Here is a 72089-nt window from a genome sequence, read left to right as displayed (position 1 = left end):
GTATATATGCCTGGCAAAGAGTTTAGAGATGAATTAGCAATCATTCATAGAAAACAAATTAAACAAAAAAAATAATCATTATTAAATGCAGCAAAGTGAAAAAAAAAAGCTGTAATATCCCCAATCTCTCACAAAGAAAATGTAATCATAATACACTATATGACTCATGTATAAAGTGTAAATAATGTTTAGTCATAATTATGTAAACACTGAATCTGTTTTTAGACTTCAGTGCAGATGGTAGAGTTAATCGTACTTTTCAATCTCTGGCTTACCAGCATTGGTCTTAGTGCAGCCCCTTTCTTATTTATTTGTGTATCTCCCCTCATATCCATTCCCCCTTAGGCAAACACCCTGATACATTTCATGTGTATTTCATTTATATGAATTCTTTTAAAATGTGTATTATATTATTTGCATACATTTTTAATTTACACATGATATCTCTAAATGTTTAATTCTTTTTGTTTTTGGTGTTTTGTTTGTTTTTGGTGTTTTGTTTGTTTTTGGTATTTGGGTTTTTTTTTTTTTTTTTTTTTTTTTTTTTTTGCTTTTTTTACCCAGCTATTTTTTAGATCTATCCATATTGTTGTTGTGGTGTCTTAGTCTGTTTTGTGTTGCTACAACATAATACCACAGACTGGGTAATTTACAATAAATAGAAATTTATTTCTCACAGTCTGGAGTTTGGGAAGTCCAAGATCAATGGGCCAGCATCTGGCAAGGGCCTTCTTGCTACATCATCCCATGGTGGAAGGTGGAAAGGCAAAGGGAAGGCAAGAAAGAGAGCATAAGGAGGCCAAATTCATCCTTTAATAAGGAACTTACTCCCACAAAAACAAACCCACTCCCCTGATAATAGCATTAATCCATTCATCAGGGTGGTGCCCCCATAACGCAAACACCTTCCATTTAGCCCCGCTTCCCAACACTGCTCCATTGAAAACCAAGTTTACAACACATGAACTTTGGATGGGTACATTCAAACCATGGCACTGTGTATACATCTAATTCATTGCTTCTAATTCACAAGAATTCCTTAATGTATATCCACCACATGTATTTACCAGGTCCCTTATTGATCAACAATTAGATTGTCTCCAATTTCCAACTGCCACAAACAAAGTAGGAAATTTCTGTAGGATGAAGATTCTGAAGTGCAATGGAGTTGACTAAGTGGTGGCAGAGTGCTCTCCAGAATTGCTACCCCAATGTACACTTCCATCATGGTACTTTGCAGTTCCTGTGTGATTATCATATACCTGCCACCCTTAGCACTAACCAGCTTTTCAATTCTGACTTCACTGAGATGAATAAAGTAATACTTTATATTTTCCTTTTTCTAGTCACCAGTGGGTTAGAGTATCTCTTCATCTGCTTGCTAATCATAAGAGATTTTTTATTTTTGAATTACTTGTTCACACCTTTGCCCATGTTTCTCTTCATTTCCTATATTTTCCTTTTGCCTTGCAAGAATTCCTTTTATAGTCTAGAAGCTGATCTCTTTTGGCTTAGGAAACTAAGCAAACAAGAACACAAGACTATTAATAATTCCATGAAAACCAAGTGCACAGGAAAGAAAATTTAATCAAACTGATGACATGACTCAGATGTAAATAATATTTATACAGTCATAATAAGGTAAACACTGAATCTTGACATAACAAAAAAATGATTATCAGGAGGTGGGAAAAGGGAAAGTGAATGGAAAGAAGATGTAAGGAGTATAAGAACTAAATCCTCATATTTTATGGTAAGAATATAATGGATGATAACTTGTAGGGTTGAATTGTGTCCCAGAAAAATATATATTAGAGTCCTAACACCCAGGACCTCAGAATGTGACCTTAATTAAAAATAGGATATTTTGTCAGGCATGGTGGCTCACGCCTATAATCCCAACACTTTGGGAGGCCGAGGCAGGTGGATCACCTGAGGTCAGGAGTTCAAGACCAGCCTGGCCAACATGGTGAAATCTTGTCTACTAAAAATAAAAAATTAGCCAGGCGTGGTGGCAAGTGCCTGTAGTCCCAGCTACTAGGGAGGCTAAGGAGGAGAATAGCTTCAGCCCAAGAGGCAGAGTTTGCAGTGAGCCAAGATTGCGCCACTGCACTTCAGCCTGGGCAACAAGAGCAATACTCTGCCTCAAATAAAAAATAATAATAATAGGATATTTACAGAGGTAACCAAATAAAAAGGAGGTCATTAGGTTGGGCTCTAATTTGATATGACTGGTGCCCTTATAAGAAGGGGGAATTTGGGCACAGAGATAGACACACACAGAGAGAAGACCACATAAAGAAGACAGAGAGAAAGCCACGTGAAGATGAGGGCAGTAATTGGGTTAATGCATACACAAACTAAGGAACACCAAAGACTGCCAGCAAACCACCGAAAGCTAGGGAAGAGGCATGGAACACTCTTCTTCACAGCCCTGGAGAAAACCCACTCTGCTGACAAGTGATTTGGAACTTCTAACCCCCAGACTGTAAGACAATGAACTTCTGTTGTTTAAGCCACCCAGTTTGTGGTACTGATGGCAGCAGTGACCCGTCTGGAGCAGCTGCTGCATGACACGAGCTGCAGTGGGGAAGGTGCAGTCAAGGCTGCATGCTCCACAGAGCCGGTGGGAATCCCACCCCCTTCTGAGATGGAGGGGCCGGAGCCCCACCCTCCCAGGCACAGCAGCAGCTGCCTGGCTGCAGCTGCAGACCCAAGCATCCCTGCATTCTTGGCGGCCTTGGAAGTCCCTCCTGCCCCCACAGGCTCAGAAGTGCCCACTCCCACTGCATGGCCTCTCCCTGCTCCAATTTTGGAGCAAAGCTGTGGCCAAGCCTGGGTGCTGTCATGACCTGGCCAGGTGTGAATGCACTTGGGGTGGTGCTGACACACCAGCCCCCTGCCACCTCGGCCCCCTCCAAGCTTTGGGCACCAATGGACATGGGAGAAAGGCCAAGGGGAAGCTGAGGGGGGGTTGGTGCAGGCCTGCAGGCGCCCCTCAGCATGAACAGCCTGGGCACCATGGATGACATATAGATGGTGGCAGGAGGCAGACAGGCTCCTGGGTAGAAAGGGGTAGGTCCCTGGTGAAGCCCTACTTTCAAGCCAGGGATGGCCTGAAGCCTTGCGGCCAGGCTGCCAGTTCTGCAGACTAGAATGAGAATTTATGGTGCTTTTTCTGGGCCCACCCACGGACCAATCACCAGGCAACTTCCTCCCCTCTGAAGCCCATAAAAACTGGATTCAGACAGACTCAGGTAGACCACCAGACAACCTGCCTGCAGATAGGAGCTACCCACTCTGGGTCTCCTCTCCACCGAGGGCTGTAGAGACATCGGGATGACCTGCCTGTGAATAGGAGCTATCCATTCTAGGTCTTTTCTTTGCTGAGGGCTGTAGAGATATTGGAACAACCTGCCTGTGGACAGGAGATACCCATTCGGGGTCTCCTCTGTGCTGAGAGCTGCAAAGATGATGGGATGACCTGCCCGCGAATACGAGCTACCCACTCTGGGTCTCCTCTCCACTGAGAGCTGTAGACTTGACAGGATGACCTGCCTGTGGAAAGGAGCTACCCCACTTCAGGTCTCCTGAAAACATTCTGTCACTCAATGAAGCTCCTGTCAACTTGCTCACCTTCCAGTTGTCCACATACCTCATTCTTCCTGGATGCAGAACAAGAACTTGGGACCCAGGAAAACAGCTGTATCACAAACGAGGCTGAAACACACCCACCCACCCCACTCACCAAGTTGTGGGTGACAAGAAGGAGAGAAGAGCTGTGGCCCTTTGAGAGCCCAGACCTAGGGGTGCCCCAAGCCAGGTCTATGACACCCTCTTTGGAGATCTGTGGTTCCTGGCATGCCCAAGCTTCTGGGCTCCACTGCATTCCCCTTGTCCAGGTATGGGTGCCCACAACAGAAGCCATGGGCAGTATATCTGGTCCAGCTGCAGCCTTGCATGAAGCCGGCACCTCTGCTGGTGTCTGGAGCTGCCTACCCCACCACAGCAGCCAGCATGCCTGGCTGTGTGCAGTGGCTGGACCCCATGACCACTCCACCACACACCCCTTGCCTCTCCACACCTGGCTCACCCTTGGCAGGTGTGGAATCCAGGCTGGCAGCACGAGCCAAGCACAGCCTGCTGGGCCAAGTGGGCAGAATGAGCCTGGTGGGCATGAGCAATACTCAGGCAAAAGGTGCCACTGGCCACAGAGGTGTCCAGCTGGTGAAGCAATACCCCAAGGATCCTGTGATAGTACTTTGTTATGACAGCCCTAATAAACTAATATAATACATTTTAAAAAAGAAATGACAGTATATACATTATATTTAAAACATGGAGGCAAACATAAATGTAAGTGGCTGCTTTGGGAAGTAGAAACGGGTGGGAACAGAAAGGGGATGGGAGGCCAGAGATGGCTGTTTTCTATTGTAAGTTATGTAAAATTCTTTGACTACTTTAACTGTGTTCTTATAATTTTTATAAAAACATATTCTTAAAAAGATATCTTGCCATATTTTAAGCCTCTGCAGCATCTTAGGGAAGATAACTTCTATATTTTTACTACCTTCATAGCAACAAAGAAGAGTTTTTTGTTCTATTAAGAAAATGTTGGTTGTTAGGCTTCAAAGTACATTGTTGTATGGTTTTGTGACCTTATATATTATTGACAATCCTGAGACTGGGGCCTAAATTTAAGTTGTTATTGACAGGCAAAAGCATTTACATTTCAAGAGTTTGGATACTGAGTGCAGAGTATTATAGACAGAGAATGAGCTTTAGAGGGAGATAGAAATAGGTCTGAGTCCAAATGCCCCTGCTTATTAACTTGTATGACCTGAGGCAAGTCCATTTAATTTTCAGTTCCTCAATTTCTTCATCTGTACAATTGGATAATAAGGGAGTACTTCCTGGGAATTCTGTGAGTCTTAATGAGAAACACTTAGCACAATGCCTGGCTCATGGTAAGCACTTGATAAATGGTAGCCATATGGTTATGATATCCATAGTAAGAAGCTTTTCCATTCTTTGCCAACTATATCTTCAGCCACTAATTTAAAATTCTTCCTTCTACTCCCATATCCTTCACTCTTGATTCAAACCATTAGTTAATTTTGCTCACTGTTTATATGATTATGTTAAAAAACAAATCTTCAAAGAATCACTTTTAAGTCCTAGATCTGCAAATTTATACTGCTGGTATCAAGCAATTTATTTAAATTTTCTGAGCCTCAGATCCTCATCTGTAAAGCACATTAAATACTATCTGTTGTGACAGATAAATAAATAAGACAAAGAATATAGAAATATCCAGAACAACAACAGGTAGCATATAGATCCTCCATTTATGGAGGCACAAGGCAAAGCTTATAGGCAAACTCATTTCCCAATATATTAAATTAAGTAATGTTAAATAAACACCTCATATTCTTTAGCTGTCTCAATAGAAACATTTTGTGAATATTTAACAGCTAGCTCCACCCTTCAAAGGAATGCTGAGAGACATGGATATTGTAGATATGTGAAATATACATCAATTTCCAACCCCTTTGCTTTGTAATACACCAAAAAATTGGATTTACACAGTGCTTGAAGCAGAGCAAACTATTCATGCTTCTTTAATTGAATTAATTGTCAGTGAAATCCAGAACTTTGCAATATTTGACAAAGTTCTATACAAAGGAAAGGTAATATGAGCAAGCAAATATTTACAAGATACGTAGTAAAGCTTAAAACAAGCACATTTTTGTTAGTATTGCCCACTGTTCAAAAACAATCCAACTTACAAAACATCAAATTTACAAAGCATCTAAAACTGCCATCACAAAAAGATTCCCAGAGTCCTCAATGAATTCCTTCAAATAGTGGTCTTCCCAAACAGCTTTTAAATCATCTGATTCTAAAAATCTGCCTTGCACACAAATCTTCATGAATATAGCTATTTCCCGAATGAAGAACACTCAAAATTAGAACAAGATCCTTCCTGCTTTGAAGCCCATTATCAAAGTGAGCACGGGCTGAGTTTAAATCACCATGCCCCTGCTCGAACAGTCTCGTTCCCTCTCATCCTCACCACTGCTGTGGTATCCTGTCCGGGAGAAGACATAGGGCTCTCTAAATAGTTGAGTTCAGCAATCTTCTAAAATGCTGATGCAGCTCCCTTGGCTAAGTGAATGCAATATTTCTGTGACAACCTTCCATAATGCAAGGAGCAGCTCTCTTAGGTCAGCAAAGGTTATAGTGGTTCCCTGTCAACGGGGAGAGATTACTCCAAGTTTCATTTGTAGCCTAGAGGAATTTCTCCCCTCTTTTTGTTTAGATAAACTCCACGCCTAGCACAAAGTGCTGAAAGACCCCTTGAAATCTATGTTCTCTCACAATTCTTCCGTGCATGGGACTATACCCCACACGTGGGCTTGATGGCTATTACTAGTATAATGTGGACAGCCATTTAAGTACACTTGAATGTTTTGATGTTGTTGTCCATGGGACCAAATTCAGCTATAGGTTGTTATTATTAAATAACAAAGATATAGCCAGCTTTCTTTTTTATTTATGAGGCGACTTAACATACTTTATATCATGTGTTCTTTCCAGAAACTATATAACATAGGGATTGTCACCTTCATGATACAGATAGGGAAATGTTTCTGAACATGGGCCTCTTTGTCGATGCTCCTCCCCAGGTGCTGCATCCAGATATGAGTTCATGCTTTTGATGAGGTATGAATGGAGCGATGCTGGGCCATGTGCCTTCAGTCAGAGTACCTGCAGACCCCATCACTCCTGCGGCAGCCACTGCAGCCCAGCAGAGATTCCTCTTTTTCACATAATGCAAGCACACAGGTTCACTTAGAAGGGAGGAAGGCAACAATTGAGCTGTCAGAACTCTGAAAGCTCAGGGACTATTTAGACCTTCTATGTGAAAATGAGGTTGCAATTTAATTATGAGAAGAAATTACATTTGTTGAGCACTTACCATGTGCCAGACACTATACTTCGTGTTTTTCATGTATTATCTCACTTAATTCTTGAAACAAACCAAAGTGGTAATTGCTATCATTATCCCTATTTTTCAAATGTGGGAACACAAGGAAATTAACCTACCCAGTTGATGCCACAGCCTGAACTCCAAATCTCTCTGCTCTGCTGTCCCCAACACGGTCCAACCTGCCTTGTTTCCTTTCTAACAATAAAATGTCCCCAATGCTCCAGTCATGCATTAATGTGGCCTTAGACTTGGAAATCAGGAATGTTTTTTAGTTTTAAGAGGAAATTGAGAGCATCTACTCATCCCCATTTGATAGTCATAAAAGAAACAGTCCATTTCAATGCTATTGCCTGGCATTTCATTTTTATCAACTTGCATTTTCAAAGCACAAAATATATCTAAGGTACAGATGGATGTTGAGAAAAGTTTGTTCTCTACTCAAAGGTATGAAACCCTATGTTTAGTTTTCAATTTGTTTTAACATCTGGAAGCTGGATGTGCCTCAACGTGCTAGAGATTTAAAGGTGAATGACAGTTCCTGCCAGTGAGAGGTGGCAGGCAGGAAACAACCAACTGCAATACAACTAGTGCAGCATTAACAGCATGAACCAAGTGTGGACTAAGAGTAGAGAGAAAGTAACATGTACTTTGTGAATAGCAGGGCTATGACTTCATCGAGGTAGTGATTTTTTAGTTGAAATTTAAAGGTTATGTAGGAGTTGATCACAGAAGCAAAGGGAGGAGACAGGCACCCCAGGCAGACGCATGGCCAAAAAATGACTGGTGCACAGGGGCCAATAGATATGGTAGGGGGCATGCTGTGTAATAAGATCACAAATGGTAAGGGGGTAAAAATGTAAAGAATCCTGAATTCATGATGATATGTAATGAGATTTGCTTAATTTACATAGCACTTTCACCTTCATATTCACTTGATATTTAAATTAATCCTGTGAAGTTATTATTTTCTCCTCTTTGCAGAAAGTCAGAAAGGTCAGGCCCAAGTCCTCAAAGTTGAACCGAGAAACTTTTTAGTCTTCGGCCTTAAAATCCAACGCTATTTCCAATACTTTAAAAAAGCAGACTGCCCTGAGGAAGTTAGAAAGCCCAGAGACAGTCTCCAGCTTCATCCATGTCCCTACAAAGGACATGAACTTATCCTTTTTTATGGCTGCATAGTATTCCATGGTGTATATACACCACATTTTCTTTATCTATCATTGGTGGGCATTTAGGTTGGTTCCAAGTCTTTGCTATTGTGAACAGTGCTGCAATAAACATATGTGTGCATATGTCTTTATAGTAGAATGATTTATAATCCTTTGGGTATATACCCAATAATGGGATTGCTGGGTCAAATGGTATTTCTGGTTCTACATCCTTGAGGAATCACCACACTGTCTTCCACAATAGTTGAACTAATTTGCACTCCCATCAACAGTGTAAAAGTGTTCCTATTTTTCCACATCCTCTCCAGCATCTGTTGTTTCCTGACTTTTTAATGATCACCATTCTACCTGGCGTGAGATGGTATCACATTGTGGTTTTGATTTGCATTTCTCTAATGACCAGTGATGACGAGCCTTTTTTCATGTTTGTCGACACAGGAACAGAAAACCAAACACCTCGTGTTCTCACTCATAAGTGGTAGCTGAACAATAAGAACACATAGACACAGGGAGGGGAACATCACACAATGGGGCCTGTCAGGGGGTTTGGGGCTAGGGGAGGGATAGCATTAGGAGAAACACCTAATGTAGATGACAGGTTGACAGGTGCAGCAAACCACCAAGGCAGGTGCATACCTATGTAACAAACCTGCACATTCTGCACACGTATCCCAAAACTTAAAGTATAATTAAAAAATAAAAGAAAGAAAGCCCAGAGACAAATCCAGGGGAAGAGTTCGCTGAAATGTTCACATTTCATTTAGTTCTGTGCTCTTAGTCTTTGGCACTGTGCTGACAAGAAGAGCACAAGGTTAGCAGCCATACACTATGGCCACTTCTCTTAGCTTTTTCTTGAATGTTGTCTCCATTTGTAGTGTCTTTCTCAAGGGTGGTAGAAGCTAGGAAATGAGGTTATGGCATTTGATATAGATGAGGAAAAGCCTGAAGTCAGTTTTGGGATTTCCTGCCTTTGCTCACTTATCCCCTTAATTTGCCCACTCAAAGGTTGCTCTAGCAAGGCTTATTCATATCTATTTTTGTTTATTTACTTATATATTACCTCATTAGATGAAGATTTTAAAGCCATTCATATAACATACAAAAAATAGTAAAATATTTGTTTCTAAATCATCACAACAAAAGAAAAAGAAATTGCATTAGAATAAGAGAGACAAGTCAAGGGAAAAACAGAATATTGTTAAGCAGGTGATGGGATCCCTACCATAGCTGTTTTTAAATTTTCCCCTAAGTTTCCCAATAGACAAAGCAAAATCAGAAACTAATTAGTGATATATTCATGAGGAGAAAACATATGAGCTCCTCAGAAGCAGCAAATATTTCCTAGTACTAAATTCTAAAATGAATTTATCTTATGAAGTGTCCTGTAGGGAACTCTGAGAGATGCAGTGAATAACACCAACAATGAAATTTGTGTATGCTTCAAATGCAATGGAGGGTTTCTCCAGCAGTTTACAATGTTATCCAACTGCATTTGGGCCCCTATGTCTTAGGGTCCACCAGCCCATCTTTCTTTCTGCTCTCCTTTCCTTCTGTTGCTCAGAGTGCATACAACCCTGGCATGTACACACACGCACACATACTCTGTGTGTGTGTGTGTGTGTGTGTATATATCTTTGTCTCTCTCTCTCTCTCTCTCTCTCTATCTCTCTCTCTGGGAGCTCCCTCATGCCCCAGAGGGCATTTCACATTGGATGCCTGCTTTTCTCCTGCTTGTCAGCAACATATTTTTCAAATTAGCACTTGGTAGCTTTGAGGGAAACCCAGACCTTTTGGGGAAGACAGTGAGAGGCCAGCTGAAAAAAACAAGAGGTCTGCTTTTTTCTCAGCTTGTAATAAATCTGCAATACAAGCAAAGAAAAATAAACACCCAGATTCTGCAACTGATATAAAAGTTCCCTGGATTGATGTATTACCAAAGCTTGGTCTTCCCCCAGATCCTCTGCTATTTACAAGCAGGGCGCTGTTTCTCATGTGGAAGAGGCATGGCATGGCAGCTTTGGTCCTCCTCCTCCCTGTCTTCATTGCTGTGCTTCCCAGTGGGTAGACAAGAGGCGGATGGACAATAGACAAATAGAAGGCTTTTCTCAGGAGACTCAGGGATTCCACCCTGCCCAGGCAGCCACACTAGATCCTGGTGAGAAATGTCTCTTCTGAAGCTATGCTTTTAACTCAGTAAGACACCTCCCTGCTACTGGCAGAGGAGAGGCTCAGGAGGCCCAGCTGATCTTCATTAACAAATGGACAGATCTGTGCTCAGGCCAAGACCTTCCTTGTGGCCTCTTTCCTGCCCCCTGTGAGGACTGTTCTGACCTTGACTAGGGACTAAAGCTAGGGAAAAGTCAAAAAGGAAAATTTCTCTGGGAAAAAGCTAGGACTAGATCAAGAGAAGTGACTTCTCCATTTTGATTAGGGAAGTTGCATTTAGAGTCCAGTGGAGCGCTGTAGTGGAGAAACTCATGATTTTGTAGTTAAGGGGTGAGAAAATGTTCTACCTACTAAACCCTGGAAGCTGGCAACAGAAGATCTGGGTCCCAAACTCTCCCAAATCTTTTAGCTCCAACATTTACTAGCTGGATTGTTTTAAGTCAACCCTTTGTTTTATCTGAGCCTCAGTTTCCTGCCGTAAGAATGCTGACAAAGGAAGTTACCTCAGATCCCAGGGCTGTGGCGAGAATCAAGTAAGATTAAACATCAGAAATTACTTTGACAACAGTAAAATGCTAGACAAATATGAGCTGTTAATTTTATTAAGCAACAGCCTAGAGGCCTGACCTCTGGTACCAGCTTTGCTTGTGTCTTTGCCCTTGGTGCTTTCTCAGCTGGATTTATCACATTCTCCTATGAGCTGTCTTTCCCCCCGACAGTTATTTAATTCCTTTCTCAATAACCAAGTTCTCTGAGTGGAGCCCCAGTATCCATGGGGAGAATAAATCTATTCCTATCTTTAAGGAACTTAGATGAGGCAAGGCAGAGAATAAATAACTAAAATGGCTGAAGGAAGACAAGGTATCATGGAAAGAATACAAATCCTGAAGTCAGAAAAGTTGTTTTTGATACCAGTGCTGTCTAAGTGATACAGAGTAAGTATCTTGGCTTCTCTGAGTTTTAGCTTCTTTTTCTGTAAGATGTGTCTGATGAAAATAATAATACCTGCTTCATACACTTATAATGAACATGTGATAAGATAATGCCTACTCACAGCATCATATAAATGTTATTTTTACTATTATCTGAAAGGAGCTAGTGCTTTAACAATAAAGATAGCTACAACCTACTAAATACTACTATGTGCCAGGTACTGTAGAAGGCACTTTACTGGTGTTATTGCATCTACTCCTCACATTAGGAGAGGGCAATTATCTCCATTTTACAGACGAAAAAACTGAAGTTCAGGAAGGGTAGGAAAGTAAGTTGTGGAGAAAGTGCTAGAACCCAGGTCTGTCTGATTACAAAGCTCACATTCTTTCTATTACCTATTTGATTTTTTTAATAAAGTGACATAGTAACAAATACAACTTCTCAGGATTCACTTACTAGAGTAAGAGTGGACTTCTGCAGGTACCTTCCACGCATAGTAGACTTTCAGTACATGTTTTCTTACTTGGCTTCCCCCAGAAGCAGACCCAAAGACAAAGATGTGAATGTAAGTATAGGGGAGCAGAGACATGAGACAGCCAATGAAGGGTTTCTTGCCAAGCCAGAAGTTTGATTCCATTGGAGAACTCTGGGGTCATTGTAAAGGATTCACCTCAGATTTTTCCCCTTTGAGTGAGTGAACTAATATGGTATTTATACACAAACTTCTGTCTGGCATTAATTTTGGTTTTTCTGAAGCAACCCAAGACACACACACACACACACACACACACACACACACACACACACACATCCCACAGTGGGGAGGAAAGATATTTCAAGCAAGAAATGCAAATGCTGGAAACCATAGCATCACTGAGTACATAAATGAACCAAGATCAAACGAATGAGCAAGTATGTGGTAGTGGTGAAGGGTTGGGTAAGAGAGGGATACAGAAAAGACAGGGAAAGATAAAGAGAGTTACCAAAGCATTGGCTTGAGGATTTAATAGGCTCCAATCTTTCTTATCATTTTATGTCATACATACTAAGAGACCTGAGGCAAATAAGATTATTGTTTCAATTTTTCATTTCCTCCCCAATTTTATAATTTTATAAATTTTATAATTTATAGAATTATAAATCTACAGTTCTTTGCTGTGTAACTTTGTAGTGCCCTCCCTTTAAGTGGGCTATATTTCCTTACCCTTTAACTGGGTGCTTGACCATGTGACTTACTTTGATCTGTGGGATGGTAGCAGACACAACACAAGCAAAGGCTTGCAATAGGGTTGTTTACTGGGACTTGCACTCTTATATGTTATGCCAGAGTTATCCTGTTGGTTGCAAAAGACAGATGAGTTACACCAACCAAGCCCAATCTAGATGTGCTATACTCAGTCAGTTACAGACATATGAGTGAAGCCAGCCTAGATCAGCTGAGCTGACCCACAAGCACATAAGCTTAAAAAATGCTTATTGTCATATAATGCCCAGACTTTTGTGGGTATTGAATGCTCTGAAGCCATAAGTAACTGCTACAAAAACTGTACTTCTTTATTCTCTGATAGTACCAAATATTCATCCAAAAAATTAATTCATCAAACATTTTGTAAGCAGCTACTTTGGGTCACCATTTGGAATTATTTATTTATTTGTCATGTATCATCCCATCACTGAACTGTGACCTTCATGAAGTCAGGAACCTTTTCTGTCTTGTTCATTCCTATATTCCAAGGGCCAAGTACAGTGTGTGTTATATGGTGAGTGTTGAATAAATATATATTCACTGAAGAAATTGGTATCAGTTATTTTGATATCTACTGCAAATATTCAAAATGTCATTCTGATTACACTCAATTTATTGGAGGAGACAAATGGACACAACTCTAATTAATTTCTCTTATCATCATGTTATAGAAGCATAGAGAAATACATAACTCTAAGTGGAGAAATATTGAAAGACTGCTGAAATAATGGCATTGGAGCCATTATTTGTTGACACAGAATGAAGACTGATGAAGGTGGGAAGAGAGGACATTCCAATCAGAAAGGACATCATAAATGAAAGTATGGAGGTGTGCAAGAATACCTAGAGCAGCTGAAGTATAACACAGGCATACAGGGGAACAATGGGTAGAGTTCAACTCTGAGGAACCATAAATGACATGCTACAAACTTTGTACTTTGTCTTCTAGGAAATGAGGAACTAGGAAAGATCTTTAATCGTAATATTAATACAACCTTATCTCTTTCAAATAGCTCTTTAGACAGCCATATGAGAGAAAAAATGGATTTACTACATATTCTAAATAAATTTGCCTTGCATTACTGTCCTTCCTTAAGCCTTCTTTGTCCCAGTGGCAAATGAACACCATAAGCTCTGAGATCCAAGTTACATATGCTCCCTTAAGTCTCCTCCCTTTCTTTCCCCTGAGTTTTCTATACCTCCACACAAATACCTAGTACACATGCTCCACCCCTGTGGCACATCTGATGTCAACTCAAAAAACAGGCATGTTAAAATTAATCAGAAATACAACTTTCACACACTTGGGAATCTTTCAGCACTGCTAAGATTAAGAAATCTTAAAGGTAGATGAGACAACCCTCACTTGCAAAACAGCGAAGGGAAATGTTCATGTGTAGAAAGAATCCCACTGGGTATCTGTTTCCTGACCTTAGTTAGACTCCCCTAGGGAGTTAATCTAAGGAGATTCAGCACACACCAAAGAATATAACTCCAGAAATCATAAATGCAAGAGCCAAATTAAAGTTACACATGGTAGAAAGTATCTGTTTTATATAATCAAAATCATTATCATCAATACTCACTAAGTCTTCTTTCAATATGATTATAAGCTGGGCAATATAATATTACATATAGTCACTGACTTGCAGCTTAATAATCTAACTCTCTTTGACTTATGGGGTGTATCAGTGATCCATTGCATTTCAGTAGGTAACGTGTTATGAGGTGAATACTGACAGTATATGATGGAAATAGCCCTTTTTTTTTTTTTTTTTTTTTGAGACGGAGTCTTGCTCTGTCACCCAGGCTGGAGTGCAGTGGCCGGATCTCAGCTCACTGCAAGCTCCGCCTCCCGGGTTTACGCCATTCTCCTGCCTCAGCCTCCCGAGTAGCTGGGACCACAGGCGCCCGCCACCTCGCCCGGCTATTTTTTTTTTGTATTTTTTAGTAGAGACGGGGTTTCACCGTGTTAGCCGGGATCGTCTCTCGATCTCCTGACCTCGTGATCCACCCGTCTCGGCCTCCCAAAGTGCTGGGATTACAGGCTTGAGCCACCGCGCCCGGCCGAAATAGACATTTTTTATGTACTCCATTGGTTCACAGAATCAGAGAACTAGGTGGTTGTGTAGTATATGATCTCACTTCAATCTATATCACTGGTAGTCAGTAAAAGAATAATATCCATGGTATGTGGACCAGAATATGTTCACAACAGTGTGCCCATAGTTCTAGATGTAAGAATAGCTTTATCTGTACCCAAGAAGCCAATAAAGTCATTAGCCAATCCATGCATTCTGCCTATTCAAATACAAGTCTAGAGAGATATTCCCTTATGTGCAGATGAATAAAAGAAAAATCCAATATAGAGCATGTGAAGTAAAATTGCAGCTAGAGGGAAGGATAGCATTATCCTTAGTAATCCAAGGAGACATGATACCTTTGAAAAATAACATATAAACCAAAAGATAATTTTATTATATTACAATAAATTTACAAAGGAATTCAAGATGGCGTGAATTCTGTAAAATGAAAATAATAAGTGTAATAATAAAAGACTAAAAAGAAAGGAGAGGTAAAAGGATAACAGCATAAGGTGCAAGAGAGTTAACTGAGATTAAAACAGGAGCCAGGTAACAGTAGAAAGCAATAACAGAAATGATATCCCTGTTAGAAATAGAATTGGTGTTGTGATAAATCAAGACACTCATATAGAGGGAAAACTGAAGTCTCTAAGAACTCAAAGGAGAAGTCAATAATTTTTAATTAATTAGGTAAATAAAGAAAAGGAAAAAGAAAAGTATGATATAATCTAAGGATGAGATAATTTCAGAAATCTTGAGTAAGATAAAATAACCAAAGACATAACTGAAGAAAACTTCCCAGAGCTTAAAAAAAAAAAAAAAAAAAAAAAAATTTGACTTTTAAAAAAATATTTGACCCAGAAAAACTAAGATAAACAAGCCCAAACCTAGATATCCGGAATTTTTGTTAATCATATAGTTAAGGGAAGAGGGGTGGTTGTTATCTTGAAAGAAACAAAATTCAGACAGGCTTCAAAATTTTACTCTGGAAAACCAAAATATCAGGAGGTAATAAAGCATTCTGAATACTATGCTTTGTAATATGAGTATTCTGAGCTAAGGGAAATCATTTTCTTCATGTGATTTTGTGTTATATGTAATATTGGAAGAGCCTCCCAATTGGTCACCTTTCCACCCGCCTCTCTGCATCCAACACATCTTCCATATCCTTTGCATCGATCCTGCTTCCTTGCTGAAAATCTTTTAGAGCTATGTGATTTTTTAAAGTATGATAAAATATTAATGATATAATCTAGATGGTGAGTATACAGTCATTCAATGTTAAAATTCTTTCAATTTTACTGTGTTTTATTTTTATAATTTAAAAACTATTTCACATCATCCTCATTGTCAACTGGATAGAATCCAAATTCCTTACAAAGTGTGCAAACCTCTTCAGAGTCTAACCTCAATCTACCTCTCTAGTAGCACCTTCTGCCTATTATTCTTACCCCATCGAGTCACCATGAACTCCTTGCTGTTCTTGAAGTACCTCTGTTAGGAGGTCCTAAAAGGATAATTTTGACTGAGATAGTACTAAACTGAATTTGTCCCGTAGCAGCTGAGTTTGAGGACAGAAAAAATATGAATACTCTGACATTTCATACAAGTTACGTTTTACTGTAGTGTGCAGTACAGGCTATATAGCTTATGAGGTACAGTGCAAAATGAAATTTCAGAACCCCTTGTTCAAAAATTCTTAAGAATTTCAAGATGGCAACAGCAAAGCAATACACCAAGTGTGAGCCCCACCTTTTTTGTTTGGAGACAAAATCTCATTTTGACACCCAGACTGGAATGCAGTGGTGCAATCAAAGCTCACTGCAGCCTCAAACTCTTGGGCTCAAACGATCCTCCCACCTCAGTCTTTTGAGTAGCTGGGACTATAGGCATGCACCATCACATTTTTTTTTTTAGAGATGGAGTCTTGCTATGTTGCCCAGGCTGATATTGAACTATTGGGCACAAGTGATTCTCCTGCCTCAGCCTCCCAAAGTCCCAAAGTGCTGGGATTATAGGCATGAGCCACCACAACCAGCCTGTGGGCCCCTTTTGAGTGTCGTTCCCCGTGTGACCACTCATGAAGCCAGCTGTAACTACCTAAGGATATCAAACTGACTGAGGCTTCCCAAGTATTTACCAGTTTCCTTGAGTGGCAGTAGTGGGTATCTGCTTGCCTGTGGTGATGCACTGACAAGGAATGGGAGCATTCAAGTGGAAGATTACCAAGTCTTTTCTGTCTTCCTAACATGTCTTTTGCAAGCTGTATCTCAATTGAATGTCTAGGTCCTGCATACAGTTTCCTATACTGCTAGCAGAGTCATGGTGTTTTATTATCCATAGGTTATATTATGGCACTTGTATTGCAAAGAGGTAATGATGACTGGTTTATGATCAGACCCAATCTTTATCTCCTACTTGAAAAGACTTAGAATGAACTGAGTACGGCATTCTAAGAGAATAAGACAATTTTGTGCTAGTCAGTCTTCTCATTTAACACTATAGAACATGCTGTGTCACTCTAGTTATCAAAATATTCTTTACATTACTCTGTACAATTTTTAAATTTCTTCATGCTTTAAAAATATACTGTTTTTATTGTTGTCACAATTATAAGTTAGATGTTTTTTCTCTATCACATCACCTAAAATTTTTTTTGTTCTACTTACTATATAAAATCTATTAATGTTTATATATTTATCTCATATGTGGTGATTTTACTAAACTCGTTCATTCTAAGAGTTCTACAGTTGATATTTCCAGGCTTTCTATGACTATAAACTCATGAAAATCATCATGTCTTTGTCTCTTCCTTCACAATAGTTACGTTTCTTATTTCTGTTTGATGTCCTATTGGGTGGTCCAGAACTTCCAGAAAAAAAGTTGTGTAAAAATATCTCATTCTTGATCTTGGTGGCAATAAGCCTAATATTTCACTATTAAGTATCATCATGATTATTTTTAAATAGTTCATTTTCAGCACATTGCAAAAATCCTACTCTTAGTTTGTTTTTCAAAATCTGAAATAGCATATTATTAAATGCCTTCTTACTACCTACTAACATAGTGTAGCTCTTGTTGTTTTGCCTAGAGTTGTGATGTACTATGTTAATCAACTTGTTTTTATTGTGGAATAAATAAAGGAATTATCTTCATATTCCTAGAATAAATCACTCTTAGTAATTAGGGGTGATTCTTTTGACATATTACTGTATTCAGTTTGCTACCATTTTATTTAAGATATTTGTATCAAATACATAGTAAGAATGTCTATAGTTTTCTTTCTTATAATATTAGTATTATGTCACTCCAAAAATATATTTATATTGTGCATTGACCATACATGGAGAAATCAATATAATATTACAAGAATTCCCATCCCCACAATGTTTACTTCTTTGATGGAAGCACTAATCACTACAAATTCCCCCCAAAAATAGAATATTGCTTTAAGGTTTTTTTTTTTTTTTTTGGCAGAACAGGAGAATTTCGGAGACTTCTATTTGGCCTTTTCTACTTATATTGTCCCTTTATCTAAGACTCATAGAGCCAAGATAAGAATTCTTCTAGTTCCTCAAGTTGTATATTCCAACTGTACAGTCACTGTACAGTATATTCCTTCTATATAGTGAACCTAGTTGTGCACTTTGCATGGAAGAAGAAATGGCCAGATGGGTGATTATATACTGATTCATGGGCTGTAGGAGCTGATGGTTTGGCTAGATGGTCAAGGACTTGGAAGAAGCATGACTAGAAAACTGGTGACAAAGAAGTTTGGGGAAGAGGTATGTAGATGAACCTTGCTGAGTGAGCAAAAACTGTGAAGACATTTGTATCCCATGTGAGTGTTCACCAACAGGTGACCTCAGCAGAGAAGGATTTTAATAAGCAAGCAGATAGAATGACCCATTCTGTGGACATCATTCACCCTCTTTCCGCAGCCACCCCTGTCATCGCCCAATGGGTCCATGAGCAAAGTGGCCATGGTGGCAAGGATGGAGATTATGCATGGGCTCAGCAACATGGACTTCCACTCACCAAGACTGATCTGGCTACAGCCACCAATGAGTGTCCAATTTCCCAGCAGCAGAGACCAACACTGAGCCTTCGATAGGGCACCATTTTGGGGGGGCTGATCAGCCAGCTACCTGATGGCAGGTTGATTATATTGGACCTCTCATCATGGAAAGGGCAGAGGTTTGTCCTCACTGGAATAGACACTTACTCTGGATATGGGTTTGACTATCCTGCATGCAGTGCTTCTACCAAGACTACCATCCATGGACTCATGGAATGCTTATACATCTTCATGGTATTCCACACAGCATTGCCTCTGACCAAGGCACTCATTTTACAGCTAAAGAAGTGCAGCAGTGGGCTTATGCTCATTGAATTCACTGGTCTTACCATGTTCCTCATAATCCTGAAGCAGCTGGATTGATAGAATGGTGGAATGGCCTTTTGATGTCACAATTACAATGCCAACGAAGTGACAATACTTTGCAGGGCTGGGGCAAAGTTCTCCAGAAGGCCATGTATGCTCTGAATCAGCATCCACTATATGGTACTGCTTATCCCATAGCCAGTATTCACAGGTCCAGGAATCAAGGGGTGAAAGTGGAAGCAGCACCACTCATCATCACCCCTAATGATCCACTAACAAAACTTTTGCTTTCTGTTCCTGTGACTGTATGTTCTGCTGGCCTAGAGGTCTTTAGTTCCAGAGAGAGGAACACTGCCACCAGGAGGACACAACAACAATTCCATTAAACTGGAAGTTAAGATTGCCACCTAGACACTTTGGGCTCCTCCTACCTTTAAGTCAACAGGCTAAGAAGGCAGTTACAGTGTTGGCTGGGGTGATTGACCTGGACTATCAAATTGAAAACAGTCTACTACTCCACAATGGAGGTAAGGAAGAGTGTACATGGAATACAGGAAATCCATTAGGGTGTCTCTTAGCATTACTATGCCCTGTGATTAAGGTCAATGGGAAACTACAACAGCTCAAGCCAGGCAGGACTACAAATGGCCCAGGGCCTTCAGGAATGAAGGTTTGGGTCACTCCACCAGGAAAAAAACATGACCAGCTGAGGTGCTTGTTGAAGGCACAGCAAATACAGAATGGGTAGTAGAAGAAGGTAGTCATCAATACCAGCTACAACCATGTGACCAGTTGTAGAAACGACGACTGTAATTGTCATGAGTATTTCCTCCTTCTTTTGTTAAAAACATGTTTGTGCATGAATACACTTGTACTAAAAAAAAATCTTCATTTTATTTCCTTTTTCCTTTATGATGTGACATAAGATTTATTGACTTCATATCAGCATTTAAGCATTGTTAACTTTATGTAACAGCATTTGAGTTGAGATTGGTGCATTTCTGGTTGTACAGTTATTAAGCATAATTATGACCTATTATTGTCTTTATTTGAAGATTATGTATGATCTCAGGAGATGGGTATGGGTTCAAGTTGACAAGGGGTGGACTCGTGATGGTTAATACTGAGTGTAAACTTGATTGGATTGAAGGATGCAAAGTATTCATCCTGGGTGTGTCTATGAGGGTGCTGCCGAAGGAGATTAACATTTGAGTCAGTGGGCTAGGAAAGGCAGATTCACCCTTAATCTGGGTGGGCACCATCTAATCAGCTGCCAGTACAGACAGAACATAAAGCAGGCAGAAAAACATGAAAAGGCTAGACTGACTTAGACTCCCAGCCTACATCTTTCTCCTGTGCTGGATGCTTTCTGCCCTCAAACATCAGATTCCAAGTTCTTCAGCCTTAGGATTTGGTTGGACTGGCTTCCTTGCTCTTCAGCTGCCAGATAGCCTATTGTGGGACCTTGTGATCATGTGAGTTAATACAACTTAATAAACTCCCCTTTATATAGATAGATAGATCGATAGATAGATATCTATATAGACATAGATATATCTTAATAGTTCTGTCCCTCTAGAGAATCCTGACTAATACACACACCTTACAAGGTCTATTAGCGTTCTCTAGAGGGACAGAACTAATAGGATAGATAAGAATATATGAAGGGGAGTTTATTAGGAGAACTGACTTACACGATCACAAGGTGAAGTCCCACAGTAAGCTGTCTGCAAGCTGACGGGGCAGGAAGCCAGTCCGAGTCCCAAAACTTCGAAAGTAGGGAAACTGATAGTACAGCCTTCAGTCTGTGGTTGAAGGCCAGAGAGCCCCTAGCAAACCACTGGTGTAAGTTCAAGAGTCTAAAGGCTGAAGAACTTGGAATCTGATGTTTGAAGGCAGGAAGCATTCAGCACGAGAGAAATATGGAAGCCAGAAGACTCAGCCAATCTAGTCCTTCCACATTCTTCTGCCTGCTTTTATTCTAGCTGCTCTGGCAGCTGATTAGATGGTACCCATCCAGAATGAGGGTGGGTCGGCCTTTCCCAGTTCACTGACTCAAATGTTAATCTCCTTCGGCAACATACTCACAGACACACCTAGAAAAAATTCTTTGTATCCTTCAACCCAATCTAGTAGACACTCAATACTTACCATCACAGTGTGGCAGGTCCCTTTGGATAAAATTAGGAGGAAGACTCCCAGTACATAGCTGTGATGTGACTGTGGGGTTATGCCATTCCAGGAATGCAGTCTCCTCTTTAATCAAAATATGTCATGACCTTACTCAGGCCTGGGGATTTGGTTACTGGACATGATCTGTTTAGTAGCTCATGTCAGGCCATAGTTCATCAGATTGCAGGGAATTTTCTTTTTTCAATCATACAAGTCAAGAACTTTAGTGTGCTGCCTTCCATTTTGGTCCTACTCACTAACCAAAGATCCCTGCAGATTCCGATAATGGTGATAACCTCTGTTCTTGCTCCTCTAGTTGTTAAGTGTCATGAATGAGTCTCTTCACCTCCAAATCTTCCTATGCTGATTTCACCATCAGTAAATGCTGCTTTCTCCCATCAGTATCCCTGGTCTTACAATAAGTAAAGAAAATTCTGTATGTAAGCTTCATTTAATATGGAACAAGATTACAAAACAATATCTTGATTTCAGTCAACCAACCAAATAGAACTGTTCCATCTGCTAAATATGGCACACTCAATTCAGAATTTCTGATAAGCACACCCATTTCAAAGTATTCAGCCCTATGTAAAGTTCTGATTTTCCTTCCCTGATTGAACACCCAGGCAAGCATTCTCATACACATTCTTCAGAGTCTTGCCAATATAAATTGGCAAAGTCCTACAGTCATTTTGGTGTTGAAGTCTTTTTCTTCTGGGTTGTCTTCTGAGATGTGCTGAATTCTTTTAGTTTGTTTAGAAATAAAAAAAGGACAGGAGTACAAACTGGCTTTCCTTTAAAAAATAATGCTCTCTGGTAAAGAAGTTACAGTATCATTTAGCAAGATATTACTAGCATTATTATGTAAGAGAGAATGGGCTTTTTGGTTAACAAGGAAAGCTGGGAGATGGGATCTCCTTTCCAAGTCTTCGGGTATCATTCTTTTCCATACCTTTCACATAATACACCTGTTAAGTCTATGCATTCAACTGACATTGCACCTCAGTAAAACATTTTCTTTTGAACTAGCAAAAGGAAAGACAACTCTTCGGCACAGATATTAACATTTCCTGGGTTTCTATTTATTTGTTAAGCCAAGACATTTGAACAAGTCTTTCTCTTTCTTTAAGTTACTCAGAGCTATTAGAAGCGCCTACTCTCTCTGACCATTCTGGCATTCCTTATCCTCTCCATGCCAGGCTATTTCATGGTTATGGCCCCTCGATTTCCTAAAGCCTCCACTAGGCACTTCATTCTACATGACCACAAGATATATAATAATTTGCTGTTTCATAAATGTATGCCAGGCACTGCCAGTTTCCCTGACAATCTGGATCTTCACCACCCTCATTTCTACTTAGGGCAAATAAACAATTCTAGTTGCACACGTGCACACACACACACATGCACACACACACACATGCACACACACACTTCCCTACCTTCTGAGAACCATTTGCATGTAATCCTCTCCTATGACAATTTCTACACCAGTTAGGGTTCTTGGTTGAAAATAACAGAAATATTTCCAGGTGAAAGTAACTAGGAAGGAAAGTGCATTCAAATCTCTGGTACAGGAAAAACGCTTGAAGAAACTGGTTTAAGACTTGAGTGTATTTGAGAGGTATTATCAAATAGAACTGTCATAACAGACACACTGGGAAACTTCATCAAAGAATGGTTTGATTAGTAAGACAGTGAATAACTCAATAATAAATTAAAAGCTAGAAGACCAAGCCCATAAACCAAGGGAAACCAAATATGCCAGCCCACAGCTAGTATGCTGTCATGGGCAGTACCATCATTGGGTCCAGGAGTCACTCCTACCATTTCAGAACATTTGCTCTGTCACTGTTTCTTTGCCTTACTCATTCAGATTCAAAACCCTGGGATGGCAGCTTGCACAAGGCCCAGTTTCTATATCTAAGGAGAGCAATTATATGACCATCTGAGAATATATTATGGGATGTGGGTCTTGCCTCCTATAAAAACTCACACAAATGTAGGAAAAGAGCTCAGAAGATGCGTTACCTCCCCCACAACAAAAAATGCTTTCTACATGAAAAATTCCTTTATTTTCTATGTGAAATAATGTATGTGTGTATCTGTTCTTTTAAATTTTGAAATGATTCACTACTAAAGCCATATGGCTCCAGGGTACTTTATTAATAATTATTTATTAAAACTATTTATTTTAGCATGATTATTAGTATATTTTAAGTACTTGTATATGGCATATTCAAGGGTGACTAATACACAGCTATTGCCCTCAAAGAACTTATAACCAATGCTATGATTATTGTGTTTCTTCTTATACTCAAACATTAAGCAGAATGCCTGGCACTGAATAGGTGCTCAGAAAAGTTTTCTGAGAGAATAGTTTCCAAATGCAAATTTTTTTAAAAAAGATTCGTTTAAAATACTGTTGTGTTTGTTTAGGTATTCTCCTGATTTAGTGATTGCATTGTTAAGGTTAATCTTAAAGAAATCAAACCCACAATTAGATAATTGGATGGGGCATTATGGGTGATTCCATGCATACAGAAAACCAGTAAATCTATGGATTATGGAGGGATTGGAGAAGCCAAGTGTAGGTACTAATATCTTCCTCAAAACTGGGTCATTCAAATGTAACAGTGAACCAAAAGTAGTGAAAGTTAGCGTGCATTATACACAAAAGTACAATAAAAATTGTTTTTAAAATTGCTGAACATTATTAATGGTAACCCCAGAAGGAATACAGAAAACTAATAATTAAATTGAGCCAACCACCTAATTTTCTGATTATACAGAGTGACTGCTAAAGACAAGGCCATCCACCATTTGTCAGAAACATGTTGAGATTTGGAACCATCAAAAACTAAACCATCCAACTCAGCCAATCCTTTAGGTGAAAATTATAAATATTCTGGTAATCATAAGAATCCCTTTAAAAGAGAGCATATGTTTACAGAAGATACCATTATGGCCCTGCTTTCTTAACCAAGGAGTCCCAACTCAGGCACCTGAATAAGGATACAAGGCCAGAATTAGACAGGAAATGACCATTTCAGAAACCTCTGGCTAACTATGAGACATGGGAGTGTTTTCTTAAGGCTTTCTTTTACTGCTGCTTTTTTTTTTTTTTTTTTTTTTTTTTTTTTTTTTGCTAACTGGTCCAGAAGGAAAATTACAAGGTGGAATAAGAAAAGGATGAAAACTCCCAGCAAAATGATGACATGTCAGTCCTTTTTAAAGATGCTTGGAAGAGTCTTTACAATGGCCCCTGTTGATTTTTAAGCCTCCAAAATGTGAAAATCATTGCATTATTTTTCATCATGCCAGAAGGTATTTGCATTTTTATTTTTGTGTGGTTGGGGCAGATGAATTCCTAGAAAGGAAGCTGGCACCATGCCAACTCTCAGCAGCTGGTGTGGATGGGGATCCTGCATCTTCCAGGCAGAAAGGTGACTAGTTAATGTGTTGTGTTGCTGTTTCCAAGTAACTTTTTTGACATCCACCATCCCACCACAACTCCATAAGGTAAGTAATTAAGATCCCAATTTAACAAAGAAAATTCAAGAACAGTGAGCGACTGACCAAACATCAGTTCTGTGTAACAAGATTTGGCTTCAACATTGATGCCTCAAGCAGATTTGGTTAATGTGATCACCCAGGCAGGTGTCACCTTCCCCCGAACTGCTCTTTCAAAGCTCCACAAAGAAACCTCCCAGCGAAAAGACCATGTTAGTGATTTTTCCTAAAAGCTACAGCTTCCACGGAAACTCCAAACCAGCTTTGGCAGTCCCCTTGAGTGTAGGCAGGAATTGAGACTTTCCTCTAGCCCATATAATACAGCAAAGGGGGTGGGATGTCATTCCTGTGATGAGGTTACTGTACATAAGACTTCACCTTGTTAGTAGACTCAGTCTGGCTCTCCTGTTGGACTTGAAGAAGGAAGCTGCTATGTTGTGAACTGCCAAGGTAGAGGTCAACATGGTGGGGAACCACAGGTGAACTGTAGGACCTGCAGATGTCCTTCAGCCAATAGCCAGAGAGAAACTGAAGCCCCCAGCTCCCATAGTCCACCGAGAAATGAATTCTGCCCACAACCTGAATGAGCTAGGAAGTGTGTTCTTCTTCAGTCAAGTCTCCAGATGAGAATGCAGCCAGCCAGACACTGTGATTTAAGCCTTTGAGACCCTGAGCAGAGGACCCAACTGAGCCATGCTTAGATTCCTGACCTATAGAAACTACAAGATAGTAAATGTGTGTTGTTTCAAGCCACTATGTTTAGATAACTAATGCAAGCAAAGCTAGACTTGAACCGAGATTATTCTATCACAAACCTTTCTTTCTTGAGTTGTACAAGTAAGAACCAAGCTATGCAGCTACAGAAAGCTTATAAAATGTAAACCTAACTGAGGCCGGGCTCAGCAGCCCCAGTGTCCCATTACTAAGTGGCTATCCCTTCACTAAGGAGCTATGCTCACTGACCACCTCTCCATAACCATGAAAAACAAACAATGAACAGAATCGGATTCATCTGGGTCCTCCCTTCTACCTAGAGACGTCCTGGCATTATGGAAAAAGCCATGAAAATCTATGTTTGCCATTCCTGTGCTTATTTGGGCTCATTTGAACTAGTCATATCAGCTCCCTAAGCCTTCATTATTCTTTCCTTTAAAACAGGGGGCATCAAACATACTTTGCAGGATTATAGAGGAATCTGGAGCTATATTAATAATTATATATGGAAACTGTTAATATTATATCATCTATGTTATTTTCCCCATATTACAGATGCAAAACAAAAATGACTTGTCCGAGACCATGCAGCTATTAATCTGCAAAACTGGGAATGGAGCCCAGGTTCTCTGGTTCCAACTGTAAAGCTTTTCCTATTACATTCACCTTCCTAATTTTTGAAAAACGTTCAAAATATAATTTAATTTATGTGAATTTGAAAAAAAATATATCCCATTCAGTTCTTTGAGGAGAAGGGTTGCTGTGTAATGAAACAAAATATTTGAGCTGCCTCGAATCCTTTGTGGAAGAGGCCAGTATAGAAATGCGTTTCCAAAAAAGATGGGAATCCCTGGTTTAAATAATTATGTCTCAGATAACCACTGCAATTAAGCAGTTCCTTAGCATCAAGTTTCTAAATTTTGGCAGAGGCAATTGACTTTTTCTTGAATTCTTTCATCCTAGTTACAAAACTGGATTAATTGAATCACTATGTCCAAGTTCCTTCTGCAACCTTGGGGAAGACTGTTACCATAAGCATGAAACACATCTGTGACAGAGTATTAAGGCTTTATCCACAAATTACCAAGGGACCACCAATTCTCTAGCACTCGTGGCAGTCAACACATTCTAATTTAACAAAGAAAAAAAGTCTGCTATTTTGAAATTAACACAACCACGGATATATTCACCAAAATGAAGTTTGGCTGCAGAATTCAGTACCACACTTTTCTTCCTAGTTTGTCCACCTCATAAGCAGGTGAGGGGTTCTGATACCTCTCTATTGCCTAAGGAAGTCAAGAAAAGTATCAGATAGGGATTTGAACTAGACCTCCTTTCAGGTCCCGTACAGCCCTGGGAACCCATGATTCGAATGTGTGTTTTGCTATTCCAGGATACAAACCACAAGTCTATGAGGGAAATCAGATTGAAAATAAGACTCACAGGTTCTATTTAAGTGCTGCTGCTTTGAATCACATAGCTAGAGAAGTCTGCTAAAGGCACTTATGCACCAGTTAAACTACAGGCACACAAGCATTTCTATTTACTGCCTTAAGAAGGAAAGGCAAGAAGGGGAGAGCCGCCAAACCAGGAAGAAATAGAGGTGATGTTCAAAGGCCAGCTAAAAGTACATTCAAGGTTTAAAGCAATCTCGAAATGGGAAACCAGGCCATTAAATAATAAGCATTAGATGAAACAGCAACAAACATTAGATTAAAAAAAACATCCATAAATATCAACTAATATAGTAGTTTGATTAGCAAAAACATTGCATTATTAGAATATATTCCCAGTAGAGAAATGGTAATGGAAACTATTAGATCTCCTGGGAAAATGTGCATAGAAATGGAGATAGAGAAAAAGAAAAGGAGGAGAGATATGGAACAATTATGCTGCATCTGTTTCTTACACATCAGCGGGGGGCACTTTTCCCTAAATCAGTTGAACAGTCAGTGATGTGAAAGATGAGGGCTCATTAGGCAGCCTGCAGACAGCACCTGAAATGGTTTGTCAAACAGTCGTGCCTCTGAAAATCAACAAGGAACCAGGACGTGATGCTTCATTTATAGGGGGAAAGGCAAAAGCAATCAAGACCCAAAGACAGGGCAACTGGGCTCTATGTAGGCTCGTTATGCTCAACTCTGCCTTAAAAAAATGACAAAGAAGCAGAATGCCAGGGTAGGAAATAAAAATTAAGGCAGCAACAAGGAAGGAAGGGACAAATATTTCTTGAATGCTCAGCAGGTGCCCTGTACTGCATATCATCTCTTTTTCATTTACAGCAACCCAGTACAGTGGTATTGCTTCCACTCTTCAAGATAATGAAACAAAGAATAATTTGCTCAAAGTCACAGTGCACTAGATTCAAAAACATGTATGTCCAACTGCAAACTCAAGTCTCTTGAACACAGCAAAGCTGTTTTCCAGAAAGTACAAAATATTAAGGATAATTTCCATCAATGAAAGAGACTAAGAAAGAGTTTTAGGAGCTCAGTAGAGAAAACAGCTGCAGACCTGTGAATTAAGAGCTGATTATGGATTCAGCTTATACTTCTCACATGTCAGGAAATGGAGGATCCACAGTTCAAGCAGGAATGAAGGGGAATGGGGGAGTAAGTCTTTGTGGACAGCATCTTTGTATGTCTTTCTTTCTCTACAATAGGGATTTTGCTGAGGCACTGGTCCAAACATTCTTGGGTAGTTCCTACAAATGCTTACCAAGTCAAGTACCCCCACTTACATGGAGAACACTGCATGTGTCCTTCCAGACCAGGAGCCGTTTATCAGACTGTGTGAATTATCTACTAGAGGGATTTAGGGTTCTCTATTGAACAGAAAAGGTTGGAAGAAAGAAATACTGCTTAAACAAGATAAGTCTCAGATCTCCTTTTGACCTCAGTTTTATAACTTTACATGCAGCCAGGAAAAAGGCTTTTATTCACAAATATTTAATGAGCCTCTACTATGTGCTGAGCATTAGGTTTCATTTCACTCATCTACTTATTCTCACCCTTAGAGAAATCCATAGAAACCCTCAGGTCATCTTACCCAACTATCATATGAAAAGAAAGCCCACCCTTAAATTCAAGAAAAAAAAATATTTCCTGAGAAGTCAAGATACCATGGAACCAAGAAGCACAAAGCATGGCTCCTGTTGTCTAAAAGGTTTAAGATTATATAGCATGCAAATGTAAGTCCCCTTGCTCATTCATAAGATAAGTTGTTATCAGTTCAGCTTCTGCCTTCCCTAGCATTTCCACTACCAGAACTTCCATCTGAAGTCATGTTCTCCTTCAGGTTCCAGTACAACAAATGAAAAAGCAAAAACTAGTCTGGCTCATGGACTCTTCAGAATCCTTATTGGCTTCATGATCCTCCTTTACAAACCATAGCAGCAGGTTATGTCAAGCCTTCTTCCAAGTTCCAACAAACAGATGTAACAAAGGTTATAGAGGTTAAAAATCCCCTCCCTACCACACCACACCATAACAGTACATATCTTCCAGAATTCTCACAGAATTATAACAGCCAATCATGAAAAGCATAAGGCACATTTTCAGGAGGGACAAAAGGAACACAGAGAGTGCTTAGCTCTGCTATAGAGATGTCTGTCCTCAATTGTATCATCTCATGATCTTAGATCCTTCTGAGGGTTCTTGGCATCTAGCAATGAATTGCACCATTGCAAGAGCCCTGGAAAAGTCTAGACTAAACCAAAGAATATACTGAAGAATACTACGAAAGTGGTATTACGATTGTGGAAGTATCACTTGAATCTATATGTCCTTCCCCAATATCCAGCATTACTAGATTAGACAGCACTACATTTACATAAATTATTTTTTAGTGCAGAAAAGCAAGAGATTTGGACAGTATGATTGCAATTATTTCAAGGCTAATGAGAATGTAGGTTATTAGGTGGCCCATCCATACACAAGAAAACAGAAGATGCTTGAGTGTTACAGCAATAACTAACTGGAGAAGAACATGAAGAGAAACGTTGATCACTGCAGTTTTGTACTCAGACCCCAACTAAATCCTCAATATGCTTTGCTCCAATTCCCATTCAGGACCCACCTTAGTAATCCTCCCCGAACAACCAGCCCTGCCCAGCTGTCAGCTCAAAGTCCTCCACCTGCCCAGACTGTAACCAGTGGAGCAATTCAGCAACTTCAACTCTAAGGTCTAGAAACAGGGCCTGCTTCTTCAAGAGAGGCCTAGACATCCATGTGAATTCCATATCTTAACCTACCTAACTGGGGGACCTTGGGTTATTTAACATCTCTATTCCTCAGTTCCTGCATCTTTAAAATGAGAATTGATCCCTACTGGGGGACCCGCCCCCAATACTTCAATGTAGGTTCTTTCTTTTTTCCATAAGTGTCGACCAGCTGAGAAATAAAAATAAAGAGTACAAAGAGAGGAATTTTACAGCTGGGCCACGAGGGGTGACATCACATATCGGTAGGACCATGATGCCTGCCTGAGTCTCAGACCAGCAAGTTTTTATTAAGGGTTTCAAAAGGAGAGGTTTCAAAAAGAACAGGGAGTAGGCACAAAGATCACATGCTTCAAAGGGCAAAAAGCAGAACTACTACTAAGGGTCTAACAAAGATCAGATGCTTCTGAGGGAACAGGACAAAGGGAAAAAGCAGAACCACTGATAAGGGTCCAACAAAGATCACAGGGCAAAGGGCAAAACCAGAACCACTGATAAGTGTCTACGTTCAGCGGTGCATGTATTGTCTTGATAAACATCTTAAACAAGAGAAAACAGGGTTCAAGAGCAGAGAACCAGTCTGACCACAAATTTACCAGGGTGGAGTTTCCCAATCCTAATAAGCCTGAGGGTACTTCAGGAGACCAGGGTGTATCTCAGTCCTCATCTCAACTGCATAAGACAGACATTCTCAGAGCAGCTGTTTATAGACTTCCCCCCAGGAATGCATTCCTTTCCCAGCATAATAATATTAATATTCCTTGCTAGGAAAAGAATTTAGAGATATCTCTCCTACTTGCATGTCCGTTTATAGGCTCTCTGCAAGAAGAAAAATAGGCTCTTTTTGCCCAACCCCACAGGCCGTCAGACCTTATGGTTATCTTCCCTTGTTCCCTAAAAATCGCTGTTATTCTGTTCTTTTTCAAGGTGCACTGATTTCATATTGTTCAAACACACATGTTTTACAATCAATTTGTACAGTTAACACAATTATCACAGTGGTCCTGAGGTGATGTACATCCTCAACTTATGAAAATAACAGGGTTAAGAGATTAAAGACAGGCATAAGAAATTATAAAAGTATTATTTGAGAACTGATAAATGTCCATGAAATCTTCACAATTTATGTTCCTCTGCCACAGCTCCAGTCGTTCCTTCTGTTTGGGGTCCCTGACTTCCCGCAACAGATCCTTAAAAGGATTAAATTAGCTAATATATGCTAAATGTTTAGAGCAAAATTCAGCCCATTTGTGAGAAACTTTGTAAGTGCTTGTCATTATAATAATAATTATTATTATTATTTTCCTTCCCACCACCACAATTACTTGTCATAGGCTATATGAGAGGTTTCTGGCTTGATTTCTCTCCTGAACCCAGATCCTTGCCCAAAATCTCAGCCACCTAACTATGTCCTAAACATGACAAGGCTCTCACTAGCTCCCTTTCCCAGTAAGGTGCAACTTTTCTCTTTATTTGCAACACAGAGTTCTGCCATGAACCAAAATATGCTCTGATATCAAGAATCACACCTGACTGGACCTACTCACCTTCTCAGCTCTCTAGTTTTGGCCTATGTAGCTAAAACAAACCCAGTAAGGTCTAGACCCTAGAGGGACCCAGAGGAGAAGCAAATGACTGAAGGTAACAGGTCCCAGGTCTCTGATCAAGCTGAGCAGTATTTTTCTAAGGGATATAGACCTTGGGAAAATACTGAATATATGTATGTGTGTGTATCTGTGTGTGTGTGTGTGTGTGTGTGTGTGTGTGTATGTATTTTCCTACTATTTATTTTATTTCCCTGGATATATATAATTTTCATTATACATAAAATAATAATTATTATTATGATGACAAGCACTTACAAAGTTTCTTACAAATGGGCTGAAAGCTGTTCTAAACATTTAGCATCTACTAATATATATCCAGAGAAAGAGTCTGGGTCACATTAGTGAGGAAAATTCAGAGAAGCAGTCTCAGGTCTTTGCTATAAGGTTAAGCTAAAGCAATAAGCAAGCAAATAACCAAGATGTCAGAAACCAACAATATTGGACACAGGTCAAGAAGTAAAGTATGAAATGGCCTAAAACAAGTAGTTCAAGCCAAAGACATGAATGGCATGCCCACAAGGACAGAGATTTTATTTCATTTGTTCCCTTGTATAACCCCATACTAAAACGTCCTCCAATATTCACGGAATGAACAAATGAATGAATCATCAGATTGTAGAGTTCCTCTCGATATAGTACTACCTGAATGGTACAGGAAAACCAAGAAGAGGATAAGCCTCAAAATGCTAAGGATTTGAAGACCTAGACACAGATTTTCTAGGGATCAAGCCTGAACATATCTCCAGCCTGGACCCTGGACAGCTGGCTTGCTTCTCTGGTCTTCATGGTTTGGGACCTCTCCTCCGCTATTTGAGCAGAGGGGACTTCCCTCTGTCATTGCACTGATTATACTGCACTGTAATCTTCCACTTCTCTGTCTTCTGGACTGAATGTGACACAGGACCTGGCACATAATAATAATTCAGTAATGTTGCTTAATGGTCCTTCCCTAAGGATCCTCCCATAGAGGTGAATGGGCAAAGAACAAGAGAATAATTCAATTTGGTGGTTTAAGTCTTATTTTTGCCTGGACAGCAGGGCACTAATTTCAGCAAAAGGCAATAAGATAAATTCATAACTAACTAGAAAATAACCAAAAGAGTTTGACTCTGTATCTCTAGACTCACTAGGATGGCAAGGGAACTGAAACCTGATTTTAAAAATTAAAAATAATAACAACAACAATAATAATGGCTGACATAAAGAGTGAATGTAGGGATATTAGTTGATGAGGTACTGAACCTGAATCAGCAGAGCCACGTGATCGCCACAAAAAATTATGCAGCCCTCAGTTTCAATGTTAGACTAGCACCTAGAACAATGGGGAAACAGCCCTGCTCATCTCTGTACTAGCCAGACCACATCCTGAGGGCCACCTGCTCTCAGCTCAAGATTTCACACTCTGAGAATGAAAAAAACCAGATGTACTCAGTTGAGCATACCGGTAAGGTCAGCAAACTCAAACCTATAACAAAATAAGACCTGTCAAAAACAAAGCAAAACAACACAAAACAATACAAAAAGCTGTTTGGCCTGGAGATGGCCTGCAGAGGCATAACAGCTATAGTCAATACCAAAGGCCCATTAGACTAGAAACTGAAGCTCAAGGAGGTTAAGTTACTTGATCAAAATCACACGATGACTTGGTGATATATACCTGGGAGTTAAACTCAAGTCTAATTCTAAAACCCAAATTAAGCATAAAATCATTATGCTTGAACTGGAAAGACCTTGATGTCTTAGGGAAACCTCTCTGGGTCTCAAGTCTCCATCCACACAAGGGCAAAGCTATATCACTTCAAAGCACCAGTGGTGTTTTGAAGATCTCTGCATTGTATGTACATTCAGTGAAGGAAAGAAGACCTGAGTGTCCTTAGCAAATTGACCCCAAACTTTCTCACAGGATCAGGGTGCTGACACCTACATGTTGGAACAGTACCTTTAGCCATCCTAGCCTGACATGTGTAATAACAGATATTGGATCAGAGTCACATTTATCAAAGTCCCATCAGGACAATGGCTGGAACCCCCACATTCATTCAACAAATACCTTTACATGTCTGCTCAAGCCAAAGCCCCATGCCATGTGCTGGGTGCATAGTGGTTAATAAAATGGCATTCTAGTGAAAGAGACATGCATTGATCAATAAACCATAAATAAGTTGTGTGTAATTACATCCTGTGATAAATATAATGAAGGCAAATAACTAGATTTTATAAGAGAAAATAACAGGCAGGTGGGGTTTAGTAAACAATGCAAGCAGTACATAACCCACAGTGTTCTCTCTGGGAAAAGTTGTGTTTTGTTTTGTTTTGTTTTTGTTTTTTTATTGAGATGAAGTCTTACTCCATCTCCCAGGCTGGAGTGCAGTGGTGTGATCTCGGCTCACTGTAAACTCCACTGCCTGGGTTCAAGTGATTCTCCTGCCTCAGCCTCCCAAGTAACTGGGAACACAGGTTCATAGTATACAGGAATACAATAATGTGCACCACCAAGCACGGCTTTTTTTTTTTTTTTTTTTTTTTTCTGCTATTTTTAGTAGAGACAGGGTTTCTCCATGTTGGCCAGGCTGGTCTCAAATTCCTGACCTCCGGTGATCCGCCTGCCTCGGCCTCCCAATGTGCTGGGATTACAGGCATGAGCTACCATGCCCGGCCGGAAAAGCTGTTTTAGAGCAAAGTCTCCCCTAAAGCCAAAACTGAGAACTTAGAGATTCAGGCACACCTTAAGGGAGCCCTTCAGACCTTCAGTAAAAAGGTGGGACAGAGAGAATGATGTGCCCCAATAAAGAGGAGGCACTAGCTGAGTATGTGTTACCATAGCAGAATCAGAAACACAAGAGGAGTTGTCTTGAGTTGAGCTCCAGAAAGGAAAAAGGAAGAGGAAAGCAGGCAGGAAGGGGCACTGCATATGAGCAGTATTTACCTTTAACACAGGACACAACCCACTAGTGGCAGTAGCAGTAGAAATGACAACTTATGTCCACACAATGACTTGTACACGGACAGTCATATCAACTTTATTCATAATATCCCAAAATGGGAAAAACCAAAATGTTCAACAGGCAACTGAATAATCATGGTATATTTGTGAAGTGGTATAGTCATCAGCAATAAACAGCAATGCTGCCAGACTACAGCACCCCTGGTGGTCATTCAGAGTAGGTCCTTTTGGGGAAAGTATTTTTTATAAAGCCAAGACTTCTACCCTATAAAACTCATTATGTTGTTGTTGTTACTTAGCAAAAGTTTTTGAGGACATAGTTCTCTACTTTATCCTGTCCCTGGTAAAAAGAAACATAAGAGAAATTCTTCTCTGTTCTTAGTCCCAGGATTAAGTGTGGTAAACTGCTTTTCACTTATGGATACTATTATTGTTTTTGCCTTAACTGCTCAGAAATTAAATGTGTACCCCACCTCTAGCAAATGTCTACACATTTTATTCATTAACCTTACCCAAGTTTTGAACTTATTTCTCTGTTATTATTTTCTTTTTGCCCTCATTTCTTCAATTGCTTTTTTAAATATAGATTTTATTTTTTTAGAGTAGTTTTAGGTTCACAGCAAATTTGAGCAGAAAGTACAGAGTTCCCATATTCTCCTCTTCCCCGCCCCCAGCCACACAGTCTCTCCCAGTATTAATATCACACACCACAATGATATTATACATTTGTCACATTCCATGAACCTACAATGATACATCCTTTTCATCCCAAATCCATCATTTCATTAGGGTTCACTCTTGGTGTTATATGTTCTATGGGTTTTGATATGTGTATAATGACATGTATCTACCATTATAGTATTATACAGAGTAGCTCACTGACCAAAAAATCATCTGTGCTCTGCCTATTCATTCCTCTCATCTCCCAAATCTCTGGCAACCACTGATCTTTTTACTGTCTCCGGAGTTCTATCTGTTCCAGAATGTCATACAGTTGTAGTCACATAGTATGTAGCATTTTCAGATTGACCTCTTTCACTTAGTAATATGCATTTAAGGTTCTTCTATGGTTTGATAGTTTATTTCTTTTTAACACTGAATAATATTCCACTGTCTGGATATACCAGTTTCTTTATCCATTCACTAACTGCTTCATTGCTTTCAAGTTTTGACAATTATGAATAAAGCTGTGTTAAGTATTTGTGTACAGGTTATTATGTGAACATAAGTTTTTAATTCATTTTGGTAAATACCAAGGAGCACAATTGCTGGGTTGTAGGGTAAGTGTATGTTTAATTTGTAAAAAAACTGCCAAAATGTCTTCCAAAGTGGCTGATATGGTTTGGCTGTGTCCCTATTCAAAATCTCATCTTGAACTGTAATAATCCCCAAGTGTCAAAGGGATTGTTACAACAGTATGGTGGTTTTCCCCATACTTTTCTTGTGATAGTGAGTGAGTTCTCATAAGATCTGGTGGTTTTATAAGGGGCTTCCCCCTTCACTTGGCTATTATTCTCTCATCCTGTCTCCTGCCACACTATGAAAAGGTACCTTCTGCCATGATTATAAGTTTCCTGAGGGCTCCTCCCTCAGCCATGCAGAACAGTGAGTCAATTAAACCTCTTTTCTTGGCCAGGCGTGGTGGCTCATGCCTGTAATCTCAGCACTTTGGGAGGCCGAGGCTGGTAGATCATTTGAGGTCAGGAGTTCTAGACCAGCCTGGCCAACATGGTGAAACCCCATCTCTACTAAAAATACAAAAAATTAGCTGGGCGTGGTGGTGGCACATCTATAATCCCAGCTACTTGGGAGGCTGAGGCAGGAGAATCCCTTGAACCCAGGAGGCGGGGATTGCAGTGAGCTGAGATGGTGCCACTGCACTCCAGCCTGGCAACAGAGCAAGACTCTGTCTCGAAAAAAACAAAAAAAAATCCTCTTTTCTTTATAAATTACCTAGTCTCGAGTATGTCTTTATTAGCAACATGACAGTCCACTAATACAGTGGCTGTATCATTTTGCACTCGCACCAGCAACTAATGAGAGTTCTTCTTGCTCCACCACTTCCCAGCATTTGGTGGTGTCAGTGGTCTGGATTTTAGTCACCCTAAAAAGTGTGTATCTCAATGTTTTAATTTTCAGTTCCCAAATGACATATAATGTGAGCATCTTTTCATGTGCTTATATGCTTGTTTGACATTTGTGTATCTTCTTTGGTGAGGTGTCTGTTCAGATATTTTGCCCATTTTTTTAACTGGGTTGTTTATTTTCCTATTGCTGAGTTTTAACAGTACTTTGTATATTTTGAATAACAGTCCTTTATCAGATACATGTCTTGCAAATATTTTCTCTCCATCTGTGGGCAAGTGCCCTGTCATTCTCAATTGCTTTTTAGAAACCTTTCTGTAGTGTGTATTTTTAAAAGTCAGCCTGATCCTGTCTGAGACAAATTCATATATTGATAATTTTTACACAGATTTTACATATAAAATAGAATAGGGAAGTCTATGTCACAGGTGATTTCTCCTGCTTTGTTATCTGTTTCATTTTGTTTTAGCTCATTTACTGACTGGCAAAGCTTGAACGAATTCCTTCCTCTTAGGACCTCAACTTCTTCTTCTGTAAAATGAGGTAGGTGGATCAGATCATGCCCAGGGTTCCTTAAAACGTTCACAGGACACATGCCAACAGTCCAGCCAGTAGAGGGCCCAACCCCAGCTCATCTAGTGGCAACAGACAGACCTATACCCTGAAAACTCTGAAAAATGGATTCAACATACTGACATAGGGTATGATTCTCAGTGACTCTCTCTAATCTTCACTAACATCTGTCTGAGCAAAAAACTGGTATTACTTGATTAGCTTTTTGGAGGAATATCTGGGATAGAAATATCCCATGCTCAACTGTTGGCTGACAATATGGAAAAACAGACATGATTGATTACAAATCAATGTAGGAGAGATTGGGAAAAACACAGAAGTGAAAATATTTTGCAAATCTAAACCTGAAAATGGTTAGGAAAGAATTCAAATAACAATAAGCATTTAAAGTTCATAGACTCCTAGCACCTCCAAGTATTCTCGTAGCCCTTAGCATCACTTAAATTGCAGTGAAGATTCCTTGGAAGCTCAAATTCATTTTCTGTGATTCCCAATCTTACCAGGTGTTACTAGTCACACTTTGTTATTTTATTTTGTTCTTGTTGTTGTTGCTTTATGGATGAATAAACTGAGGCTTAGATACATTAAATAATCTAAGACCACACAAGCGACAGAAAGAGTGAGGGACCAGGTCCTCTAACTTCTGGCCCAGAGCTCTTTCCACCCCACACTCCTGCGCCATGATTGGTTCAATTTTAAACCTTTCTTGGGTAAATATCTCCCTTCTATGTCCATTTCCATTCTTACCCCTTCAATTCCAGCTACTGGCCAGTTTTACAGGGCTTTATGGACATATTTCAGATGACTCCAAGTCAGGAGAGATTTTTAAAATCACAGATGTCAGGATGAAGAATTGAAAATAATCCTAAAAGGCTGGAATGCAGAGCAGAAGCCAGTATGCTGAAATTTTACAGGTTTAATATAAAAACCTGAACAAGTTATGTCCCACTACATGCTGTGTGCTGTGTTGTAGCTCCAGGTTTCTTGCTGAGAATGCCTTTCCACCACAGTCTACCTAACCAGGACCTCCAGTTAATCCTGCAAATCCTAGCTGAATTACCTCTCCTCCTGGAAACCTTACTTAGCACATCCAGGCAGAATCATCAAATCTTTCTTGTGTCACCTAGAACACACTTCTGTTGAGGCACTGGCCTCGATTCCTATATAAAATTATATGTGTCTATGTCTCCCTACTCTGTGAAAGCCAAAAGTAGATAGTTACAAGAATCTTGTGAGCATTATAAACTATTTCTTTACATGACTGAAAGTTCCTGGGGAGTAGGATCTGGGTCTTATTCATGCCCATAACCCCAGCCAGCACCAGGCCAAAGTACATAAACATCTGCGCCACACAGTATTCTAGTGAATGAGACAAAGTTTATATACTCCTGGTTCTTATGTTCTAGCAGAGAGAAGCAGATAATATGCATCAAGGTAAAAAAAAGAACACTTGAGATTGCTGTACTAGGTAAAACAAAAAACAAAAAAAAAAAAAAAACCTAGATAACTTCAGGGGTTAGCCTAGGGTTATTTTTTTTTTCTTTTTCTTTTACATTAAAGTTCCAGGATACATGAGCAGACTGTGCAGGTAAATGTGTGCCATCGTGTTTTGCTGCACCTATCAACCCATCACCTAGGTATTAAGCCCCATATGCATCAGTCATTTGTCTTGATGCTCTCCCTCCCCTCATCCCCTTCCCCGACAGGCCCTGGTTTGTGTTGTTTCCCTCCCTGTGTCCATGTGTTCTCATTGTTCAACTCCCACTTATGAGTGAGAACATGCAGTGTTTGGTTTTCTGTTTCTGTGTTAGTTTGCTGAGGATGATGGCTTCCAACTTCATCCATGTCCCTGCAAAGGACATGATCTCATTCCTTTTTATAGTTGCATAGTATTTCATGGTGTATATGTACCACATTTTCTTTATCCAGTCTATCATTGATGGGCATTTGGGTTGGTTCCATGTCTTTACTATTGTGAATAGTAGCCTAGGGTTATTTTTAACCAGGGCAAGAAGAGCCTTTGGAAAAAGCAACCTTTGAGCTCAGACTTGAATGATGCCTAGGAGCCAGCCATGGGGGGGAATCTAGGCAACGACCATTCCAATCAGAAGAGCAGCAGTGCCAAATAAATCATGGAGACAGGAAGAAGCATGACACATTTGAGGGACAGCATTAAACTGCTTATTAATTTTAGAGTCATTTCGCAATCTTCCATGAGGATAGGGGTGAAAGATAGAAGAGTATGTGATTAATTTTTCTCAAATGCCTTCCAGATCCCTGGAACTTCACATATGTGATCTCATATAATCCTCACAACCACAGAGCAGATTTACCCCATTTTACAGATGAGGCCCAGAGAGGAGGGGTGGCAGAAGCCAGATCTGGTAGACCCGGCTTTGGTTCTTCCCACCTTGTCACTCTACACCAGTTGCCTCCTCATGTAGTAGAGGAAACGAGAGAAGAGCACAACGTACTCCAATGCTAGGTATAAAGCCCCAAGTAGCACTGAAATGTACAGCCCAACAGCTGTTGGTATTTTAGGACACGAAGGAACAGAACCCACCCATCCTTCCAGCTTCTGCCCATCTGTCAATGCCACAGCATACCACAGGCACCTAGCGAAGTCTTTGAAATACATTTTCTGAGCGATATGTTAAGTATCCAATTTGAAAAGAAAACTGGCTATGAAAACTGAGCTGTGGATAATTCCCTAAGCTCTTTCCCCTTAATTATGGTGCACACAGATAGCCAGCGAAACAAAGACTTAGGCCCTCTGTTGATTCTCTGATGCCTCATCTGAAGTCTAGGTATTTATTTTAATTCAGGACTTGGTTCCTTTTAAAGAAAAATCAGAGTCCCTGAAGAGATTCTCCTGCTAAGATTTCAATCTCCATTTCCTCCGAAATGGATGTCAAAGACAAAATCCCCAGGATCCTTGTGACAGTCCACTTTGGGTTTCTAATTTTGACAAGGAAACCATAATCTGGTGGTTTAACCCCTGAGGATGAATGCAAGAAGGAATGAGAATCAAATGGATGAATCGATCAAATAGAAACAGAGGTCTGCACAAAGCAACATTCATGGAAATAAAATCTCCTGAGGCTCTAAGCTAATAGAAGCAGCTGGTGAAGACCACCAAAGACAAGAGAGTGAGAAAGGGCTTCCAGTGCGAGAAAGCAGAGTGGCTTCTCAGGGACAATGGAGCAGAAATTAGCATTCCAATGAACCAGCACAAAGGGACCCTGGCCAAGCCTGGGAAGGAGGCCCCTCTCCTCCTGGCCCCTTCTTAAGGTCCATTTGTATCCCTCTGCAGCCTTCCCACAAAATAAGTTGGTTTCCTACACGTTATCTCCTTCTGTATTTTTAATCAAAATATGTTTTCTGCTTCATTTAGCTACAAATAGAGGGCTCTTCGGCTTGATATTTGGGCAAAATATGGCCCCAACATTGAAATACTCACTCGTTATCAGAACTGTGCTGTCTCCCTTTCCCTTTCTTTTAATAAAAGTTTGGATTCCACAGAGTGTTCTTCCACTCTTAAGCTCCAAACATTTCAAACACCACAAAAGATATGACAAGATGAAAGGAAGTGTCCGCAAATAGACAGCTAGACAACTAGTTAGCAGCTGTCTGCTTTTCTTCAGGGTTTGCCTTTCTTCAATTTTTTTTTTCTGCAGGGGGGGAAAAAAGTTTATTTTTCATTCTTGAAGAAGCCTGACTACAGACTGACACTGACTCACTCTCTCTCTCTCCCCCCCCTTCCCCAACGCCCTCTCTCCCTCTCTCTCTCTCTCTCCCTCCCTCTTCCCCTCTCCTTCTCTCTTTCTGTGTCTCTAACATTGGCCATTTTCCAAGTCTGTTGAGTGTTAGAAGGAGAAAAACACTTACCACGCCATGTGTAACCCTGACCTTTGGAACTCATTGTCCTTCTGGGGCACCGTGTGGAGGGCTGCAGCAGCTAAGTAGAATTGCTCATTCTCCATCTTTTATAGTCCAATGTTTGCAATTTAATGAGGTTTTGATGTTCCATCAAGTAAGGGCATTTCTTTAACAAAAGGAACCTGAAACACAGGTTTTGATTTAAAAACCTGCCCAGGCTTTGGAGAACTGATTTAAATCTATTTTAGATCTGGATCAACTGAGGTTTGATTTGAAGTTATTCCTCTTGTTCCCTAACAGATCAGGCAAGGACATTATTCTTTAATTCTTGATTTTAATTGCAGCTGCTTTGCAAATTTCTCACCTTTCCTCTCTCCAGGTCTTAAGCGCATGAGATGAAGATCCTGTAGCATAAAGACAAACCTTTAGAGTGCAGCTGAGAACATCTCTTTCCTACTAGTTCGGATCCCCTCTCAGATCTCCGGCTGATATCACTGGACGGCAGAAGAGGCAACAAGAGCTTCCCTGTGAGTGAATTTAGGGCTGGAAATGTGTACCTCTGCTCACACTGGATCACCATTCCCCCCTGCCGATTAAATACTGCCATGGAACCTTCTGATATACCTGACCAAACCCTACCCATCTTGCCTATTTTACAAGCTGGGTATAAAATGAACATCACATGTAAAACCACTTTGCAAACCAAGGGTAATGCAAACTATCATCCTCATGCTCATCACCTGTTCCTCCCCCAAGGCTTCCCTTTCTCGTGAGAGACCATATCCTCCACCTGTCCGGAATTAGATGGTGCCTAAGGATTTTCCTCTCTTTAGCATCACCATAACCCATCCATCTCTACCAATGTCAATTACCTCTCCTAACCACCTCACAAATGTATCTCTGACCTCTCCCACAGCCTTGATGGTGCCCAGGTCTAGGCCCTCTTCCCCTCCTAACTGATGTTACAGCCTAAAGTCTCATTTCTCTCTAAATCATCCTCTGCTGCAAGAAAGATTTTTTAAAATTACTATTATCACCCCCTTTATTACCATCCCTAAGCAATTCCCACCAGCTTCGGCATAAAGTTCAGACATAGTCTAGTTTCTAGGGCCCCTCACAATCCAACCTCTGTCAATTTCCATGGCTCCTGTCCCATCACTTACCCCTCACCCCAACACCAGTCACACTGGCCTTTGCACTCCCAGGCTTCCATGATTTTCTTTAAGGCTACCCCTCTGCTAGAATGTCCTTTCCCTATTCCAGCCTGATCAACTTCTCAGTTCACACCATTAAAACTTTCCCTGCCGTGGTTTTGGTTAATGGTCCTGCCCCTGTTCTCCCACAACACTGTAAAAACACCGCTATCACTGCAACCAGCAGTCAGCCACTTACTAAGCCTCATTTGCTGTTCCTCATTCCTGTGCATTCTGGCCAAAGAACAAATAATACATTTCTTTCCCCACAGCCTAACCCACGACTAGGCATCAATAAATAGTTGATAGGTGGATTAACTAATAATTAAATACTTATCTATGAAATAGGTCAAAGTTTTCAGCAGTCCTGTAAGTTGTGGTAGAAAAAAAAGACCAAGAGGGCCTCGTCGTGAAAGATCACTTAAGGCAGCTTATCCATCTAGAACTGACTGTATGTGGGACAAAGGATGGTATGTACGATGCCATAGATAAAGAAACATCCTGTGCTCAGATGGGCACTTATGAGGCATAGCTTACTCAGTGACAGGGCTAACCCTTCCAAATCATATTGAAGCAGTCTTAGGGTAGCAGAATGAGACTTGGACTAGAGTCCAAAGTCCTGGGTCTGCTGACATGTACTCACTTTGCAACTCTGTGGAAGTTATGTAACCTCTCTGATCCTTTTTCATGAAACAGAAAAACACTGCAGATTCTGCCTGTTTCACAAGCTGGATATGAGATTAACATCACATGTAAAAGCACCTTGCAAACCAAGGGTGATGCAAATTATCATCCTTATTTGATTTAAAGTCAGCTTAGCAAATATGTCTGAATTTTTTTAAAGTCTACCCTCCACAGATGTTCTCCTATTAAAATCTTGCATATGTATTTACAAGCAAGTGGGACATAATATATAATAATAATTTGAAGTAGTAATTAGTGTGTTTTCCTTCATGTCTGCTTTCATGGAATTTCCTAACTGTTTTTCCAAGGACATCCCCTCTTTGCCTAGACACCTAGATGTGAGCCACCTACTGCTTGGAGGTAAATGACACACTGAAGAACTAGAAAACCACAAGGGACTATTCTTAAATATTGAGTTCAAAAGCCACTGGGCTAGGTGTAAAACAGATTGAGAGCAGACATTGAGAGGAGATTGTTTCTGCCACTAGACTAGATAAAAGTCTCCACGGGCCAAGAGAAAGGAAGAGGAGGAATCACATAGACAGAATGAGTGAGATGGAGAGACCACAGGCATGTGCCCCAGCAGGAGCCATTCATCATCATCGTCAGCCTGGGAGCAGAAAGAAAACCTGGCTTCCCCATTGTTATCTACTAACAACTACCAATCAATGGAAACCAGGGCATCACTCATGAGATATTCACCTCCTTTCTGCCCTTAAAGATTTCCCAGCCTCTTATACAGTCCACTCTATGTCAAAAAATGCTTCATTCAATGGCCCAGATCACTTGTAGGGACACACACACACACACTCACATACACATACCTGCACACACACACACATGCACCCATGCACTGAGTAAAAAATAGGGCCCAGAAGACACAGTAGTGGTTATCCTCATGTTTGTGGAAGTGAGACTAGATGCAACCAGCAGAAGATCTCCTGCCAAGCTGACACTGGGACACACACACACACAACCCTATCTCCTTCCTCTACACGTTGTAAAGTACTTCTCAGTCTTCATACAGAACATCAGAAATTGAACTGATAAATAAAGGATACATTTTTAAGGGGATAAAAAAGCTTGGCTTCTAAACAAATACAGTAGAATATTTACTATGAAGAATTGACTTAGAATAACATCAAGGTCTTACCTGAAGTAGCTTTTGTCATAAAACTTCCTTCTGAGTGCATCGTCCTTACATATCTAAAGTGTTTGGTACATTTTGCTGAATACTGAGGAGCATTTATGAAGCCAGGTGATCTTAGGTGCAGAATGGCTAAATATTAGCACTCATGAAGTCGGTGGGAGAAAGAAGGGTCACCTTGGATGTGTTACACAGTGCCAGAGCATCCATACTTCTGTCCAACAAGAGATCTGCCTATAATTCATACTCTGATCTTTGTGGCAAGAAGCAAGCAGGATTCAAGCCACCCCCACCCCCCACATCTTGTAGAGCACAGTGGCTGACCCAAGCCTGGAGCATGAAGATGAGGAAAAGGCAGAGGGGGTGGGCAGAATCCTGCAAATAAATGAACAGCCCAACTCCTAACCGAGTAGTAGAGAAGTTACAGCAGGTTGGAGACAGGAATACTGCACGTAAGAACAGAAGGCAGCAGGATACACAGAGCTACTGCCCATGTGGAGGTTACTATAGACGATGAAGGAAGAGAAATAACTGCCTAGGCAGCTATAACACAGTGGGATAAGTGCTAGGATAGGGAAAGAAAGGCTTCCTGTAGTGCCTCCTATTACAGAAACACCCTGGAGGGGAATTTGACATAGCCAAGGGTTAAGGGCAGCAGCTAAGAAAGGTTATTGTCAGAAGTAACTTCTTTATTGAGAAATAATAATTCTATATATTTATGGGGTACAATGGGGTGTTTGATACATTTAAGAATGAGTAAGGGTTTTCTAAGTAAATTGGATGTGATGAGTGAACCAGGCAGTTGGCAGTGTTCTCATACTAGATATTCAGGAGAAAAAAAACAAACCCACAGATCCATTCAATCTGGCTCTCAGAGCTTTGTAGGTTTGTGGATGTTGTTTTTAATTACTGTCATTAATGAAGGTTTTCACATTAAAATTCTGATTTCTGATTTCTCTTGAAATACCCTCATGGTAACAACTGACTAGAACTGAGTAATGACTGCCCCTTTAAATGGGGTCTGATTTACCGCAGTTGCTATCACTTTTTCTTGTGCCTTTCTATGGTCTGACTGTATCTCCCCAAGTTCATATGTCAAAACTTAATGGCAATTAATTATTATTAATATGAGAATGGTAAGAGGTGAGGACCTTTGGGGCCACCAAGTTATGAGGGCGGAGCCCTCATGAATGGGATTAGTGCTCTTATACAAGAAGCTTAGGGAGCCCCTTTTGTCCTTCTACCATGTGAGGACACTATTCATCTCTCCTGTCACATGAGCACACAGCAAAAAGGTTCCATCTATGAGAAGCAGACACCAAAGCGGCTGGCACCTTGATCTTGAACTTCCCAGCCTCCAGAACCATGAGCAATAAACTCCTATTATTTATGAATTACCCAGTTCTATAACTTTGTTACAGAATCCAGAATGGACTAAGACATGCCCCTAGCAGTGAGGCCTAGGTCAGCTCCATTTATCATTAAGCTTGTGCTATTGTCTTTTTAATAGTACAGTTCAAGGAAAAACAAAATGTTTCTTATGTTCATGTTTCTACCAAAAGTGGAAAAGGTAAGATAGAGCAAGAGAGCCATGTTTCACCCACTCTTTTCCCGCATAGTATGGCCGTCCCAGCCCCTGTGTACCTCTGAGTGCTGAGTCCTGGCCTACACCTACATGAGGATAGGAACCACATCTTGTTCACCTCTACGAATGGCACTTGGTAGAGAAGAAATGAATGCTTTTTGAGTGATTTTTTTAAATGTACAATTGTCTACAATCCAGTAAGAACATATTTTATTCAGAGAACTGGAGGGAAAATTAGGATGAATATAAAGGAATAAGGAGAAACCTGGCATGAGGGTGAAGAAGAAGACAGAGGCCACATCACGATAGTCTGCCCAGGCTTTCTAGAGTAGAGAGCTTAAAGCATTGGGAACGTTTTGAAAGATTTTAAGCAGAGGGAGTAGACTTCCCTAGATTTACATTTAGAAAGAGCTCTCAGCAGCATGGTAAAAGCTGCGTCAGAGGAGCTTTCATTTTGTTCATACAGAGGCTGGTCCAGGAAGGCATCAGTGGTCCAGGTGATCACCAACGGCCTGAACTGGACAGGGGTGGGTGGCAATGGTGGATAAAGAGTTTTAAGGCATCAGAATCCCCATCAGAAGCTGACCATTTGAGGGCAGGGAAAGGAGAGTACAGGTCAGACTTAGGCCCGGTGGGGGGAGCCATCCATGTCTAGAAATGAACAAGGCTTCCATGAATGCACTGAAGTGAGATGAGGCCACCTTCCCTAGTCACCTTTTTCTGTTCCATAATCCCTTGCCTTTCTGGAGGTTTAACTACTATTTCAGCTAGGGTTTGATAGACAAAATATTCGGTGACCAGTTCATTTGAATTTCAGATCAACAAAATTTTCTTTAATATAGGTATGCCTCAAAAAACATTTGGGCATCCTATATTTTTATTTGCTAAATCTGGCAACCCTGGTTTCAGCCCCATTTCTTCCACCAGGGTTTGCCATTGTAACCCACCCTCATCTCCCAGAGTGATGGATTTGGGCAGGCATTTTCTTACCACAGGATAGAAATCTCCAAACGCTGTTCTAGAGCAACCTTACATTTGGAAATCGATGGAGTTGTTTTTCTGTAAAATATTCCCGTGGCCCATCAAGTTTTGGTGTAAAGAAACTATCACCGTGCTCCCCCAGTGCAGTTTCCAAAGGAAGTAAGTGAGTACCCCAAAGGCAGAGCCAATGAACCAAAATCACAGACACAAAAGGAGACAGGTGACAAGAGAGAAAGGGCAACTATGAACAGAGAAAAGAAGAGGAGTGGTGGAACAAAGAAAACTACATCTATCGTGAATCAGGCAGAAGACTCCAAGGTCCGCAGGGAGTCTTAACATACTCACATACGGGTGATGGAATTATCAATAATATTCTATTTCTTCATCTTCACACTTTTCTATATTTCAAAAAGTGCTACACTGAATATGTGCTACTTTTATTTTTAAAAATAGTAAATGCTATTTTAAAAAGGAAAAACAGGCAGGCTATTCAAAGTTTTTGCTACAAAAATTTTAGGATTTGTCTTCAAACCCATGATAGCAGTTAGCACCATTTGAGTTTATGGGGCAAATGCATTTGTAGCAAAATTGGTGGAGGCGGCTAGGTTGTCTGATGACTGCATAAGCGATAATAAATCCAAAGTACTTGCATCTAGGAGCAGCACCTCCTAACAAAGAAGCTACTGCAACTAAAATGTCTCAAACCTTAGAGAAATCCTGCAACATGCCACATCTTTTTAGCAGAACTTTCACAATCTGATGACTCTATACACCCAAAGTGTAGACCCAGAAAAGGAAAATATAAAATGATATGTTTTCTTGGTTATAATGCTTTTTTCCCCCACACATGAATTCCAATGGGTGCAAGCTATTCTCTCTAGGGAGGAGGGGGAAAGAGGTAATCATGACAAATTATCCTTTTTCCAAGTTATCATCATCTTGCTCTGTCTCTGTCAAATTGTTCCTCTAACACAGCAGCCTGCAAGCCCTGCTCAGCCTTCCCCTTCTAGTGCTATTTATACCTTTTGGATCAAACCAGCACTTTTGCATATCTCAGCCATTTCAGGGGCTATGATGGTGAACTGTACCGTTTTCAATCATTCCCATCAGAGTCACTCGTCGTCATGTCCCTGAATATCTGTAAGGACAACGCATTCCACAATCACTTCAATCTAAATCTGTCGATAATTATGATAGAAGGGGATAGTCTAAGTTTCACCTGTGAAGGAATGGGTCATTTTTCAAACCTACACATTGCTTCCAAATTATCTGCAAGCAGCAACACAACCTTGATCTGCAACTTTGCAAAGAAGTGATTGTGAGCCTCTTTTTTATAATTCTCCCAGGAAACAAATCACTATTTCTCCTGAACAAAGATTGTATTTTTCTCCTTAAGCAATTTTCTTTCTTTCATGCTGTTTGTTAGGTATTGGCTTATTTTACTGAAGAGAACACTCATGGAAAAGAAACAATATCCAAGGTGTTGGAGCAGAGAAAGGAGGTAAAAGAACAGAAGGAAAGGGAAGAGTGCTACAAAGAAGGGAGAGAGGAGATGGGTGGAAAGTATGACGTTAACGAGGTGATGATGCTTGTCCTGGAATAATCAGCTTAGCAGAACATTGCAGCTGCTTCTTTCCAACTATTTTTCTGGATGGGAAGTAAGTTAGAGTGGCTGCAGAGTTTTTAAGCTTCCCCATGATGGTTTACAAACTTCCCTTATCAGAGACTCATTTCTCCCACCACATTTCCTTCTTTCTTTAGTCAACATCCTAGAAGTTTATATCTAAAGTATTTTAAATTACTAGATAAAAATAGACTCAAACCAAATTATTGATGCTATAAAATCAGGAAGTTTAAAACTGAAAATGATACTTCTGTAAAACTTAAAGGGAGTAATAAGGTATAGAAGGATAGGAATTTTTTTTTTTAACTCCAAGGCTACTTTTCCCAACCCATCAAGAGTTCACACATGTGGAAAATTCAAGAAAATGTATGGTATTTACTAGAAATTTGTGGGTTTCTAAACAATCAAGTAGGCTGTGTTTCACTCATCTTCCACAATGAGGGTTTGAGAAAATATATAGGAAGGAGCTTCACACTAGCCAGCATTTATCTTAACCCTCAAACAAGGAATGCACTAGCCAGATTGTGTCTCCATGACCTCAAGGGAAAACTAGCTTTCCCATTAAATTTCTACCCAGTAAGGGAGAGTACAAAGAGTATGGGATGTGGAATCAGGGGACCTTGATCAAGTCTTGCCTATTTGTAGATATGGAGTAAGTCTCAGTTTTCATACCCTTAAAATTAGAATAATAACTAAAAATCTGTGCGCATTTAATAACATGGATTTTTTAAAACACTACATAAACTATAGAGCTCTAAGTGTTTTGTTATCAGAAGCAACTATCCTGGCTCAAAGGGAGGATCAGTCCCCACATCATCCTCATCATTTGGCTCTGGCATTTGCTTCCAAAAATTAGCCAAAGAGGTTTCTATTTACCCTCTGAGCATGCTCAAGCTCTGTAAAAGGGCAAAATGAAATTTAAAGAGATGACCCTTGCCTCCATGATTAAAAGGTGTCTCTAGACCAAAATGCTCACATCTAAAACTAAATTAGAAGTATTTTCTGTATGTTTCTTACAATGGGAACAAGGTAATTTTAAAATGCAGACAGGAAAGCAAGATGGAAACAAATGAGTTTGCTCTAATAATGATAATAATAGCAAACTTATATGGAGCCTTCTCTGTTTAACCCTCACTCTACTCCTGTGAAATAGGTACTTTTACTAACCCATTGTACCGATGAGGAAGCTGAGGTAGAAGGCATGGAAGCAACATATGCCCAGAAACTCCTATGGGTTCTTCAAGCCAGAAATGTGTAACTTAAATGAAGATGTAAATTCACAAATCCTCTCTCTATTTTCCCATTGCTGTCTCCATGCAACTGCTGTTGTACGACTCAGCTGGACAAATGGATGAGTCTTTTACCTAGATACTTACCCCAAATGTTAAAGGCAGAAAATATTCTTTAGTGCATCATGGTTGCAGCAGTAGTACGTGAGAAGCACCAGGATGAAGGTGAAGCTTGGAAAAAAAGGCTGAGATTTCTTAATTCGTTTTTCCTTCCTTTTTAAGAAATTCTTCTTACAGTGCCAACTTGGAGGTTTCTGTATCTTATTTTTATTAGGAATATGGCTTTTCCATATAAGTTCGAATTAGATCTTAGAGCTTTTAGAGGGAATTTGAGATATTTCTTGCTGTTATATTTGTCCTGGGCAACCCCGATTTGTAGAACCATAAAATCATCTGGAGAGGAATCAAGAGATGAAGAATCAAAAGTGAGGGAGGGGATCATGGCAGATGGGAGGCAGGACTACATTGCAGCTCTGACATAGATGAACAGAGCAGCATGTGGAGGCTCCCATCATGAATTTTTACTCCAGAATGATTGCAGGCATACATCAGGAAGCCTGAGAGGACCCGCAGATCCCCTGAAGGAAGCAGATTGCTCCTGTGGGACCCAGGAGACAACCCAAATAGTGTGCTGGTATCCATGACAGAGAGACCGACAGATGGTTCACATCACAGGAGTCTGTACAGACAACCCCCTACTACCAGCCTGGAGCCTGGTAGACCCAAGACAGAAAGTGTTCTTTAGTGGACAGCATCATGGTGGTAGCAGCAGTACATGAGAAGCACCAAGTCTACCATGCTCTGGGCTGGTACTGGGGGTTGTCTGTACAGAGTGGCCAGACTCAGAAAAGAGACAACAGTCACTACAGCTCTGGCCACCTTGTGGGACAAAAGAATCCGAAAAACAGCCTTCTGCCCTAGACCTTCCCTCTGACAGAGCCTACTCAAATGAGAAGGAACCAGGAACCAACTCTGGTAATATGACAAAACAAGGTTTCTAATACCTCCAAAAAATCACATTAGTTTACCAGCAATGGACCCAAACCAAGAAGAAATCCCTGATTTACCTGAAAAAGAATTCAGGAGGTTAATTATTAAGCTAATCAGAGAGGCACCAGAGAAAGGTGAAGCCCAATGTAAGGAAATCCAAAAACTGATACAAGAAGTGAAGGGAGAAATATTCAAGAAAATAGATAGCATAAATGAAAAACAATCAAAACTTCAGGAAACAATAGACACACTTATTATACAAAGCAAAATGAACTGGAAAGTCTCAGCAATGTAACTGAACAAGTAGAAGAAAGAAATTGAGAGCTCAAAGACAAGGTCTTCAAATTAACCTAATCCAACAAAGACAAAGAAAAAAGAATAAGAAAACACTAACAAAGCCTCCAAGAAATCTGTGATTATGTTAAATGACCAAACCTAAGAATAACTGGTGTTCCTGAGGAAGGAGAGAAAAACAAAAGTTTGGAAAACATATTTAGGGGAATAATCGAGGAAAACTTCCCCAGCCTTGCTAGAGACCTAGACATCCAAATACAAGAAGCACAAAGAGCACCTGGGAAATTCATCAAAAAAAGATCATCATCTAGGCACATTATCATCAGGTTATCTAAAGTTACAATGAAGGAAAGAATCTTAAGAGCTATGAGACAAAAGCACCAGGTAACCTATATAGGAAAACCTATCAGATTAACAGCTGTTTTCTCAGCAGAAACCCTACATGCTAGAGGGGATTGGTGCACCTCCTCAAACAAAACAATCACCAGCCAAAAATTTTGTATCCAGTGAAACTAAGCTTCATATGTGAAGGAAAGATACGGTCTTTTTCACACAGACAAATGCTAAGAGAATTCGCCACTACCAAGCCACCAGTATAAGAACTGCTCAAAGGACCTCTAAATCTTGAAACAAATCCTGGAAACACATCAAAACAGAACATCTTTAAAACATTAATCTCATAGAACCTATAAAACAAAAATACAATTTAAAAAATAAAAAACCAGGGTATACAGGCAACAAATGGTACAATAAATGGTACCTCACATCTCAATACTAACATTGAATGTAAATGGCCTACACGCTCCACTTAAAAGATACAGAATTGCAGAATGGATAAGAAGTCACCAACCAACTATCTGCTGCCTTCAAGAGACTCATCTAACATATAAGGACTTGCACAAATTTAAGGTAAAGGGGTGGAAAAAGATATTTCATGCAAATGGATACCAAAAGCAAGCAGTAGTAGCTATTCTTATATCAGACAAAATAAACTTTAAAGCATCAGCAGTTTAAAAAGACAAAGAGGGACATTATATAATGATAAAAGGCCTTGTCCAACAACCCTTAATCCATCAGAAGAAAGGAAATAATCAAGATCAGAGCAAAAATTAATAAAATCTAAACAAAAAAATAAAATAAAATAAACAAATGAAACAAAAAGCTGGTTCTTTGGCAAGATAAATAAAATCGATAGACCATTAACAAGATTAACCAAGAAAAGAAGAGAGGAAATCCAAATAAGTTCAATAAGAAATGAAACAGGATTATTACAACTGACACCACAGAAATACAAAAGATCATTTAAGGCCACTATGAACAACTTTATGCACATAAACTAGAAAACCTAGAAGAGATGGATAAATTCCTGGAAAAATATAATCCTCCTAGCTTAAATCAGTAAGAATTAGATACCCTGAACAGACCAATAACAATCAGTGAGATCTAAATGGTAATTTTTAAATTACCAACAAAAAAAGTCCAGGACCAAATGGGTTCATAGCAGAATTCTACCAGACATGCAACGAAGAATTGCTACCAGTCCTATTGACACTAGTCCACAAGACACAAAAAGAGGGAACCCTCCCTAAATCATTCCATGGAGCCAGTATTACCCTAATACCAAAACCCGGAAAGGACCGATATCACCAATGAATACAGATGCTAAAATCCTTAACAAAATACTAGTTAACCAAATCCAACAACATATCAGAAAGATAATCCACCATGATCAAGTGGGTTTCATACCAGGGATGCAGTGATGGTTTAACATATGCAAGTCAATAAATGTCATATATCACATAAACAGAATTAAAAACAAAAATCACATAATCATCTCAACAGATGCAGAAAAAGCATTCAACAAAATCCAGCACCCCTTTATGATTAAAACACTTAGCAAAATCAGCATACAAAGGACATACCTTAATATAAGAAAAGCCATCTATGACAAACCCATAGCCAACATAATACTGAATGGGGAAAAAGTTGAAAGCATTCCCTTTGAGAACTGGAACAAGACAAGGATGCCTACTCTCACCACTCCTCTTCAACATAGTACTGGAAGTCCCAGCCAGAGCAATCAGACAAGAGAAAGAAATAAAGGCCATCCATCCAAATCGGTAAAGAGGAAGTCAAACTGTCACTGTTTGCTGATGATATGATCGGTTACCTAGAAGACCTGAACAATCCTCCAGAAAGCTCCTAGAACTGATCAAAGAATTCAGCAAAGTTTCCAGATACAAGATTAATCTACACAAATTAGCAGCTCTTCTATATACCAACAGTGACCAAGCTGAGAATCAAATCAAGAACTCAACTCCTTTTGTGATAGCTGCAAAAAATAAAATAAAATACAATACTTAGGAATAAACCTAACCAAGGTCATGAAAGACCTCTACAAGGAAAACTACAAAACACTGCTTAATTGTAGGCTACACAAACAAATGGAAACACATCCCATGCTCGTGGATGGGTAGAATCAATATTGTGAAAATGACCATACTGTCAAAAGCAGTCTACAAATCCCATCAAAATACTACCATCATTCTTCACATAATTGGAAAAAAAAAATTCTAAAATTCATATGGAACCAAAAAAGAGCCTGCATAGCCAAAGCAAGACAAAGCAAAAAGAACAATCTGGAGGCATCACATTACCTGATTTCAAACTATACTATCAGGCCATAGTTACCAAAACAGCACGGTACTGGTATAAAAATAGGCACATAGACCAATGGAACAGAATAGAGAACCCAGAAATAAACCCAAATACTTACAGCCAACTGATCTTCAACAAAGCAAACAAAAACAAAAGTGGGGAAAAAAAGCAAACAAAAACATTAAGTGGGGAAAGGAAACCCTTTTCAACAAATGATGCTGGGATAATTGGCTAGCCACATGTAGGAGAATGAAACTGGCTCCTCATCTCTCACCTTATACAAAAGTCAACTCAAGATGGATTAAGAACTTGAATCCAAGAACTGAAACGATAAAAATTATAGAAGATAACATTGGAAAAACCCTTCTAAACGTTGGCTTAGGCAAGGATTTCATGACCATGAACCGAAAAGCAAATGCAATAAAAACAAAGATAAATTGCTGGGACTTAATTAAATGAAAGAGCTTTTACATGGCAAAAGGAACAGTCAGAGTAAACAGACAACCCATAGGGTGGGAAAAAATCTTCACAATCTGTACATCTGACAAAGGACTAATATCCTGAATCTACAATGAACTCGAACAAATCAACAAGAAAAAAAATCTCATCAAGAAGTGGGCTAAGGACATGAAGAGATAATTCTCAGAAGATACACAAATGGGCCAACAAACATATGAAAAAATGCTCAACATCACTAATAATCAGGAAAACACAAATTAAAACCACAATGTGATACCACCTTACTCCTGCAAGAATGGCCATAATCAAAAAACCAAAACATAGTAGATGTTGACGTGGATGCGGTGAAGAGGGAACACTTCTACACTGCTCGTGGGAATGTAAACTAGTACAACTGCCATGCAAAACAGTGTGGAGATTCTTTAAAGACCTAAAAGTAGAACTACCATTTGATTCAGTAATACCACTACTGGTATACACACACACACACACACACACACACATATGCATATATACACATACATATATATATATATATGATGGACTACTATTCAGCCATAAAAAGGAATGAATTAATGGCATTTGCAGGAACCTGAATGAGATTGGAGACTAGTATTCTAAGTAAAGTAACTCAGGAATGGGAAACCAAACATAGTATGTTCTCACTGACATGTGAAGCTAAGCTATGAGGACACAAAGGTATAAGAATAATACCATGGATTCTGGGGACTTGGAAAGAGTGGGAGGGGGGTGAAGGATAAAATACTACAAATAGGGTGCAGTGTATACTGTGTGGGTGATAGGCACACCAAAATCTCACAAATCACCACTGAAGAATTTACTCATGTAACCAAACACCACTTGTTCCCCAATAACCTATGGAAATTAAAAAAAAATTTTTTGAAAAAAAGAGATGAGGAATCAAGTGCTCAGAAAATAACACTGATAAAACCCTAAACCAAACATACAAATTTATAGAGACCCTAATAGAACAACAAACCCTTCACTCTAGACACTATCCACAGTGGCATCCAGGATGGTGCCGCGGCTCTTTAGATTGTTGCCAGGAGAGGTCTGAGCTCTTTAACATCAGCTGAGCCCTTAGTGTGCCTAAACAGGCATTGCTCTTAATCATCTGTGACCAGTTCCTTCTTTGCCCCTTCAATGGTGGCTCTAAACCTCTCCACTCACCTGAAGCCCCCTATGTCTTCCCTTCATCTCTCTCCTTCAGATGATCTCACAGACAATATTCAACAGACAAAACAAGTGAGCCAGCCTGAATTTCCTGATCCTCTTTCGTCTACACCAACAACCATCTGACTCACCCACTCCCTCTTAAACTTCTCCCTCCAGTTCCCAAGGAAGATACGTTCCTCCCACCGCTCCAGGCACATTCTTCCAGTTGTTCTTCATCTTATCCCTTTCCACCAGTGGTCCTTCAATCTGTGATGGTCCAGATCCTCCTTTCTCCTGGATCCTTCCTTTACTCCTGGGAAACACGAGCAAGTGTCTCCTAACTTTAATGTCCCTCCCTTTCCCATATCCCTATCTAGTAGCTACCGCCCTCTCCTTCCCTCTTTTTATAACCACGTGTCTAGAAAGAGTTGTCCACTTTCACTGTGGTTAGATTCTATCATTCACTCCTCAACTCAACCCTAGACACTCTCACCAAGAACACCTGTGAACTCCATATTGCACAAGCCAATGGATACATCTTAATCCTCACCTCCATTATCCCTCATCAGGACCACTACTAGCTCAATTATCTGGGAAACATTTATTTACCCCTAAAATTTGGTTTAAGAGAGTCACCTCTTCTGTGATTCATCCACAGCCTCTCCAGGCCAGGGTGACCCCTCCCTCTTGGCACCTACGCAATACTGAACACTGTATGCATACTTCTGCTACCCATCTTCTCACCTTGTACTGCATTTAACTCCTGACATCTCTTTCTCTGCTCCAGGTGTGTAAGTTTCTGGAAAACACACGCAATGTGTTTTCAGTACCTGACATGTAGGCCTCCAATAAATGTATCTCAAACTGAACTGAATTCACTCTAGTCTTAAGTTCTTAGAGAGTAAGTTCAAATAATGCTTATTTGGTTAAGAAAATCTTGTGGACTGATGTAAACTAAAATCAAGTCTCTGAGTTTTTATCAAACAGGAAGAAAACAGAAGCATGAAAATATTCTCCACATTGAAACTAAACTTCACGTTTTGATTCAAGTTCACAGTTGCCACCGCTTTGGGTATGTCTTATGTACATGGTTACACGCTAATGTTGATAGTAAGAAAAGAAGTCTCTCTGGGAAGATGCAGTGGTGCAGCTCAAAGAATCCCCAAACAGAAAAAAAGACACTTGGGATCTATTCTCTGCTCTGCTAGTAACTCACTTGGTCAAGTCCCTTCTTCTCTCACCCTATCTGAAAAATGATAGGGTTGAATTAAATGATCGATAAGGGTACTTCCTCTTCTGAATGGCTAAAATTCTGGGGTTTTTTTTCTAGCTTAAAAGATTTGATGTATGGAGTACAGCTGAAGGTCACAGATTTTAAGAGGCTGAGGAACTGTGAAACTAGCCTCTGGGAACGGATGTAAGCAAGGATGTTGAAGTCAACAAGGTCAGCCAGGGCTGGAATTCAAGATAATTTCTTCATCTGCAAAATGGGAACAATGGTGGTCATCTAAATTAACCCTTGTGGTAATTGTGAAGATGAGTTTAACTGATCATGTGAAAATGCAATATCAGCAGTCAAGCAAGCACTTTAAAAAGTTTATTTTTGTTTTTCATAATAAATTATTAATAAGAGTAGCTAGCTATAGGCAGAAACTACAGTAGAAATTTCTCAAGAACTTAAACACATAAATCAACAAATACTCTGTCCTACTCAGTTGAGAGCAGTTCCTCTAATATTCATCTAAAAAAAATCGCAGATTTGATATCTCTAAGAGCCATCTAGATTTACTATAACCACAGTAAGAAAGATTTACAAAGGTTACCCTGATATTTGAAATATATTCAAACTGCGTTATTAATAATAATAACAAAAACAATAGTTTTCAGGATGCACTTTAGAGTTTACAAGACACTTTCATTTTACCCATGAAGATACTGAGTCTCAGAGAGGTTAAGTAACCTGCCCAGTGCTTCACTCCCAATAAAGAAGGATGCTGGAGTTTATCTTACATAAACCAGGATTCCATTTCCCATGGAACTACTAAGAAAATTTCTAAAATACATATATAAAGACATAGACAAAGTGATACAGGCGATAAATAAAACTGAAACTCCCCATGCTACAGAGCTCATAAAAATGATCAGTGTGTGTGTATAAAATTTTCATTGTTTTAGAATGAAAAACCTGACAAAAAGGCCAGAGAAATGTATCCCCAATCACATAGCAGTATCTGAAAATTCACTGAGTCCAACTTTGCAATGGGAAGGTTTGCTCCTAAGTAGATGGCAAGCAAGGTTTCATTTTCCAAGGTGATAGCAGGCAAGAGGACATGGGGAGAATAGGGGACACACACACACACACACCAAGCAGAGATTTCCCAAAACCTCAGACCCTCATTGTATAAACACACAGGCAAAGTAGTCACCAAACGAAGTGGCACTTGCCCAGAGATATTTCCTGGTATATAAAGTCTGCCTTTTATTTCACCAATGCACTACTTTGTAAAAGCACAGCATTCGTGAGATTCCTAACTCCATGCAAATCCAAACACTCATGAGAGGGTGGGAACTTCTTAATTGCGGCCTTTCACAGACTGGTGGGGTCTAGGGTTACTAGGTGGCAGATTGGAGGTTAAAGCTAAGAAGAAAGTTCAAAGGAAGCCTCTCCCTGACCTCCCCCTTGATCAGCAGGTGGATTTGAGGGGATTTGCCTGGGAATATCACATCTACTCTGTCACTTTAATCAAGAACCTTACTTTTTTAAATTTTCTAACCCATTGCAGTAACATTCTAACTAGAATCTGAATGCCTAATCTCAGTCCTCTCCAATTTATCTCTTCAGTGACAACTAGTGATCTTTGTAAAATGCCAATTTGACCATGTTATATCCCTTAATTAAATAAAAAAAAAACCTTCCAATACATTACATCTGCTTTCAGGATGAAAGATAAATCTCTCAGTGCTGAATCTAAAGCTCCCTCATCCTCTGCCTCCCTTCTGCAACTCACTCTCAACCCTAAAATTCAGCATCCCCAAGTTAATTTCAAGACACACTCCCATGGGTACCATATTCTCATTCAAGCCAGGCTTTTTGTTGGAAATGCCCTTTCCCTTGTCCATTAGGCAGCTCCTATAATGCTTCAGAGCTTCCAGTCACATGCTACCTGGTCTAAACATCAGCACCCACCCCTAAAACCCCCAAATTAGTTGCTGTCTCTGTGATATGCTCCTTCAGCCTTCTACTGACCTGTTTCATAGCATTGTTCTCAGTATGTTACAATTGCCTCTTGTCTTTCCCCCTAACTAGACTGTGATGGCAGGAGGGATTATGTCTTATATATCAGTATATTCCCAGTTTTGGCGAGGACACAGAATAGATGTTCAGTGCAGCTTTTTTGGGAAAAAAAATGTCCATGGAGCATTTATGGAACTCCATAAGTGCACTGTAAGTATTGGGCACTGCATGTATACTATATTAGGATCTCTAACTTTGTTAAATATCAGGGGAACAAATTGCTGGAGTGATCAAGCCCACTTACTGGCAAACATTGGCTCATGACCACATCCAATTTCTAATAAAGGTTTTACTTTTTATGTAGGTCATAATAAAATAAGAATAAAGTAATATAATTAGATTTTCTACCATTATTCCCTTCTTCCTTTTTTCAGTGCTAAAGTATCTTCATTTAGTAAGATAAATAGAGCAGTAGTAGACAGCAGTTTTGTTTGGGTCTTGCTTATTTGTTTACGCCCTTACTTGGCAATCTAAAAATAAGCAAGTCAATGTTGGTCTTTGTAACAGTCAGGGTCTCAGCAGGAAACAGAATTCACCCCAGATGGTTCAAATAAAGAGACGTTAATGAAAAAACCACTCACAGAGCTGGGAGGGGTGGGAGAATAAACAAGGGCAATGAGATGCCCAGAAGGGTCAAGGGGAGAAAATTGTGTCACTGGAGCCTGGTGAGTGCTGGAGCCATGGAGAAGGGGCCACCAGCAGAAGCCATAGCTTTGAAGGAGTATCAGTACCTCTGACATGCCACACTGCAGCAGAGTTTCTCCCCTGTTACCACTCAGTCTCCTGCCAGGGACTACCATTGGTCAACTGGAAGCCAGCCAGCAAGGAGCTGGTACAGCCCACGGGTCAGCCTCTTGGACACAGAGCAGGCCTGGGATGCGCCCAGAATGAAATGAGGGAAGAGGAGAAATGAGGAATAAACTGCATAGTTTCCCCCAATTGTTAAACTGGTCCGTGAAAACCAAATCTTGGCTACTACTGAACAAGTGGCCTGAGCACCAAAAAGGGAAATAGCATCCTGAATTATGCCTTAATCCGTTTTAGTTACTAGCTGGGTGACCTTAAGCAAGTCCTTTAACTTCTCTGTAAGACATTTTCTTCATCTGTAAAGTGGAAATAATAATCACTGTCATACCAACTCCCATGGTTGTTGCAAGAATTAAAAAGTGTATCATATATGCAAGGACTTATAAACTGTCAAGTACTATAGTTTAATTTAACCAACATTTGTAGTCCTTACTGTGTGCCAGGCTCTGTTCTAATCCCTTACCAAACACCAATCCAGGAAATCCTTCATGCAGGTTTCCCTCACATACAATATCTTTTCCTCACAGGGGCAGAAAAATATTCAAAGGATGAATGATACGCTCATCATTACTTTCAATGTTGTAAGAGGAATCAACTTCATTCATTCTGAAACAAGAACACTAAGTTAACCTTTACCTATCACACTAAGAGGCTGTAGGATATCCTGATTCTTTTATTCAAAATAACACTAAAATTTACCTTATTTTCATGGATTTCACTACTGGAGGAAAATAAGAACCAGTGGCAGACTATGGACATTTACTATTGCCATTATTCTTCTTATTATTTTATTGTCAACCAAAATTGAGTCTCTGTAGTGGCCTAGAGATAAACACAGAACATTCTCCTGGGAAGAAACACATTTTTATGGCATTTCTTCAGCTTGTTTTTCCAAACACTCTAAAAAAATAATAATCATGGACACCATAATTGGTTCCATCAAAAATGAATAATCAGTGTGGTTCATCGCCCACTCATTTTGCCAGTTAGCCAACTATGACCACCTGCAGATTTAGACTGGTAAACAGGCTTAAAGAGTTGTTTGTTCCAAATCTGTTCCAAACGCTGTTCCTTGTGCCTGGAGCTTTCATAAAACATGTTCACAAATCATCACAGACAGAGAATTTCCAGTGGAGATTTTAGAGGGCGTGGCTGGAGGGCAAAAGTCTCTGAGTTCAATTACATATTGTTATTAGGAGTATTTCTCATCCTAGAGCTCCACAAATCCTAAGCTATAATAAGGTAGCAGAAAGAAGACAGGCTCTGAAGTGACACTAGGACTTAAACTGCAGATTCTCCACTTACTAGGTATGTGACCTTGGGTAAACTACTTAATGTGGCTGAACTTTGACAAAGTAGGAAAAGAATTTCTGCCTTATAGGATTATTGTAGAAATACATGAGATAATATATGATGCGCCTGGTCTGGTGCCTAGCATATAGCTAGTGCTCACTAAATAAATATAATGATGCTGATGATAAGGAAAGCCTATGATGTCCTGACCCAGAAGGGGTGGCTGTGGAGGAAGACATCAAAAGTGGATGAATACAAGACTTGGCTTTCTCTTCAGACAGGAATCTGTGCTAATCAATGCTCTTTGGCTGTAATGAGCAGTTACCTTTTGTCTGCCTAACATTCCTCCCTCTTTCTGGGAACAACACTCCCCATTGGAATGAGAATGGAGTCTCCCCTTCTCCACCTCTTCCACTTTATTTAGTATACTCCCCACACCACCTCCAGCCACAGAAAGCAAGAAAAACTGATCAGAGTCCTTCCCCAGGACTTTCCAAATTGGAACTAAGAGAAGAGAGTTTTTTCCACCCTGGAGTCAAAGCTAAGAGGATGTGAGCTAGCAGCTGTCTGTGCCCAAACCTTGGTGAAAAGAAACTAACATGCAGGGTAAGGTAAAAGTAAAGGCAGCGCATGAGAGAGAAACCTGGTGGAAATTGAGCCCCTGGTTCCTGACATCCCTAAGGCCAGCTGTACCCCTGCCCATCCATTCTACGGTTTGGTATCAGAGCCAACAAATCTCCTTTCTGTCTAAGCCAGTTAACTTAGTTTCTGTCATGCTCAATCATGCTGAGTAATACAGGGGCCATTCATCTAAATACAAGACAAAATCTAAGACAACACCTCTCCACCTCTTCAGAATTCAGAGTAGCAGAGAAATATCCATGAGACGAAGCCTTGGTGGTAGGGGCAGGGGAAACTGCATTTCTTCCTCTCTTCAGTCAGTCATTCAACAACCATTACAGAATTTTATTATGCCCCATATGCAAATCCAAGATAATTCATCATTGTCTATATCTTCATAGTCTAGAGATCAATGCGAATTAGTAATCATTATATAAGAAAATAATTTTATTAATGAAGGTATGTACAAAGGGCAGAGAGCATAAAGAATATTTTTCAGGCCTTCACAGAAGAACAAAGCTAAGCTAAGACTTGAAAGTTGAGATGAGTTTGCATTTTCAAACTCTCTCTAGTGAAAGCCCAGTTTAGTTTGAGTAAGTGTGTGTGCGTGTGTGTGTGCATGTGTGTGTGTTTTATTGCCAATCCTTTGCAGGTTGGTTTATGGTCCTACTACATCTGAACTTGTACCACCTGTGACTCACTGTACAAGTTCAATAACTCCTCAACTGTCAATAACCTCTTCAATGACACGTTTACTAATCAAAGTCCTGTATGGTACAGCAATACTAAGTTGTTATAAATTTTTTTAAATGCTCACTTTCCGTTTCTGTATTTATTTTGTCCCAGAGTAGTAACTAACCCTTCATGGCCCAGTAGTGTGCTAGAGGAGCAGCAGAATTCTAGAAGGCAGGCGGGGCCAGAGCATCTCAGGCAGCATGGTGAAGGCTTCAGAGAGTTCAATAATAAGGAAAATGAAGTTCCCTCTTGGAGTTAAACCATAAAATAAACACATAGTTACAGGCACCTTAACCATGTTGACTGGCTTCTAGATGAGAGTAAGACCTCACTATATTGGTGATATTATAGTCTTGAGGCAAGAAGCAGAAATCAGAATATTATAAGGTCATCATAGAAAATAAAGAAAAATTAGGAGGAGCATCTCCAGTATCTGCCTAGCCCTGGCCCAGGGTCCCCATCCTGGCCCTGGATCTGGCACCTGTTAGATGGTTGCTTTTATAGACCTTTCTCTTTCTGAGATTCCAGGTGTTACAGAGTGTCTGACTTTGAATCCCGCTGCTATGTCCAGCTGAACTTTCAGCATTCCTGTTGTAAAAATGGGTACATCAGAGCTAAAGGCCACTGAACACAGGTATCTTCCAACCCAGTCTTCCCTTTGTTCTAAGCCCTGACTCTCCAAACTCTCCTTGTCCTGTGGTGCCCCATGAGCTGATGTTGGGAGACAGACCTCTGGTTAAGTCAGTGAACATCAGTCAGTTGGTACGAGAGACTTGAGTTTTCTCTCACACATAAATGATGAACTGGGAATCCTGGTATATAAATTGGTTATCGTTACATAATAAACTATCTAAAAGCTCGGTGGCCTAAAACAAGATGCACATATTACTGCACACAAGTCTGTAGGTCAGCTGGGTGTGCTACTGATCTGAGCCAACCTTGGCAGATCTTGGCTGGGCTCACTTATGTGGTCTGCAGTCTCCCGGTAGATCAGCTGAGGGCTGGCTGCCTAGGGGTTGGCTGGCTTCTGGCAGCTGGCTGGCTGGTGACTGTGGGAGTAGGGGTGACTCATCCTCTAAAAGCTGGTTTGGTCTTGTTCACATCACAGTGGCAAGGATCTGAGAGTGGAGGCTTGAGCAGTCTCTTGAGGCCTAGGTTGAACTAGAACACCATCAGTTCCACTTCATTCATTTTGCCAAAAAAAGCAAACCACAGGATAACCCAAATTCAAGGAGTGGAGAAACAGGCTTCATCCCTTGATAGGAGCAGTTACAGAGTCACATTGCTAAGGGTAGGAACTTGGGGGCTCAAGAATTGGGGCCATTTTTGCAATCCATCTGCCCCATCTGGCTTCCACTTTGGGTGTTTCCTCTGGATGAGTTACTGACCAAGTATTAAGTTTCTGAATCCGCCAAATCCAGCCCCTGAACCATAGAAAATTCCCCAAGGTAAATGCCACTCTCCCCAGCTTTGGTAAGCAAGATCCACATCTGACTAGGTGCTTTTTCAGGGTCTCACTCTGTCACCCAGGCTGGAGTGCAGTGGTACGATCTCAGCTCACTGCAACCTTTGCCTCCGGGGTTCAAGTGATTCTCATGCTTCAGTCTGCAGAGTAGCTGGAATTACAGGCACATGCCATCAGGCCAGGAGATTTTTTGTATTTTTAGTGGAGACAGGGTTTCACCATGTTGGCCAGACTGGTCTCAAATGCCTAACCTCAAGTGATCCTCCCACCTCAGCCTCCCAAAGTGCTGGAATTACATGTGTGAGCCTGACTACGTGCTTTCTTTAAAACTCCAAACAGTATCAAGTTGAACATCCTTTTTGGGGGAGGGAGGGAGGGAAGGAGCATTTAAGTTAACCAAGGAGCTCATGAGAAAATGTTATCCTTATGTTAGAAAAAAAGCATGCAAGAATATGGGAATGATAGGATTCAAAATTCAATTCATTCATTTAGTTATCCATTCAATAAACGCTGGTTTAACACCTTCTAAATGCATGAGGCACCTAAGATGTTTTGGGGCATATAAAGGCAATTTAGACCTGCATAGTGCCCTTAAGGGAATATGACCTCATATATAGTCAGTATCAGAGGGTTTGGTGCCCGGTTCCCCTAGAAACTACAGTTGTTTACCTATTTCTCCTTCAGCTGCCTACAAGATCCTCAAAATTGTGGATCTCATTTTATCTACATTTAACGCATATTAAGCACTCAATGAATGTTTGCAGAAATACAATTAAATAAATATCTGAACAAAAGAAAACTATAAACATTGACAACATAATTTACCCTTCACAGACAAAATGGTTTGATTTACCCACTCCCCATTTAACAGAGTTAAAACATGTGGAAATGATACAACTTACCCACAAAATAGTGATACTATGGCCCCTTTACAAAAAGCTTAGTGAGTTTATAAGTCAATAAAAAGGGCATTTTTGTTTTTCCCCACTCCTCTGTAGGAGCGTCTCCTCCGTTGGAAGGAAGAAACAAGACAAACAGCAGCCTGCATGCTTTTGAAGCTGGACTATCAACAAAGGATCTTCTCAATCAATTCATTACCAGCAACAGAATGCAGGCAGTTCTCAGAAATGGCTCACAAAGAAGCACAGAGAAAGGCTTTCTGAAGGCAGAAGCAGGAGATGTTTCCCTCCTGAAGATGGAAATTGGACCTGCAGGCTTTTCTGTGGAGTCAGAAGTGCCATGGCCATCTCAGTGTGGGTGATTCAGAGAGGGTCAGAACACTTCCTCCAGGCCACCCAGGGGAGTTTTCATTAGACCATAGAAGTCAGATTCCCCAGCTGCCCTCCTCCTGGGCTCTCCAGCCTCTGCCAGCACGAGGCCCAACAGGCAGTGTCCCCCAGCAGAGGAACAAGCAGCATTGAGGAGGAGCACCAACTTGAGCAGCTGCCAGCACCATCTGCGCATTCCACCGATGGAGGAGACAGAAGCAGCCTCAAACCCCACTGAATTTAAAGAACAGGGACGTTAAAGAGTGAGACTGATGACATCAGCTGGACTTCACGGGGGCCAGGACCTAAGGGGACTCAGTGGGTCCACTCAGCTTTCCAGGCTCCAAAATATGATTTTGCCCATGCACTCTGAGCTTGTAAGAGCTGCTGTTTCAACTAATCTCATTTTTAAAATGATCTTTTTGAAAAATAGACTATTTTTTAAAGTAGTTTTAGGTTCACAGAAAAATTGGGCAGAACAAAACAACTATATTTTTAAATTTATAATTGGTTCAATAAGCATGCCTTGAGCTGGATGAAAGTATAGCAAATAAGACAGCATTGTCCCGAAACCGAATTGCTCAACGTGGATGAGACAGAAAAATATGTGTAAGAGTTTCCCAAGTTAGTGAAGGGTTTAGGGGACATTTTATTTTAGGAAAAATTGATGTCCTATGATCTCTCCTTGTCCAAACCCAAGGTCAAATGAGCCTTAGAAAATCCTTGTAACTGCCTTCTCTGAATCCAGGAAGTCCTCCATGTCCATCTCTAATATCCTACTCTAATGCTTCACTTTCTTCCCATTGCTCCTGTTTTCACTGTGAATTCAACTTCTCTTGGCAGCTCCTTCAGGGAAGTGACCCACTGGATGGTTTCCAAACCTGGATTTTGGTTTCTGCCCCAGATTCTGCCTCTCTTATCACATCCACATGCGGGTGGGCTATTTCCCAGGTTACTATATCTGAGCCCAGAGCTCCATGACCCCTCTGGCTTGGTAGGGAATGGGGAGATTTGACCGTTGCAGGCAGTGGAAGCAGATTTACAATGGCAAAAATCCCCTCTCTGAAGAGTGCTCTGCCTCACTCAGATCCCAGTGTCTTCAAATCAGGAGAAACAGGTGTCTGGACGACATTAACTCCACACCCAGAGAATCCTAAAAGTGAGTTCTTCAGGTTGTAGCCAAAGCCCCATGAACGATTTATCCCAATCAGAAAGGTAACTGAAGAGTGAACTCTCAACACACCTGAGAACACACACTGCTCTTCTTAATTCAATGTGAACATCTTTAATGTTCATTAAGTGACATATCTGAGGACCATCACCCCAGCTCTTTCCTTAGGAAGATAACCAACCTCAGCCATTCTAGACTGATATCTACAACTGCCCCCCTCGGAAGGGAAATGCCTTACAAATGCTGATGACCTCCAACTGTGAGGTCCTATGTCTTGCTGCAACCCCTCCAACATAATTGAAATGAGGTATTTCACTAACAATCTCCATAGGTTCCTCCCCATTCCTTCTCCTAGAGAGAAATATTTCCTTGAAGCCACCCTGGGCCTCAGCCTACTCTTACACCCATCTGTAAACACAGCCTGAATTATTCCATATAAAAGAGTTTCCTCTCCCCATCTGAATTGGGAGCTCCAAGAGGGCAGGTGCCACATCTTAAGTCATTTTTTTGGCATGCTATGAACACACATTCAATGTGTGCACTAAACAATGTGGAGCAAATGAGCCTCCCTGTAAAATTGGAAGAAATAACCAAATGGACATCAGAGGTTCACTAGGTGCATTACATGGAAGGATGTATGAAAAATCCCAGCATGGAACATAGTAAGTGCTCAAAACTTATTTGCTGCTGTTCTGTGTTGTTAATATCTTAATTAACTAACTCTGGGTCTTGGCTCCCTCATTAGTTCAATAGTAATAAAGTAGGTACTTTATTGGGTTACAGTAACTAAATGAGACAACACTCATAAGAACCTAGAATGCTGATGTTCTCACTCATAGGTGGGAACTGAACAATGAGAACACTTGGACACAGGGTGGGGAACATCACACACTGGGGCCTATCGTGGGGTTGGGGGAGGGGGGAGGGATAACATGAGGAGAAATACCTAATGTAAATGACGAGTTAACTGGTGCAGCACACCAACATGGCACCTGTATACATATGTAGCAAACCTGCACGTTGTGCACATGTACCCTAGAACTTAAATAATATAATATTATTTAATTTTAAATAAAATAATATTATATAAAAATTATATTTTTATATAATAATATAAAAAAGAACCTAGCATGCTGCCTGGCACATACTACCCCCTTTGTAAATGGAAGCAATTAATACTAATGCAGAGAACTTGCCTCCCCTTCTTCCCTACTTCCGCCCATGGAGAGGGGTAGTTGATCTGGTCCCTCTGAATTTAAGTACCACCAAAAGACCTAAGGTACATGAGGTTGAGGATGCTCCTCTCCCCGGGGTTCCTGGGACCTCTGAGAGATACCCTGCCCAGTGCTACCACAGAGGGCTGTGATGGGGCTCACCAGAGGCATCAGTAACCTGCCCCAGGAAAGCTGAGCATCTGAGCGAGGGACACACACCCCAAACAGGAAACAAATGCCTACCACTGGTGAGGACTGCAGAGGGATGCTACAGCCCACTCCCCTGGGTTTTATGAATTTTTAAGCCAGGGCAAAGAGAACACTGCTTGAGAGCCTACTGAAAGTCATCCATTCATTTGCTTATCTAACCATCCATTCAGCCACCCATCTGTTCATTTACAGCATAGAGGCTCTGGAGGTAGGCTTCCTGAATAGAACCCTGACTCAATCACTTACTAGATGTGTGACTTGAACAAAGCACTTAATACCATAAGCCTCATATTCCCCCTTTTATAGAATGGGAAATAATAACAATAAATGCCCCGTAAGTTTATTCATGGAAAAAACAATCCCTGAGTGTAGCACCTGGCACAGCATAAACATCATTACATGCTACCTGCTATTATGACAATGATGATGATGATGATGATGATGATGTAGGAAGCCTGCACAAAGTGGAGGATAGAGCTGTATAAACCAAACTGCAGATGGAGTGCACACAGGCAATACCATCAAAGCCAGCCCTGAATAATTGGGGCTGGGGCTGCTGCTTCTGTTATTAGGCTGTCTTAAGATCTGTTGTGTTTTCAAAGGGAAGAAGATATGCTGCCACTTCCCTTGAAGTTTCCAGTTTACACGGGTCAGCTGCACACCTGCAATTAAACCTTGAAGGGATTTTGGGAGGCCCTCTTTTTCAGCAGCTACTTTTTTTTAACCATCCTTTTCCAGGTTTGTTCCCACAGTCACCTGTCAATGTGTCACTTCCCTTCAACCTGCCCTCAAATGCACTTGCTAAAAAACAATTTACAAACTCTCCTTGTTACCAACAGAGATACTGAGAAAGAGAGAGGAGAGCTGGAAAAGCTACCGATTCTCTTTGATGAGTCAAAGATTCTAGCATTTTCCTTTCTTGATGCTCTGCCTTTGACTGACACTGGGGCCTGTTTATAAATCTCTAACCTGAGCCAGTGATCATTTCCCAAAATCTAAAACTGCAGACCAGAATCAACCTTAGAATTGATTGCAGTGGATTTGTTTTGGTTGCTCATTTCTCCAGAGCCTTAACAAGCAATCTTTCAAGGCTTGCTGGTGGGAGGGATGGATGGCCTGAAAGGAAGGAAGTGAGCGGATGAGAGCTCCCCAGGCTCTCACACCACCCCTGCTTTCTCTCTACTACTGGGTGATTTCTTCTCTCTACTACTTTTTGAAGCTACCCATTAAGTCTCTCCACTACCCTCTGCCTAAGTCAAGCACTGCTTCTGCTTATGCCAAGTCACATTCAAATTGAAAAAATTAAGGAAGTGTAGTAGCAAGAAAGACGGCCCTAAAATCCTGTTCAGTGAGTTTCAATAGTTCCATTTTTTAAAATTACCGGAACATCAAGACATGGTACACGTAGGAAAAATACAGAAAAGCACATTGTCTATATTGATGATCTACACGTTGGTGTGTACATGCAAACAGGGGATGATCCCCTTGTGTCACACTGGAAGCCTCTGACAACATCAGATTCTAAATTATTAAGTAACGAAAATTTTAAATGGCCACAGCCCCTCACAATGCCCAATAACAAATAGCTGTATCTCTAATAAGATGTATTCTCAGGCCACAAGCCCGAAGCCTGCTGAGCCACTCCGCAGCTCATCTTGTTCACCAAGGCCTTTGCAGCTTGAAGGTGACAGAGTCCACACCTGCAAGGGCAGGGTCATCCCAGCAGCCACCATGGCCCCTTCAATCAGCTAATCCCAGATATGACCTCTTTTCACGGAGATGAGAAACTACATGGATCTTTCCACTTGGTCACATCCTGGGGATGGAGCCTGGTACACGAACGTGCTCAGAGACATGCCAGCCAGACAAATTAACTAACAGGCCTGGGGCACAGAGGCCAGGGCCACCTGTGCAGGCAACCTGTGATTAGGCAGGCTCCTAGCATATAAGCAGAGGGACTATGGCCCATGGGACAGAACCACATACCCCGTTAGGCCCCTTTGCCCTGTCAGCCTGCAGCCTGGACAACCTCTGTTCCCACCAGCTTAAACAGAGCTGAAAGAATTGTAGGCACCTTCGCCACTGCTGAGAGTAATTGAGCAATAGCCTCCCAGCAGGTTGAATCGCAATGTGTTCCTTGGGAAATTATATACTTTTAACCTCTAAAACAATATAATTTAAAGGTGAAAGCATTTTTCCTCAATGGTTACAGAGCCTCTTATTTCCTCTAAAGAGCTGATGTGGGAAGTTATTTTGCTGCTCCTACATATATATTTAAAGAGATACTTACAATGGATTCACCTCCAAATGTAAGTTTTGGTAGAGGGTATTTAGAAGGCCTCTGAAAGTAACATTTCTGTATAGGATTTTATTTCCAATTAACCCAGTTTTGCAACCAAAGTGTATGTGCCCACTCCGACCCCTTACAGAATTTCTATTTATGACAACAGAATCTTCCCAAACACCAAGACAAGAAGAGTTATAGTCATGGTGAAGAATGAAGGTAATCTCATCACTACCCTTCATTCCTCATATTCCCTCATTCAATAATTCCATCACCGAGAGTTAGTCAACCATCCAATCTGGCCTCTTTTTCATTGATTGAAGTGTATTCATTCCTATTCAGTTCCAATATCCCTACACAAGGCAAGACTCTTCCACCCTCATGCTGAGATCACTGTGTCCGTTCCAATTAAACCCCCTGGGTTCCAGCAGCTTCTCCACATGGTACAATCCTGCACACAGTTGCTAGCAGCATCCACTTTCATGCTACTTTTTGCGAGGTCACTCCTCTGCTCAAAAACCTTCAATGCCTTTTATCCTACCATGGTATTCAAAGCAGCATTCTCTGGCCATCTCACAAGCAAGATTCACCCTGCCTATCCTGCTGTATTCACAATATTTTTCAGCAGGTACTCACTATTCCAGTCACACCAACAATGTTTGGACCCACAAACACATCAAACTCATTCATATCTGAAACTTCTGTATCTTTGCTCATCCTGTTTCCATCATTTGGAATTCTCTGTAATCTTCTCACTTCCTAACTCAATTCTAGGTATCCTCCCAAGTTTACTTCTTCCATGAAGACTTTCTTGATTGCCCTGTGCCCTGCTATTCTCCCACAAGTGCTATGTCAGTCAACGTTGTGCTTTATTATGGACTATTTGTGACCAAGTCACTGTTTCTTGTTTTTTTTTTCAATGTCCTATTTTTTCAAAATTGCAAGAATTTGAGCGTCATAAGTCATCCGTATCATTTTTTACACAAAGTCTAGAACCGATTAGCAAATAGGCAGCTTATGCAGACTTGGAAATAAATGAAAAGATGCTGTGATACCAACCTGAACTCATCAAGGACAAGTCACACCAGACTAGCTTAATTCCTTCCTGTTCAGGGATTTTAGAAAGGTATAATAGGAAAATAGAATAAATGCAATGCTCTGCATTTCACCAAAGTATTTAACAAAGTCTCTCCTTCCCAAAAATTTATGAGCAAAAGTACCTTTGATGAACTTTCTAGATAATCATTTGATTATCTAGAAAGGATGCCAATCATTGCACTGTTGTCATCCAGGTAGGAGAGCTCTAGTGGTATGCTCATGAGTCTATGTCAAGAATATTTTTGTCAATGGCAGAATGGTAATATTTATAGTACTCTGGGGAAAATACACAACTTGGAGAGAAAATTATAATACTGAATGACCAAATAAAGTTACAAAATTTTCTGAACTGGCTGGTGAAAGAGACAAAGCTGTCAATATGGCATTCAATAGAGACAAATTTAAAGTTTCACCCACGTCCATTCATCCAATATGACAAGTATGGAATTCCAGTTGCTGAAGCTTTTCTGATATAAGTTATTTTTTCATTTTTATGATATACAAAATATCCAGTATCCAAAAGAGGGCTGAACTATATGATGTCAAAAAATCTTCCCAACTTTGAGATCGTAGTGATACATGATTCTATATATCTCTGTCTCTATCTCACACCGAAACTAGATTGTAAATCTATTGGCATGAACATCCTGGTGTAGGGAAAAGAGCATGGAATTTGGAGACAGATAGACATGAGTTCATATAATAGTTTTTCCAGTTACTAGGTAGATAACTTCTGTTTCTTTTTCCACAAATTAGGAAATGTGCAAGGTATGATAGTTGACTTGGATAATGTTCCAAACATATGACCTAGTCTAATGTCTGGCACACAGTGGGCATTGAATAAATGTTAATTATAAATATTTCTCTGTATCCTATCCAGCTGATAGACTATTAGGAATAAATTGGAATTTTAGTAAGAAATCGTTTAGTTCTTTGATTTTGAAGAATGTCTTAGCGAGGTTACTTGCTCATTAGAAAAGGTTTAAAGATGGAGGAAGAATAAATACAGGTATTCTAGGCAAAGGAATGGCAGGAGGAAAGGCACGGAAGTGTGAATATGTAGAACATGGCATTTGCAGAGAATGGGAATGACTACAACTCACTAGGACTAAAGGTTGGAGAGAAGGTTGGGTTGGTAGAATGGCTCAAATGGTGCAGACCTTGAAGTGCCACTGAACCAAACTGTAAGCCATGGGTACCTTCTGATACTCACATGATAACTCACCTCTATACCCTCTTTTTGGCACATTTTAGGAATATTAAATAATTATTACAATCAAGACATTTTCTCTTTGAGAGCAAGGGCATGACAAAAACAATTCGCAAGAGATGTCTCTTCTAGCAGCAATCAAATTATTTCATCCTTATTTTTCTAGTTTGCTTTCAAAAGCCAAGGTTTACTGATTTGAACCAGGTGCCCCATTGTACCCATGCAGTCTCTCTAGCCAGCAGAGTTTGAAGGTCTGTTTCACCAGTTCTATTCTTTTTCTGACACTAACATATTTGACAGGAATATGAGTAGGTGGAAAACACAATGTTTTCAATTGAAGTTCACTAGCAAGTCTCCAGTAGAGTTATTTTAGAGATTAAAGAAAGGATCATTTGGACGCATGAATTTGAATATGATTTATAGATTACTTCCACAGACATAGAGTTGCTTATCTCTCAGACAGCTGTGAGAATAGACTTAGAAATCACATAGGAGGTACGTAGTCCCTAGAATGGGAAAAAATATATATTAAATCTTAAAGTGGCTGATGCAGCAATTAATATTTCAACCTTCCTTGTGCAAGGAAGAAAAGAGGAAGATTACAGGGATGTCGGATTCCCATGAATATGTGATTTCAGGCTTGCGGGGAAAAATGC

At 40.3% G+C, this 72089-nt stretch overlaps 1 long non-coding RNA gene and 1 pseudogene across 1 annotated transcript; one reads left to right on the top strand and one right to left on the bottom strand.

The window, feature by feature from the left end:
- Positions 1-532: 532 nt before the first annotated feature.
- Positions 533-5517, bottom strand: LOC139358320 (uncharacterized; annotated as a pseudogene).
- Positions 5518-19363: 13846 nt separating this feature from the next.
- LOC105481027 (uncharacterized) lies at positions 19364-64110 on the top strand. The gene is made up of 6 exons (XR_986728.3): positions 19364-19503; positions 41062-41209; positions 47699-47773; positions 55750-55834; positions 62042-62147; positions 63977-64110. It is a non-coding gene; the product is annotated as an uncharacterized lncRNA (long non-coding RNA).
- Positions 64111-72089: the final 7979 nt, after the last annotated feature.

Source organism: Macaca nemestrina, chromosome 14 (genome assembly GCF_043159975.1).
Source record: "Macaca nemestrina isolate mMacNem1 chromosome 14, mMacNem.hap1, whole genome shotgun sequence".
Lineage (NCBI taxonomy): Eukaryota > Metazoa > Chordata > Mammalia > Primates > Cercopithecidae > Macaca > Macaca nemestrina.
This window is presented reverse-complemented; position numbering and strand designations above follow the sequence as displayed.